This window comes from Dreissena polymorpha, chromosome 2 (assembly GCF_020536995.1).
Source record: "Dreissena polymorpha isolate Duluth1 chromosome 2, UMN_Dpol_1.0, whole genome shotgun sequence".
NCBI lineage: Eukaryota > Metazoa > Mollusca > Bivalvia > Myida > Dreissenidae > Dreissena > Dreissena polymorpha.
In genome coordinates this window covers 5,523,579-5,574,661 of record NC_068356.1, presented here as the reverse complement: position 1 = coordinate 5,574,661, position 51,083 = coordinate 5,523,579, and the positions used below count along the sequence as shown (strand labels likewise).

General features: G+C 34.3%; 4 protein-coding genes across 4 annotated transcripts; 1 reads left to right on the top strand and 3 right to left on the bottom strand.

Moving 5' to 3' along the window:
* Window positions 1–3,300: 3,300 nt before the first annotated feature.
* On the bottom strand, window positions 3,301–6,064 carry LOC127865711 (uncharacterized). The gene is made up of 2 exons (XM_052405662.1): window positions 5,909–6,064; window positions 3,301–3,890 (listed from the first exon to the last, which is right to left on the bottom strand). The coding sequence occupies exons 1-2, from the start codon at window positions 5,977–5,979 to the stop codon at window positions 3,575–3,577; spliced, it is 387 nt and encodes a 128-aa protein (XP_052261622.1). The 5' UTR covers window positions 5,980–6,064; the 3' UTR covers window positions 3,301–3,574.
* A 7,208-nt stretch (window positions 6,065–13,272) lies between these two features.
* On the bottom strand, window positions 13,273–24,799 carry LOC127865694 (coadhesin-like). Its single transcript, XM_052405640.1, has 12 exons — window positions 24,580–24,799; window positions 24,234–24,281; window positions 23,591–23,691; window positions 20,992–21,063; window positions 20,372–20,501; window positions 18,026–18,136; window positions 17,509–17,685; window positions 17,168–17,344; window positions 16,612–16,788; window positions 15,523–15,705; window positions 13,830–13,973; window positions 13,273–13,423 (listed from the first exon to the last, which is right to left on the bottom strand). Exons 1-12 carry the CDS (start codon window positions 24,596–24,598, stop codon window positions 13,290–13,292), a joined length of 1,473 nt encoding a protein of 490 aa, XP_052261600.1. The 5' UTR covers window positions 24,599–24,799; the 3' UTR covers window positions 13,273–13,289.
* Window positions 24,800–25,769: 970 nt separating this feature from the next.
* On the top strand, window positions 25,770–29,498 carry LOC127865699 (fibrinogen-like protein 1). Its single transcript, XM_052405644.1, has 7 exons — window positions 25,770–26,119; window positions 26,477–26,756; window positions 27,133–27,283; window positions 27,661–27,746; window positions 28,290–28,418; window positions 28,686–28,796; window positions 29,327–29,498. The coding sequence occupies exons 1-7, from the start codon at window positions 25,886–25,888 to the stop codon at window positions 29,461–29,463; spliced, it is 1,128 nt and encodes a 375-aa protein (XP_052261604.1). The 5' UTR covers window positions 25,770–25,885; the 3' UTR covers window positions 29,464–29,498.
* A 5,787-nt stretch (window positions 29,499–35,285) lies between these two features.
* Window positions 35,286–36,818, bottom strand: LOC127865712 (uncharacterized). The gene is made up of 2 exons (XM_052405663.1): window positions 36,656–36,818; window positions 35,286–35,949 (listed from the first exon to the last, which is right to left on the bottom strand). Exons 1-2 carry the CDS (start codon window positions 36,727–36,729, stop codon window positions 35,679–35,681), a joined length of 345 nt encoding a protein of 114 aa, XP_052261623.1. The 5' UTR covers window positions 36,730–36,818; the 3' UTR covers window positions 35,286–35,678.
* Window positions 36,819–51,083: the final 14,265 nt, after the last annotated feature.

The following is a 51,083-nucleotide window of genomic DNA, read 5'->3' as shown; positions in this document are numbered from 1 at the left end:
ATGGAAAATGTGCGCATCACACGTTTTAGCCTAGTAAAACATTTTTTCTATTAATGGTTAAAACCCTTCAAGCATTTTAAAGAGCAGAGTATAATAAGTTCATTATATTGCACGCATACGCAATGAACAGTAAGAGATTAGGCAAGCCATTTGTGTCACCTTTAATGTAATGACTAAACATTGACAAACTCTATCTGGTAGTTTGAGCGACATACATTCTAAATAGGTTTATATTTTCTTCAATTCATTGTGAAATCCTTAGTTCGGAAACCTCCACAAACCGACCTATAGAAAGAACGCGCGGATGAAAAATTCATTGTTACATATAGACACACACACCTTCCTGTTATTTTGAGCTAAGGACACCGTCGATACTAAAGATGTTCTTAAATTACTATGTACCGATTTATTAAAAAGAAACGCAAAACATGATTTAATTGATATGATGTTTCACTTGATCTCCTACATCTATGCAATCATACACAGATTTGGCTTTATATGTTTGTTTGGTAGAGGCATTGAGCTTAAGCTCGACATCAATATAAACGTTACGCTGACACTGCATACAAGTACATTATCACCAAATTGTCTTCAAGCATATAAGAAGATTGTGTTACCTAGCTCGTACTCCAGTTTAAGGTATCATAGAAAAAGATTTTTTAACTTCATACTTTAAAAAACATTTAATGAAAAAAAATAAGTATTAAAACACCAGAAATTGTAGAGATTTAAACTGATGTTGGGATTTCATTACAACACAGGGTATACGTTGTTTGGCTGCTTGTTTTTTGATACAGGATATACATGTTCTACGCCTGAAGGCTAAAACTCTTAAGCAATTTTCATAACATCCGTTTGTACAGTTGTTTTTAATCTTTTAATCGAGCGTGTTAATAGTGAGTTTTTTGTTTGTTTGAATGTTTAAACGGAAAATGCGGTGTTCACGTTCATTTTCGTTGGTGAACGACATTAACATTATATATTGAGATCAATGAAATCAATGAGAATTGTGTTGACTTATGCCGCGGATGTATTTTTTTCATACATGTAAGCTGAATCGCACCCATATCCGTTCGAGGTGTTAAGACAGATTTTAGTATTTATTTATCAATATTATATATTGATGCTAATTTATCTTTAGCTAAAACGCACAAATACTGTGTGTAAAATGCAATAAAAACATTGGTTACCGCAATATCAAGAATCAACCATACGCATTTTAAATATTTACACGCGCGCGTTCTTTACATACATGTTTGAGTTGTTTGCCGAACTATTTGACTTGTGTATACATGATATATAGTATCGTTTATCAATTTAATTATGATAACTACATTGAATTTCGTAAAGTTTAATGAATATTTGTTATTAAATAAACCAAAAATGGTGTCTATCCAGGGTCGGATCCAGGATTTCTGGTTAGGGGGGGGGGGGGCTATTGAAAGATTTGCTGGGGGGTCAAGGGGGCCGCTAGGGCCCCTGGCGGGTGCAGGGCAAAGCTCTGCTAGGGGGTCCAGGGGGCGATGCCCACCGTAAGCTTCACGATTTTAGTGATTTCGAAGGCTTTGACAACCACTTCTCGAGCATGTCACGCCTTATACTTTCATCAAAGTACCTTCTTATAATGACAAAAAAGCGCATAAATTGTCGTTTAGGGGGTCCAGGGGGGGGGGGGGGGGCGAAGCCCCCGGAAGCTTCACGATTTTAATGTTTTTGAAGGCTTTAACAACCACTTCTCGAGCATGTCACGCCTTATATACTTTCATCAAAGTACCTTCTTATAATGCCATAAAAGTGCATAGTTTATAGTTTTGAGGGTCCAGGGGGGGGGGGGGGGAAGCTCCACGATTTTAGTGATTTTGAAGGCTTTGACAACCACTACTCGAGCATGTCACGCCGTATATACTTTCATCAAAGTACCTTCTTATAATGCCAAAAAATATGCATAGTTTATAGTTTTGGGGGTCCAGGGGGGCGAAGCCCCCCGGAAGCTCCTCGATTTTAGTGATTTTGGAGGCTTTGACAAGTTTAAATAGGTGATTTAGATGTAGTTAAGTGTAAAACATCAAATGAATTGACTTTACTTTGGAGATTTTATGGGGGGGGGGGGGGGGCGTACGCCGCGTCCGCCCCCCCAACTGGATCCGCCTATGCTATCATGTTAATGGTCTAAACACGTTCAGAATCTAGTAAAGTGAACATGTCTTATTTAAATGATGTATCCTTTTGTGCACGAAATGTTAGCATTCGCCGAACGATGTTTCTTGTATCGCTTTAGCATATACCATAGCTTTGTAAAGACGATTTCCAGACACTCTGACCACGCACTGGCCTTGATACCCTGCGATATGGCATGTATCGCATTTTAAGAGACTGTACGCTTAAGTGAGGAGGCTGTGAAAGCATGTAAGTTTTGTTGGTGGACACCATACTGGACTGGTAGGGTTTCCTGAGGGTACTCAAAATTTAAAATCTTTCAGTAACAACAAAATAGCTGTAAATTTCAGCTATAATTCAAAATACAGTCCTATTTTCGTTAGTCTGGTAAACTAATTATGTAATAGTGCTGGAACAAAATCCGGGTTCATACATAATACAGCCTAAGGCGCGGTAGAACCTCATAAACTGCGAAATACACACACGCGCCATCGTATAAGTGGCTGACGGAACCCAGTACTTTTAAGTGTTCAAATATTAATAGTTTGTTTCTTTTTTAGTTACCCTAATGAAAGCATTACTTAGCCTGCTCATGAAAAACAGGGGTGTAATTTCCTCACCGTGAAAATTTCCTCCCTTTCAGATGCAGAACATTTGTATATGCTTTTGAAGTATTAAAAAAACTAAACTTTATCTTTTTAATCGCAATAAGTTTGTGTGTGAATCTTGAAAAACTATGAGATATTGTAAATGTAATTTTTCTCCATTGAGGTGTTTGCTAAGTCTCATCCTCGAAGAGGCAAAATCTAGCCCTTGTAGAAGCAAAAATCGCGCCCATGTAGACAATTTAAGTTAAATTATATTTATGTTTTTTTCATGGCCGTTCGATTTGCATAAAATAAAAGGGTAAACAACAGCAAAAATAATCGTAAATCGTGTCGAAGACATGGCTTTAAAATCGCAAACTCGACGAGATTCTGATTATAATCATTACATAAGCATGTTATTTAATTAATCGACTATAATTGATAATGACGGCCACATAATCAAATTCCAGTGCAAGTCCAGAATTTATTGCATAAACAGTATCCAATTTTCAAAGAAAGTTAAATATTATAGATATGGGTTAGTACATAGTCAACAGAGAATACAACAAGAAGGTGCATAGCATCACATAAATTATTAGTATAGTAGTATAGTGAAACATTACACACATAGAAGTCGTAAATAAAAACTTATGTTCATTCATAATAGTGAATATATATATATTAGTAAACTCTTAAGTGTCTGTTCTCAATATCTCGATAGTAAATATAAAGTTTGCCATCTTATATAGGTTGGTAATGGAAGCTAATTTTAGAAGCAACTCGAATTTACTTAGAGAAGGTTAGTGACAGTTGTAAGATTTAAAGTATAATCAATTCGAGTGTATCTTGTTATCTTCTACACGGAAGACTACTTTTAACAGTGCTGTCCACAGGCGATCACATTGTGACCAAAGCCTTCGGCGCACACACTCGCCTTGTAATGCTGGATGATTTTCTTGCCATTGGTCAGCGCGTTGCATTCTGCCTCGTTGTGACAGCTCCAGTCCTTCACTGCCTTGTCGCAAATGTTTGGGCAGTTGACCATGCGACGACAGGAGACGTGCAACCAGCTTTTTTTGTGTATCCACGATACCCAGGTCCTTGATGATTGTTTTGTCGCCTACCAAAGCCACGTGGCAGAAACAGCTAAAATAATTTACAAGAACATCAACTAGGAACTTTCCGTCTCATTATTTTGCCTTCATCAATCAAAATCATAACAATGTTATCATCTTCATAACTGCATTTATAACAAAATTATAATTCCAACAGGACTGACGATTTACTCTCGTCAAATGATATGTTCCCAGATTTTCGTATTAAAACAAATGGAATTAAATATGTTCATTCCCGGATTTGAACAAGGGCCCTCAAGAAGCAAAAGCTAGTGCGATACAACTTCGTCATGCTGATTATAACGCTATAAACCCTCTGTTAATACTTCACCTATTTTCCAAATGAAAATCATTGAAATGAGAACAAAATCTTAAAGTCTCTATAACGCTCAAAATCAACGAAAATTTCGTTAAGTATTTCGTAAAATAAAGTTAACACCTTAACAATCAGTGTTCCTTAAAGCAATAGCCAAAATGTCAACGCTAGATGTGGTATGATTACATAGATTTTTGTAGATATCGTTTTTATTTATTTGTGGCCACAATTAATTCCCGTGAATATATATATTCATACGACACACAAACACCATTTTAGTGTTCATGTGTCGTATGAATAGATATGCAAAACAATAAGACAAACAAGCATTTTGTATCTACAAACATCTATTGTACCAGTCCACATCTGGCGTTGAAACTTCGGCAATTGCCATAAGAAACACTGATTTTTAATTGGTTAAGTTTATTTTTTACGAACAATTGTACGGAATTTTCGTTGATTTTGAGTAGTAATGTTACTTTAATAATTTTATTATAACTGTGTTATACTTTTATTTTTCCGATTTCGCATAACGAGAATACATAAATGAACCAATAATTTTATTTTTTTTGTTGTCATGAGTATTATTTTGCTGGGTTAGAAATAATGTATGCTTTATGTTTTTCTTTTTCAAAACTATGAATAAGTCCCTATGCAACAATGAAAGGAGTCAAGTAAGGGTAATTCTGCGATAATAAGAAGCACGGCCTTATGTTTAAGACGTAGTTTTGCAGAATTCTCAGTTTTATCCGAAATAGAAACAAATTTATACATACTGATTGTGCTCAATAAAATACTGTGGTAATTGTTTTGAAACAAAGAAATGATCAAGCATGTTGCATTTACATTAACACAATACATGCTAATATTATTGGAATCAATCTTTAATGCTTGCAATTTTCTTGCTTTATTCGGAAAAGTGCTGCTTAACAGTGATATTGTTTTATTGTTGGTAATGATTGATTGGCGTAACTTTGAAGCCCACGAAAATATATTTCTTGCTTTAAATATAAGTGGAGTATAGAACAATACAGTTATTTCAGTTCTGCTTAAAATACATTACAATACAAGGGTCTTTATATAAAAATCATTAATCTATGGTAATTTATTGTGGAATGACGCAAGGTTGTAACAGTATTCTAAAGGGACTTGTTCACAATTTAGAAAAATGACAATTAAAAACAAACTATTTTAGATTCAACAAAGAATGTTGGGGATTGTACTTCAATAATCACAATCGCACTCCTGACTAACACAAATGTTAGAAACATCGGCTCTTTTATTCAAACACGTCAACACAAGTTGGCATACAGGTACGGCCTTTAAACGTTTATCGTCGACGTTTTGCAAAATATAGTACATACACTGATAAAATAACGCGTGAAAATATCAGTCATTATAAATGTGTAGAGCAGTGGTAGCAAGTCCACTTTTGCTGCTAGAGAACCCGGGTTCGAAACCGGGGGATGGAATACGTTTTATACTTTTTTTACTTATTTGTTTGTTTTTCAAACAATTGCAAATATTAAAATTTTGTAAGTAAATGTACTTGATGACATGTTTTCAAAAATAATTGAACAAGTCTCTTTTTAAATAATTACTCTTAATTATGAAAGAAATATGTTATTTCTTAAAATATAATTTCATTAGAATGTTATTTTATGTTGTTTTTTTCACAATAGCAAAGGCAGCATTTAATTGAATTGAAAACATTAAATTGCTTGTGTACTCACTTCTTCGTATCTGCAGCGACATTTGCAAATAATGCAAAGACCGCAAGTCCAAATGAAATAATTGTCTTCATGTCGTCAAAGCACGTTGATAACGTTTTGTAGACTTCTTTTAGTTGCAAACAACTGCGTTTATATAGCGGTTAATACGCACGTAAATGCTCTATGCAAATTGAGCATTGGTCCGGATTTCTGACGAATAATATTTAACGACATTGTCGAAGCTGAAACACTCGAACATAATTGGTTAGCGGTGAATATTTTGTAATGTTAACTAATTTTATACTTCATGCTTCACAGCCGTCTTTACCATATATGGCCGTTTTCCGAAGTGAACATCCGGATAGTGCTAATACGTGATAAATCGACTACGTTTGCTTGATAACACCCTGTATACGACGCGCGTTTACTAAGCATGGATTTCACCACGTTTTGCGATGTAAACGATAACTACTGGTTCACTTTGAGGAAGAGAATCGAAAAAAATCGATTGAGTGCATACTATCATATATATATATTTCAATGTACAGGTGTCCTCAATTTTGCAAGATTGATGGGAATCAGGTCATCTCCCTAATGATACATAATGCGTCTAATACTACTAATAATAAGACAAAACACTATTAATGAGAAACTGCAGTTTATATACACGCTGAATTGAGATAAATCTGGCCGGTCAAGCATGATATTTAATTGACTATGAAAAGAGGCCTTTTAAAAGATTTTGGCATGTAATGAAGTTTGTCATTAAATGCTTTATATTGATAAATTTAAACATTGGATCTAACAAGCTCCGGTAAAAAGACAAAAATAAAATTAAAGAAAGAAAAAAGTAACCCTCAAATGGGCTCGAACCACTGACCCTGGTGTAAAAGTCTATCGCTTAGACCACTCAGCCATCTATGAATTACAAATAGTGGTGAAATTCATACTCTATATAAGCAATCCTCGTAGTATCACAAAAAATAACGACAACAACAGAACTCTCCAAATTATTCAACCGTTTCGCGTTGCAACGCCTTATAATTTTCAGGATTTTAAATCGTCAAAAGAAGCATGTAATGGATATTTTAGAGCTTGGTAAATGTTTAATATTACTTTTTCCTCACAAATATGATTACTTTAACGAAAATTTCCGAATCTGAAATATTTTTTATTTATTTGTCAGTTGACCAAAACGTGAAAAGGTCCCTTTAAGGACTTTTATTTTAATATAGATATTATGTATGTAATAATGATGAACAACAATAAATCTTTCAAAAATGATTTTTGCAAACACGGACTGTTACAAGATCATACTGTTTTAAGTTTCTCACTCTTTTGTGTTATTCAATCAATACTAAATGATATAAATGAAGATTATTATTTGTATTACTTTGTTTACAAGTAGATATCTCATTATATGCTTGATCAAATTTCAATCAATTTTACCATGTTGTGAAATGTGACCACTCCACGTATGATAAATGGCTTAAACGGACTCAGGTTCGGGGGGTGACACGGAAAAGTACGGACGTATGAAAGATACAATATTATGTAAGTCTTTTTGCGTTTGAGCTAAGTGATTCCTTTTAAGACATGCCATATGACTTGAATATGTGGTTTATCTCATCCCGTATGCATCTACCAGTAGATAAACTCGTTTTCGACATAAAGGTGAATTAAGTTCGTCTCAAGGACCTATTGAATTATAGCATAGAATTTTGCTGTACAATTTATGAAAGCAAAAGAAGCCGTTTATAATTTCAGATTGAAGGCAATATTTTCAATTTAATGTCATTTTGTGAAATCTGTGAAATGCACCTAGTTAAATGGCAATAGTATAAAGCTAATACTTTCTGAATTTATGCTCGCAAGAAACTATTAATACTGCAACGTGTCTACACATGCTGATCTGGGACGACACTTAACGCACATGCATTAAACCCCTTTTTCACAGAGCACGGCCCATATATATATAGGCAATACCTTGATATAAGGAATCTATGTTTCTTTACAATCGCTTAATTATCGTTTCCATTTTATTGAGTACAAACACTTAAGCGCGACTTTAATAAAGATCGTGATTCTATGCAAGCGTATAATTACCAATGACCATAAAATGCATTGTAAATAACTCCCAAGCTCCCTGGTTAAAGTCAAGGTCACGAGAGTATGACGGCACGAATTTGAATTTCACAATTTATTTTTGTAATGTCGGGTAAGATTTCAATTATTTGGACAATTGTTCTAAATTACTTGGTGATGTTGTGTCTATAACTTTTATGATCTTCGGTGAAAGTTCAAAGCAACAAGTAGAGTTCAGTGGACAATGACTGTCGTGACTGTGTCTTGGTTTTGTTGAGTCGATATATCAGTCACAATAACCGAGTGCCTGTGCGTGTGAATGGCCACTATGGACGAACTTGAATAAATTGCTTTAGATCACAAAATCAAGGTTTAGCGCGACCCTTTTTCTTTCCCTGTCTTGTAACCAGATGCCGACTACATGATAAGGGGCAAGCTCATATACATGTACCACACTTCCCCTCATCTGTAGAAGATGCAAAAAGTGCGAAGATGATTCCACATATCCCCACAGCGGTCCCCTAACAAAGAGTACGCGTATATAATGTGACAATACTTTTTTATTTAAATATGACTGCTATGTTTTAGATTCCAAATGTAGGCACATATATGATAATATATTAGGTAGCGGGGCTAGTGGCGCGCACCTGACGAATTCCGATTCCGCCCGCGCGCATAGGCCCTGATGACATGGCCTACTTAATATTACATAAAAAGAATGGTGGTGGTTTTCTCTTGTCTACCGCATGCTCTTTCGTATTTTTCATATTAATTGGTTAACAGTGCATGTTATTTGTTATATGGCGACGAGTAAGCAGTATAATTAAGGAAATAAACTGGATACCCGCCCTTCAATTTTCTCTCAAAAGACATACAGCGAGACAACTTTAATATCAGTACATGTCTGCATATCACAGGTGCAATGCCCCTATTCAATTATTTGATTGTATGTCTTTGCCTTGTATATGCGTTCGAATTGCATTATATTGACGGATATGGTGGTTAGTTTTTGTGTGAATTGGTTTAACTAATACTGTAAATACTAACTTAACTGACTAACATGTCTTCTAAGAGGGACGTTAAACGCGCGGGTGCGATGTATCGGTGCTCTACACCGGGCAATAAAAAAACATGATCGCCTCTCGAATGGGAGCGTAATAATAATACTAATAATAATAATAAAAAAAATACAAATAGTACTACTATTACTGCTACTACTACAACAACAACTACTACTACTACTACTACTACTACTACTACTACTACTACTACTACTACTACTACTACCTCTACTACTACTACTACTACTACTACTACTACTACTACTACTACTACTACTACTACTACTAATAATATTATTATTAATAATAATAACAACAACAACAACAACAATAGTAATAATAATAATAATAGTAATAATAATAATAATAATAATTATAATAATAATACTAATAATAATAATAGTAATAATAGTAATAAAAATAATGATGATGGTAATGATAATAACAATAACTAACGGTAAGTTCTGCGCGATGGTCACTGAAAAAAGACGAAATTGACTTTCACGACGGACTTACGAGAATAGTTGAACTACTCAATTCTTTTCCACTCCCGAAAAACACACAATCACCTTTTTTTGCTACAAGTGAAAAATAAGGTATCATCGTCCACCGTGTACTGGTGTATTCGCATTAAAAATAGTTTTGTTTCTCCGGCGAAAACCCATTCAGCCGGGGTAATTTGACCTAATTTGGCTCAAAATTAAATATGTTTCCCGGCAATGTCACAGGGGCAGGTCAGCACATAGGATAGTCGTGAAGACACGGCGATGACCTGAAAATAAACTCTGACATGAGCATACTCAACAGTCAGTCATTCGCGACCAACACTCGTGTGAAAGGACGTGGCGGGGAATCGGATTATTTGGATTCCGATTGGTTTAGATTATTTGGATTTTTTAGTTTAATTAACAAAACGAACTTAATTTAGTAAAATTATTTTGAGCTTGTCCTTGAGTCAATCCGTGAAAATAGTGCTTACTCAGGAAATTGCTTCTGTGATAATAATCATAAATTAAGGGACGGGTCTGAAAAATCGGGCTTAAAATAATAAATTTAATAATTTAATTTTTAATAAGAGTTCATGTAATCAATATTTTGTAAAGAACAACTGTTGGAGGAAATAAACTAAGGTATCCAAATCTCATGTAAAATAAAATCTATAGGGTAACCACATCGAATTTTATCTTAATAGAATATAATTAATATTTATCTGAATAATTTGTAGTGTAATTACTTGAATATCGAACAAAAGAGAAGGGCGCGTCTATAGTAAAGTTGTTAGTTCATCAAAATGTTAGTAGCTACTAACAACTAAGATCATCGCTATCCCGCCAATTAGTTTATTAATGTCGATAAAGTACCCCCACCCCTCCCCAAATTCCATGTATTATGTTTTTGCAAATCAATATTGTTAATATTACCGGAAGTTTGTAATGTACACAATAATTTTGCTTTGTTTTATTGCCATTATTTTATATTTTATATAGTTGGGGGAAAAAACGATACGTTCTGTTCTGTGCAGATCCCAGCACGGGTAAATAGCATGCATGAGCATTGTTCAATAAATACTTACTACGGCTTTAGTCCGCAAACCTCGTATAGCATTGTCGGTTAATAGCAGACCGCTTATGTTGGTAATGCTTGCCAAGTAAAACTCAAACTGACCGCTTTTATGTTACTGCTTCATGCGTTTGTTTTTTTTCCAAAAACTGGTGTTTTTTTAAACATTTAATATTTCTGGTATCTTAGCAGTTGCATGTTAAATCCACGAATCAAATTAATATTTGATGCATTTGGAATGTTGACTGCATGTTCATTATACAGATCACTTGAAACATTGTGTCCATTTATAAAAATGGGTGTAAGTGTATCATACCGATCACCTGAAGGGTAATCCGCAAATTTGTTTTACTTTTTGGTTACAGGTCACCTTAAAGACCCATGCAGTTCGTAAATTGATTGCATATTAATTATACCGTTCACCTGAAAAGTCGGTTGAAATTTAAAAAATAAAAGTTTTGGCATGGTGGAGTTTATTCAACGACTCTATGTTTGCCGTGTGTGAATTCTGGCATTTTCGCAACCTCATGTTTATAGCGTACCTCAGTGGCATTGATTCAATTTCGTTTGGAAAAATGCAAAAGTATCTATTAGATAGACAAGTTACCCACGGTTTTGTCATTGCAGCCACTTGCATATGTTGACAGCAAACGTCAGTTGACGTGGCGATTTAATTGGGTTGATATTTGCTCGTCCATGTTCTTTATTTACTGACTTAAGAAAATAAATTTATAAATGAAAACGTATTGGCGACCTTATATGCATAAACGCATTGCGCTAATGAATGCACAAAAGCACTAACAGTAAGAAATCTAGCCTATTTTACTTTTTTTTGGTTTAAAAGTAAAGAATTAACACGTTCATTTATTATATTGTTATTAACTAGATTAAAGCTCTTATACATCGCGATATAGGTCATTATAAATGTTTTATATTAACTTACTTACCCTCTTTTTTATAGTGTAATTGTAATACACATTACGTACTTGTGTAATTAATATTAAAAAAACAATATTAGTATGTTTTGCAGATTTCAAGAAATTTAACTGTATTTATCATACCGAGAAAATGATGATTCGTTGATATGTTTGTACTATAAGTATCGTTTTGTTTTATATCTCTGTTGTCATGTAATTAACTGACATTATCTTTGTTGTAATTACCGAATATTTCCTTTTTTGTTTCGGAAAGGGCTTATTGATCGGTAACTATATAATGATCGTTTCTGTTTATGTTTATTTACGGAGAAACATCGTACAGAGAAAGTCTTGATTTGTTCATATTTTTATAATGTGTGTATCGTTATCTTTTATATCTTAGTTGCTATGTAATTTGCTGATAGCATCTTTGTTCTAATTACCGAATAAGTTCTATTTCTCGTTTCGATAGGGCTTACTGATCGGTAACTATACGTTGATCGCTTCTGTTGACGTTCATAAAAGGAATTATTCGATCATTATTATTATGTACGGAACTTTTCGACTATTGTTATTTCTCACCCATAATGAGCTTCTTCGCTTTTTCATGATTTAAAAAAGTTTGGTTCATGTAAGAATGTTTTGTTTACTTGTGAGTTTGAGCGTGTGTTTTTGGCAGTGCGTGCATGCGTGAGTTTGTGTGTGCGTTCATGTGTGCGTGTGGGCGTGCGCGTGTCTTTCTTGCATTGTGTTTTGTTTTAATTTTGTTTATTTCGTGTGAAAATATGTTGTCCCTATGTTCCTCATATGGCGTATTAGAATTTAACAAACACGTACCATATTTTATATTTTGATTGCTCCGATGGGTTCCGCGCTGTGCCATATGTCTTCAAATGCTTAACATGTTGTTTTTAAAACACAAGTATGTTGGAATGCACTGAATAACCCCTCACCATCTAGCCATATAAGTTGTGGGTACCATTTGCGCTCATAATAATTTTTTTAAATGCCATTATTATTTTGGTCACAAGCGGGACATTTTTAACAAGAGATGTGGTTGTCAGAAACACAATGCCCCCTATTGCGCCGCTTTGAAGCCATAAATTTGACCTTTGACCTTGAAGGATGACCTTGACATTGACCTTTCATCACTCAAAATGTGCAGCTCCATGAGATACACATGCATGCCAACTATCAAGTTGCTTTCTAAAATATTCAAAAAGTAATGACCAAACTTTAACGAAGGTTAAAGTTTTAGGAAAGAAAAATACAATGATATTTAACCTTTGACCTTAAAGGATGACCTTGACCTTGACTTTTCACCACTCAAAATGTGCAGCTCCGTGAGATACACATGAGTTCCAAATACGAAGTGGCTATCTTCAATATTGCAAAAGTTTTTAAACTTTAACCAAGGTTAACGTTTTGGGACACACACAATGAATGAATGAATGACAGACAGACAGACAGACAGGCCAAAAACAATATACCCCCGATCTTTTGATCCGGGGGCATAAAAATTGCGTAATTTTGCGAATTGAAAACGTCAACGTTATACAGAACTATAAGATCCTGAGATTTTAGTCTCTTAAAATAAAAGAAGTTAACAAACAATATAATTTTGCCCACGACATTCAGGTTAACGGACAGTATAGATACATGTGCGTTTAAATTGTATTAATTTACTTCGAAACCATGCACTTGATTAAGCTGCATTACAATGTATAATGAAATTGGACGAATAAAAATATGATAATAACGCTAATGCTTGGTTTCGTTTTATTTACACAAATGACAAGATTTGGAACAGAGTACCGAAAGGTCAGTTTGTGCGCATGCGTACTGGAGGTATAGCGTGTCATTGCAATTTCCGGCCGGGTTGTCCTCACAAACCGGACGTGGCGTTGTCATGCCTTCAATATTTCAATGAGTGATGCATTAACTTTGTCATCCAAACGGTCTTGGGTGGTACAGCAATTAATAGCTTTTAAATCTGACTTGAAGATATTACTATTAAATGATTCGGCAATATATGGTACATATATACTGCAAAACAATACAATTATGACACACAATCATGTAATATCATACACAAGCCATCACTCAAAGAACACATGATTATGTTTGTGAGTTTAGATGAATGTAACAAAACTTAAATAATACGTTGTAAGGTGTTTAACGTTTTCGTGTGCAAACCCGGATTCGTCTATTGTTTGTTTGGTTCATAACAGTGGACGTCAATATTTAATATGTAATTATTACCACTGTTTACACATAATATTTGCATATTTTCATCAATTTCTGATAGGTTCTACTTACCACATTTTCCGCATTTTACTGGACAGTCACCGAAGGCGATTCTGTTGTCTGCACAAATATTCGGAGGTAGATATTCGTCTGCACAAAATGGCTTGTCGTGGCACGAACTTGATGGCGTCATAACCGTGTAAGTAGCCGGTGATGCTATCAAAAATGAAAAAAATAAGAATGGAAATGTTGTGAAAATGAATGCTTAATTCAATTTTTTATGCATTTAAGAAACCCATATATACTAATTGTTGTTTTGGTCTATGATTCAATCTGATTTCACGAGTGGTTATACGCATAAATTAAAGGGACCTTTTCACAGATTTTGAATTTAAAGTTTGTCATTAAATGCTTTATATTGATAAATGTAATGTTAAGATTGGCTTTTAAAAGCTACAGTTAAAAAACCTCAACTGGGCTCGAACCACTGATCCTTGGAGTAAAAGACTACAGCTTAAACCACTCGGCCATCCATGTTCATACAAGAAGTGATGTATTTTATACTTTATATAAGCAATCCTCGTAGTGTCACAAAATTTAACGACAACAACAGAACTCTCAAAATTATTCAATCGTTTCGCGTTGCAACGCTTTATAATTTTCAGGTTTTTAAATCGTCAAAAGATGCCTATAATGGATAATTTAGAGCATGGTAAATGTCCAGTATTACTGTTTCCTCACAAATGTCATGACTACAACGAAAATTGGTGAATCTTAAACAGTGTTTTTTCAATTTGTCAATATACCAAAACGTGAAAAGATCCCTTTAACGAGTTGCGTACTCCTTTTATTTTAAGATTTAGTACAATTAGTACATACATAAAAATTTGGTACAATTAGTACATACATAAAAATGAACATTTTTTTGTACATCAAATTTGAGTCGAATATTGTCTACGTACGGTGAAAACATCGCAAAAAGGTCTACGTCCCTTTAGCTTATTGATGGTTGCGTTTATCGTCATCAGACACTGGTAGACCGTTTATGATGGAAAACCACTGCACGATTTATTTTGTGTTGTCATAACAGTGACAAATACCAAATATGATATTGATTTAGAATTGTCCTCACAAATCTTGATTGCCATGACTTATTAATATTTAAATTCATTTTAGTGTTCGATAAAGTCTACGAAAATTTTAAAATCTTGAAAGTACATATTTCCCATGGTAACATGGTAAGAGTTTTCATTTAAAAAATAACATCTGTACAAACGCATCACGGATGCGTCAATTGACTTCAAGTATATAACGTCATTAACAAATAACAGTAGGCTTCGGTCATTAATTTTTTCTCTACTATTATCAGATCATATTCAATTGTCTATATGTGTATGATATTTCACTAAATCATAAAACACACGTGCATGAATGCACTACTCTATACGGTCAACACGGATATCATCCATTTATTGCCGACTGCAGGGAAAACCAAATGCTGATAGGCTTCAATCGTCATTACTTCATGGCTGATTATTTTTTTAAAGAACAAAAACTACAAGCATAACATCTCCAATTTTATTGGAAACTAAATGATCATAGCGTTTTAAATGATCAAATGATTTTGTCTATAAGAACTTTAATCGATATCAGAATGCATTTATTAGTGCGATGTATAGTGTGATCTTACAATCCTATCCTTTTTAAAAAAAAGTACGGGGAAATCTTGTATTGCTATGATTCTTGCTTCGATTACTCAACTTACTTGATAGTGAACAGTTCTCCATTGTACATGGTTCCGTTTCTCTGTACGTTAGTGGGTTATCGCAAGGATGACCGCCATTTAGTGGTGTCGGGTTCGAACATGTTCGGATACGAATCCTCGAACCGAGTCCGCACGTAACGCTACAAGTTTGCCAGTGCGACCAGAGGGACCAATGACCATCCACTAAAAAGACATGATTCTTATTTATATTATTGTACTTAAATACAACTTTTCGTCTACATGTTACTATTAAATGCGGATATTATTAGGATACATTAATTTACAACACAAACAAATACAGAATAGACAGCATGTACAACTAATGAATACCAAATTAAGACACAAATGACCTCCTTTCTGGTGCTAGTCACAAAGGCGATTTTTTTCCACAGACGCACGCACACACTGGCTCACTAGTAGATCGTACACTGTATTATTTCTTTTAAGATTCTTCCATTAACCCATTTATGCGTAGTGGACTATCCCATTCTTCTAAATTGGATCAATTTATTTCCAAGATTAGGGATGTCTAGTATATTTATTTCTATATTTAGAATATTTCTTACAGAAATTCATTTAAGCAAACAGCGCAGACCCTGATGAGACGCCGCATTATGCGGCGTCTCATCTGGGTCTACGCTGTATGCCAAGGCCTTTTTTTCTAGACGCTAGGCATAAATGGGTTGAGGTGTGTACAGAGGTTTGGGTTGTTGGACTGCCGTTTTAAAAATAACGTGATGATGATCGATTACACTATTTGTGTTTTCTTACATGGTTCTTATAAGTTATTTGGTATTGAAATTGTTATATATCATTGCGGACCATTTATGGAATGTCTGCTTTTGGATAAAAAATGCAGTAATTTGTATTAGATTGTAAACAGTTACAAACTACATATTCTACATGTACATCTGCAAGAATGTTATATATGATGGCAGTGATTACCGTCCACCTATGGGAGTAATAAACGCTGCAAGTAGTTAAGGTGCATATCTTTAGATTTTTCTGGAGTAACCTTTCCCAGTAACTACGTCTATTGTGAAGCAGAACTTGTACCAGAGCAATCTGTATTTAATAAAACTATGTCACTTGTGCATGAATGCGTGTTGCAGTCGCGTGACTCCGAGAAGTGCAAGGCGTCGTCACACGGTTTTCCTCCAAACTGGGGCGTTGGGTTGGAGCAGTTTCTTGTCCTGATCTGGTTGCCCCTACCACAGGTCACGCTACACGGTAACCATGGCGACCAAACGGCCCAATGACCATCAACTGTTGACGAGCATTCAATTCACTATCAACAGTTCATAATTTTGGAAAATCTAAACAGCACTGAAATGTGACCAATCCTCATAAAAAAATCAATAAGCGCGCTGCAAATTATTGAATAGATAAAGTGAATATTTATATATTTTCTTTATGTTATTATGATGATTTTGTTGATATGAACGGTTTATTAATAATGCAGTGCGTAAGTTATGTTCTTACCAAGTGGACAATAATAATTCTTACTTAAATTACAGTTTGGGATATAAAAAATTAAAAAAAAAGTTTAATGACTAAATTCACACGTTTTAAAATATACTTTTATTTTATTTGCTTTATAGTTATACTCGATATAAATCTAGAATTTTTAAATAAAATTCGTTACCGGGGCAACTAAGCGTGTTGCAGACGCGCATTTCGATAAAATGTTGGGCGTCGTCGCAAGGTTTTCCTCCAAACTGGGGCACTGGATCGGAGCAACTTCTTGACCGAATTTGTTTACCACCGCCACAGGTGGCGCTACACTGGCGCCATGGGGACCAGTCCGACCAATGACCGTCCACTATCACACGTAAAACAACAATAATTCATTGAACGAAAACGCCAGTTATTACTTTGACCAAATTAAATTTAATATCATAATAAAATTTAACTATAAAACAAGCACATGTTAAATAAAAAAATAAAAATGTCCAAAGCCAAAAACATTTAAAACGATATTCAGACCTGGACATTGTATATCCGCTTGGCATCCTTGCGACTCTATTGCAGCCCCACCGCACATCGAGCCCCCATTAGATGGTTTAGGCTGGTCACATGATCGGACTCTCATTGTGTGTCCCGGCCCGCACGACGCCGTGCATGATGACCAGCGACTCCAAGAAGACCAGATTCCGTCAACTCCTTTAACATAGTTTGAAGGTTAGATGTCGATCATAGGGAGTTCAAATGGGAGATTCATGTGCAAAAATAATAATATGTCGTGTTAGTGATGTGTTTTTTAGCATAAAATCTGGAAAGTGTAATGTATATAAAATGTGTTTATAACATTCGTCGGGCTCATTAAGGTAATAGCGAAATTAAACTTGTGAGAGGCTGTATTAAAACGAAATTATTCTTAGATTAAACATAAAGTTTGTTTAATACACTGAAGCAAATTTAACAAAATAAGGCAAGTTTGCAATATAAAAACACGTGATTTGGTTTCATTTGCGCATACCAATCAGACAATTTAAATACATACTACACAACCCGCATGTGTGAGGACAAAATTCATTGGCTAGAGCCTGGTTAGGACAGATCACTTTATGGGCGTCATTGGTGGCACATACGTCAGATTTGTCATTGCAGTCTGCTGTAAATATTGCGTATATATTTCCGTATAAAAACACATAGCATTACCCCTGCAAAAGAAACAAGAGGCCCATGAGGGCCTGAATCGCTCTACTGGCTGGAATCAATAGGGCTCAAGCCCTTGATTGTATAATCAATCTGAGTAAGTTTTAAATAAACAGACCCAAAATGGGAAATTTATCGCATATACAAAGAAGAAACGTAAAATTTAAACTTCAAATGGCTCCTTTTCAACAATAAGTTGGACACATTTTCTTCACTCTCAATGGGTTCTGGCCCTTGATGATATAAAACATCCGTTGAAGTTTCAAAAGGACAGAACTTTGTATGTAAACAAACAAGAAATGTGTTTGTCGGAAACACTATGTCCCCTTCTGCGCCGCTTTGAATTATATTTTTTTTTACCTTTGACCTTAAGGGATGACCTTGACCTTGACCTTTCACCACTCAAAATGTGCAGCTCCATGAGATACACATGAATGCCAAATATGAAGTTGCTATCTTCAATATTGCAAAAGTTATTGCAAAATGTGAAAGATTTTAAATTTTTTCTCAAATTCAAGGGGAGATGATTCTGGACTTATAACTCCGATATTGCTCATTTTAAATAGGGTTTGACTCATCATTCAGATAAAGACACTGTGCAAGTTGGGAAATGATTGGATGAAAACTGTGGACTTGATTGTGTAAACAAGCCTTATTTCACAATTTTCTCAAATTCAAGGGGAGATAATTCTGGACTTTTTACTCTGATGTAACCCATTTTCAATAGGGTTTGAGTCCTCATTAATATTAAGACACAGAACAAGTTTGAAAAGAATCGGATAAAAACTGTGGACTTTATCGCGTAAACAAGAAACAGTCTAACGCACGCACGCAAGCACGCACGGACGGACGACGGAAACCACGCCATGACATAAGCTCTTCAGGCCTTCGGCCAGTAGAGCTAAAAACAATATGAAAGATAATATCCGTATTAGCGACTGAAACAAACAACTATTCTTAATGCAATATAGAATCCATTCTAAAATAGAGAACATTTATTTAAATGTAAGCGATGAACGAATACAAAATGAGTAAATAATTATCTATACCTTTTACACTGTTGATTGTTTTACCCAATTGTTACACTAAACATCGATTTGAAAATAGTTCGGAATAAAACATATTACAAGTAACTAATATGATGATGATACTACTACTACTACTACTACTACTACTACTACTACTACTACTACTACTACTACTACTACTACTACTACTACTACTAATAATAATAATAATTATTATTATTTTAATAATAATAATAATAATAATAATAATGATAATAATAATAATAATAATAATAATAATAATAATAATAATAATAATAATAATAATAATAATAATAATAATAATAATAAAAGCATAACCAGTATGTACATTGTAAAAACGAAAATGTATTTCTTGGTAATAACGTGAAATCTTTTCTCAGTGAAGTGATACATTTACACATTTTCTCTTGCGCAAGCGCTGGTGAAAATACGTATTTTCACACTTAACTGCGAAAAGTATTACACAAATCCAAAACAAAATCATATTCTTGTATTGAAATTATAAGAGTGAAGTTCTTACGGGTTTTGTGACATTAATTTTTGTTAATACTTCGTTTTTTTTCTATAAAATCATTGTTAACGTTGATAAAAATATATTTGTTCGGTTCATAGCTGGGTATTTTCATCTATCTCACGAGCGGCCGCAGAGAACACATTTATAAAAAAGACGGTATTTGCTGTCATGTCACTAAGTTATTTGATACTTTACAAGGTATTGAAAATAAAATTCGTTCGCACTACCAGCGCTTTGTGACGTATATGTAAAAGCAGGTTGGAAAACGTCGAAATTGTAACGCAATGGTTACAATGACAACACTGGTTACTTCGAAATTTTTTAGTGGTAAGCAGAAGTAGGTAAGAGACAGCCGAAAGTGCTACAGGTTACCCTGGCAACAATGTATTCATTGATACTTACAAGATGTGTGTGACGTTTATGCCGCAACACTGATCACTACAAAATTCATGCGACGAATATGACGCTGTATGGTGGAGAAAGTCGAAATTGTTGCACACATGACCATGACAACACATTTTATATTGATACCTACAAATGGTTTGTGTTGTAGGTGTAAGAGTAGGATGAAGACAGTCAAAATTGTTAAAAAAGAGACCATGACAACACATATTATATTGATACTTACCAATGGTTTGTGTTGTAGGTGTAAGAGTAGGATGAAGACAGTCAAAATTGTTACACAGGTTTCTATTACAACATTGGCTACATTGCAGAGTGTCCCGCTTTCGACCCACCAGAGTCGGTCCCTGACAGGTCTACAAATATAAATTCAATGCATAATAATCTCACAAAGGGCGGAATCTCATTATTAGTTTCAAAAGTTTACTTACCAACAATTGGCTTTCACTTTTGCATTACATCTAACAGAGACGTGTAAACCACGCCCATGTAGCAACTAATACGAGATATATAGTGAATAACGATGGAGCAAATTTAATACCAATATTTCAACGAAAACTCTTGCATTATACGTACAAAGTTATAATTGAATATGAGTACACAACTTAGGTTTATGTGGGTTCGGTTGCTATTTCCAATACATCCGAACCGATAAGTATTATAGAGAATGTGCTTTATGTTTCAAATTTGATAAAAAAATTCCATCATCACCAGCAAACGATAAATAATCAATTTATATCTAGGATTTCTATATATTCCATATAAATGAAAAGGGAAGGATACAGAATTCATTTGACTTATGTTTTCCAGTTTGTATTTAACTATTTATCAAGGATGAATACTGACATATGTTTCGATGCACCCTGCATGGAACAGTCGAGCTCCCGTATCGTCTATTGTAGCAGCGATGGAACAAATCTAAGAAGGAATCATCATGGTGATCATCGCGTCCATGTTCGATGTGAATATTATTATCATGAGCATCATATTAAGCAACAGTTACAACGACAAAATATAAATATATGGTAGTAGTAGTAGTAGTAGTAGTAGTAGTAGTAGTAGTAGTAGTAGTAGTAGTAGTAGTAGTAGTAGTAGTAGTAGTAGTAGTAGTAGTAGTAGTAATAGTAGTAGAAGTTGTAGTAGTTGAAGTAGTAGTAGTAATAATGTAGAAGTAGCAGCAGTAGAATTAGTAGAAGAAGCAGCAGTAGTAGTAGTAGTAGTAGTAGTAATAGTAGTAGTAGTAGTAGTAGTAGTAGTAGTAGTAGTAGTAGTAGTAGTAGTAGTAGTAGTAGTAGTAGTAGTAATAGTAGTAGTAGTAGTAGTAGTAGTAGAAGTAGAAGTATTATTACTATTATATTATTATTATTAGTAGTAGTAGTAGTAGTAGTAGTAGTAGTAGAAGTAATAGTAGTAGTAGTAGTAGTAGTAGTAGAAGTAGTAGTAGTAGTAGTAGTAGTAGTAGTAGTAGTAGTAGTAGTAGTAGTAGTAGTAGTAGTAGTAGTAGTAGTAGTAGTAGTAGTAGTAGTAGTAGTAGTAGTGGGCATCAAACGTTGTGCGAACGTTGCTGCAACGTAATATTTAGGTCGCAACGTCGGCAACCATTACCGAACGTTGCATGCAAAAGGTTGCATACAAAACATTACCCGGACGTTTCATCAAACGTTGCAGTTTGGTTGTCACAAAAGTTTTCCCGACGTTTTTTTCCAACGTTGCTGCAATGTTTTTTTCCAACGTTGCTGCAACGTTGTAGTTAGGTTGTATTCAAACGTTGCAATTTCCCAGTGGGCATCCAATGTTGCTGCAACGTTGTATTTAGGTTGCATTCGAACGTTGCAGTTTGGTTGTACCAATGGTCTATATGAAAGTTTTCCCGACCTTTTTTTTCCAACGTTGCTGCAACGTTTTTTTCCAAACGTTGCAGTTTGGTTGTACCAATGGTCTATATGAAAGTTTTCCCGACGTTTTTTTCCAACGTTGCTGCAATGTTTTTTTCCAACGTTGCCGCAACGTTATATTTAGGTTGCATTCAAACGTAGTATTTCTTTTTTTAAATAATATAAAAAAATAAACAAACTATTTACTGCCAACCGCTCTTTCGAGTATTATCGGCAGATATGCACACTGTCAAGTCCGTTTCCTAGAAAGAACCAGTACTTGGTGTCTACAGAGGGGATTATGAAACGCTCCCCGAGTAGGAATCGTAATTTATAATAATATAGTTTATGCATATGATTTCTTGTACATTTTAGAAATTATTTTTTTTTAATTTTTCAAATCAGTTGCTTAAACTTTACGATGCTAAATATAAACTTTAACTCAAAATCGCCGGATAAAATACATTGCTTAAGTTGTGTTATGCATTAAAATGGTAGAATCTAGTTTCAAAGTTTCAACCAAAAATTAATAGTCAACATTTTTGTCTGTAACATTCAACAGTCGCCGTGGTGTAGTGGATGTGGTATCAGCCTAGTGATCGGGAGTTGGTGGATTCGATTCCCACTCGGGGAGCGTTTAAGGTAACTTTCTCTAGACATCAAATATTGGTTGTTTGTTTGAAGAGAACTCGATAATGTTCCATAACTGCCGATAATAATCGAAAGTACGGTTGGCAGTAAATAGTTTAAAATTTTTATATCATTAAAAACAAAAAGAATTTAAAAATACTGCGTTTTAATGCGACATAAATACAACGTTGCAGCAACGTTTGGAAAAAAAACGTTGCAGCAACGTTTGCAAAAAACGTCGGGAAAACTCTCATTTGGACCCTTCGTACAACCAAACTGCAACGTTCGAATGCAACCTAAATACAACGTTGCAGCAACGTTGGATGCCCACTGGGTAGTAGTAGTAGTAGTAGTAGTAGTAGTAGTAGTAGTAGTAGTAGTAGTAGTAGAAGTACAAGTATTATTATTATTATTATTATTATTATAATTAGTAGTAGTAGTAGTAGTAGTAGTAGTAGTAGTAGTAGTAGTAGTAGTAGTAGTAGTAGTAGTAGTAGTAGTAGTAGTAGTAGAGTAGTAGTAGTAGTAGTAGTATTAGTAGTAGTAGAAGTAGCAGTAGTAGTTAAGTAGTAGTAGGAGGAGTAGTTTTAGTAGGAGTAGTAGTAGTAGTAGTAGCAGCAGCAGCAGCAGCAGCAGTAGTAGTAGTAGTAGTAGTAGTAGAAATAGTAGTAGTAGTAGTAGTAGTAGTAGTAGTAGTAGTAGTAGTAGTAGTAGTAGTAGTAGTAGTAGTAGTAGTAGTAGTAGTAGTAGAAGCAGAAGTAGTAGTAGTAGTAGTAGTAGAAATAGTAGTAGTAGTAGTAGTAGTAGTAGTAGTAGTAGTAATGTAGTAGTAGTAGCAGTAGTAGTAATTGTCATGACGTCTTATTCATCTTGAAGTTGAAGCAAATGCAAAACAAATGTAAGTAACAAATAACATCTAATGAACCCTCATTAGCATTTACCTGATCTGTCGCGCATGATCGTGTGACGTTGCACTGGTTTGGGGCGACAATGTCCCGACATATGTAGCACGTGGGTCCGTCAGAATGAGTGAGCAGAAATCCTGGATTAAATGAAGTTACAACAATCGATCAAGCTGAGTTGAAACCCTGTAAATGATACAGACTTCATAGATGCAATACATTATTACATAAAATCTCAACGACATGGCTAGAACAAACGAAAAATGGGGTCGCTAACTCAGTCATCGTGAGTAGAAAGTGTCTTTCTTCACAAAAGTCGCTCAAACCAATGAACGCAAGAAACAACAGCGCAAACTATTATTTTGAATTTGCAGCGATTTTCATACATATTAATATTAAATAATATTTATTTGTATTTGAAGCCGACCAAAGCTGGTCTGATTTCTGTATTTAAATGCTAGATTACCGTTCATAACTTTGTGTAACTAAAGCTACTAAAGATTTTGTTCGACGAAAATATGTACCAAGTGAAGTTTTATCGTTTGATAAGTACGTTTCAGCATCTACGGAGATACTAGAACATCATTAAAACTTAATGAAAATAAAAAACAAACACTTTCCAGCTCAATAGTGAAGTTGACATAGCAGAAAGCATAACTAAAGTGTAAGCGATAATACTCACCTGTTAGTTCAAAGGAACGGAGGGTTAGAATACACAAAAGGCTGCTGACTACAAAACATAACAAATATTACTACTACATGATTTTATACACGAACCTTGCACTGATTTTATTTAGTTTAATTACAAAAAAACAACATATTCGTTAATCCTTCAATATGAAATTCAACGGTTAATAAAGGTCATGTTTCTTCTTGTATATATGTACATGTAAATTCAGAAATACAAAGAATGACACAAGCGAACGTCGACAATATGTGTTTACACAATCAATGTCATTTTGATATAATAACCTTTTCAATAATTTAAACTTTTAATATCATAATAATATTATAAATTAAATACCTACGATGGCGTAAGATGTTCATCGCATAGCATTCAAATGCAAATTAATGCCAATGTTTTGTAGGCGTTTATAAAGAAAAAAATGCGTGTAGGCACGTACGACCAACGGCACAATCCACATCAAACAAAATTATGCTCTTCTATCTTGTACTAATTTCTCACACAAATATTGTCGTTGAGACCGACATCGTTGCCTGTTGTCTTATCTGTAAAGTAATATGTGTCTACATTGTAATTAGTTAACCATTGCTTTTGGTGCGGACTTATCAAGCTGGCGACAACTGGCTAGCGCACCGGTAAATTCCCAACCGTGATACACCGACTATCTCCGGAATACTCCGTAATCGTCCGCATATCGAGAGTGGGTAAATTCCATTATACATGTTAAAGGGACCTTTCCACAGATTTTGGAATGTATTGAAGTTTGCCGTTAAATGCTTTATTTTTATAAATGTAAACATTTGATTTTAATAGCTCCATTAAAAACATGTATACAATGAAAGAAAGAACGAAAAAGTAACCCTCAACTGGGCTCGAACCACTGACCGCTGGAGTAAATGTCTAACGCTTAGACCACTCCACCATATGTGCTCATACGATGAGTGATGTATTTTATACTTTATATAATAAATCCTCGTAGTGTCGCAAAATATAACGACAGCAACACAACTCTCCAAATTATTCAATCGTTTCGCGTTTCAACGCTTTATAATTTTCACGTTTCAAATCGTCAAAACATGCCTATAATGGGTATTTTAGAGCATGGTAAATATTAAGTATTAATGTTTCCTCACAAATATCACAACTTCAACGAAAACTTGCGAATCTGAAACAATTAAAAACATCAATTTACCAAAACGTGAAAAGGTCCATATTACATATAATAATAAAATGACGTAGATGCAGATGTTTTGGAGTTACAACATATTTGAAAACACTGCAATGATTTTAATGACATCTATTTGAAATGTGCATATGTCATTATTTTGTATAAAATGATTAGCAGTAATTAAAACATATTTTACAACATTAAATAAAACAATTGTATTGATTGACTAATCTTTTACTCGTATTTGGATTTAATTCGTCATGCAAATATATTTTAAGCTTTTTCATTTCGTGTATAATTTCCTTCATATATGATATGTATTATTTGTACTCAAGTCGTTAAAAGCCGCTTTATCTCTTATCTATTACGTGATGCATACATGCAATTTATTCTCAAGATAAAATTTCACTAAATTAACAAGTACCGTATGCAATTTTCACAAACGTGAGGAATATATTATTATAAGAACTGAACAGCAAAAATGTCGAGGTACATAAATACGTACTTAATAATGTGTGTCCTGGTTCCACTGTATTCATGTTTTCTCGAAAACCCAGGTTCCTCGCCACCAGTGACCGCCACGACCACGTCATATCAGGGATACGACGGCCACTGCACGTGCAACGTGAATGTCCGTGATGTTCCAACATCCTCGTTATTTCCGTCGTCTACGTCATCGGCAACGTGCACACCAGACGAAGCAATGAAATTAAAAGTGAGTACCCTTACATCCGCTAATTTGTTCGCACGAAAAAATACGCGGTAAACGTTCAGTATGCAATGATGATTTCAAAATACACGTTCTGGTTTCATTTTTAAAGTGTTTTCGCCCAAGCATACAACGTATTGCATTGCAACATAATTATGTACATCACTCATCATTATTTCGCTACATATTTCAGAAAATAGTTGTTGAGACTTCTGTTTTAAACTATACACAAGTGAGGTATATAGAATAAAAACAATGTACACTATGCAGTATAACACTGCTTATTGCAGGAAAATAATTCCATCAAACTTAGAAATTTGAAAAATATTAGTTTAGGTCATATTTATAATTTATGTTTGGCAGCTGCAACAGCTAGAAGCAATAGTGAATAACAAAATTCAAGACATTTTGACCGACAACTCAGCGTTAAAGCAGCAAGTAGCCGCGCTTCAGCAACAAGTAACGCAAGTACAAGGAATTTCGTCGGAACTCCAGTGCGCACGTGCGACGGCGGTGTCGATTGGAAATGACGTCACAAATCTGTTGAACCACGTCCTTATAAGTAATTCGACAATCCAACAGCGACATTGCATTCCTGTCATAATGTTCTCCGTTAATGGATCAAACACGTCCCTACCAAGAGGTAACCAGCAACTTGTATGCAATCATGCATTTGATTCTCATTAAGGCATAAAACTCTTTTTCAAAGTTAAACACAATTCACTTGAATCTTACCTCACAGTTCTGTTATTTGAGCTGGATTTATGGGAATTATTTGTTTACGCCGTCCTTGCGTTGATATTCCCCATATATTCTTATATTAACAAAAATGACATTCATTTGTCAATGATTGATTTTTCCGAACTACATGATAACTATGATTCTCATAATTCTCCTCTTATTTCATTTTACTCTTCATTTCTTGAGTTGCATGTTTTATAATGCCGAATACAGCTTGTCATTCTGCATCACGACAGAAACTGTATTTGATCCACTCAGTTCTTTGATTTGATTACAAGACTGCCTAGAAGTCTACGCTAGGAACCATACCCGCCCAGGTTTGTATGAGGTCCAGCCTGACCAGTCTCCCGTGACCTTTAAGGCCTGGTGTGAGGACGGCTGGACAGTCCTTCAGAGACACATTGATAACAGCGTAGATTTTGCTTCAAAGTAGGTGACATTTTTGCATCTATTTCGTCCACTTAATTGTTTAAATAAGTAAGCATATTTTATGTATCTTATAAGTTGGTCACATTACTCTGACTGAGCAAAGATTCATAAGCACGTGGAAAACAACTTAAACTTTGCAAACAAATACTACTTTTATGTTGAATTGTATATTGCTATCACAAACTGAGTTTTCGGAAATATACTGTTGTGCAGCTGATATGTAATAATAATAGCTTGCCGATAAGTGTGTGCATATTTTTATTTGCATCTGTGTTGGTAGATTAATGCCGAAGTTTTTTTTTCTATGGCTATATGTCTTGTTTCATCATAAAAACAGATATTGTCTTACACATGTCATATCTATCATTTATTTAAAGATACTGGGACGACTATCTGATGGGCTTTAGCGACCCCAGAAACAGTAACTTCTGGCTGGGACTTGAACATATGCATTATATATCAGGTAAAGTTTAATCACAATACGTCGAGGGAAGACAACATTTTCCCCATATATGAATGAAGCACTACGTGTATTATATAATTAGCTGTAACGGATGTATTAACATGCCGATTCTAGGTTTTTGATTATGAAATACCGTAAATATATCATAGCACTTGTTTTCTTTCCAACATCCCTTTTTTTTAATTTAAACGCATATGCGTGTAAATCAGAGTTTTCATGTTATAAAGTATAGATTTTTATTTTATCAATATTAATAGTTTGAAAATACGAACATTATACAGCATTTTCACAGTAGTTCATACAAGTTTGTAATGTTAAAACATTCAAATTAGTATTTGGATATTTCTTTTTGTATCAAATGTATTGTTGATATTGAATATGACAAGAGTTGTTGTGATGTTCATTGATACTAACACGAATAAAGCTTATCAATTACCATACCATAATTTATCATATTTTCAGTTTTAGTACTGATGATATAAGATAAAATCCTTCTAAAGCCAGGTGTATACATGTACTTTGTTTCTAATTAAATACTTTTAGCCCAGAATAATTACACACTACGTATCAACATGACTGGATATACAGGGAAGCAGTACTGGGCCCAGTATGAAGACTTCACAGTGGATTCGGAGGTCAACAACTTCAGTCTTACTGTTTCAAATTATACAGGTATGTTCACTCGACATTTACAATGGATCAGAATGTTGACCAGTGTTGCGTGTGGTATTCAATAATGTTCTTTGTATGGGACTGTTTTGTATCTCACGCAAATCAATACAGTTGTTTTAAATATTAGGGTTTGGAATATTATTTGCGTGTGCTTTTGTCGTATAAATGGCAAAAACTATTGCAACACAAGCGTGGTGCCTCGACTGTTCAAAAGCTCTCAAGATGAAATAATTTGCTTTCAATTCTCAAAATGTAATTTCTATACAGGCAATTACAAAGACGGTTTTGCGAATTCTACCGGCGACTTTGAAACGGGTGACCATGGTCACAGTAATTGTATTGACAAGACATCGGGAGGATGGTGGGTGGTAAGATGCGGTCAGTGGATTTCTTATTATATTGTACGTCTGAAAAGTGTGCGTATAAATTGCCATCTTCAAAAATTGAACATTTATACATGTATACGAAGTTTTTAACTTCCTCTTTTTTAAATAAATTATTTTTGTACCATTTAGAACAGAAACACCATATATGGGCTCATTCGTGGACCCTTGCATAATTCTAATATACTAAATTAAATATGAAGACCTAGTCTATCGAATAGTTATGTCAAGTTAATTAGTCTAGACAACCCAAGTCGATGCATTGTTCATGTGTTTGATGAATCCGGTAAGTCGGTCAACCTTATTACCAACATCTGGTTAACCGGTCATCCATTTGCTATGTGTTGCCATCCAGAGAGTTATTTGTTTTATTTGGATTATAGTATTTAGGCTTGTGTTGTGATTATTGTATACGTCTAATTAATTGAGTATAGAGATTAATTGAGTAAAATTGCACGATTGTAAAACGGATGAATGGTGTATTACTTAATTTATAGTTGTCCTTTTGTTTGACTTTCGTTTCAGTTCCCTTCGACACGAACCTTAACAATATGATACCAATGACATCGCAGCAAACCCGGATCTGTCTACGATGGGCCGGAAGATGCATGTCATCGTCAGTTATGAAGATCATACCTACATCTTCTCTGTCGTATTTATAGAGCTATCAGAATAAATATCCATGGCTCCTGCTAAATGAACAAGTGTTAGAATTTTATATTTGAATACATGATATTACAATACATCCAGATTGTGCATACCCACATGTCAAGATTACCAGTTTAAGAAACTGTCCGCGATGGGCAAGCTTATAAACACATGTGCCTTGTCGAATTTATTGTTGATCTCCTGTTTTTATTTCACATAATGTTTTTTATTCAATCTAAGCTAAGTTTGAGGCTTGGAAGACTTTAAACCGGTTTTAACCTCAATAAGTTTTTTTTATTAGCCTTTACACGGCGCTGACCCTCGTTTCCTTCATTTGTGTTCACCAATGTTTATCTTGTGGTTTTGTGTTGTAGTAATTTTTTTTGAAAAGAATGCCGAATTGTTAACAATAACTGACTTCGTAATGATGGTATTTCCGTCTGATGCCAGGGACGTGCGCATTATTTATATGTGAATGAACATTGTTTGAGTGTAGTAAAGTCACTAAACAGTATGCCATTACGTTTGGTCGAAGAATTCATTAAAAGCCCATAAACACTGAAGATCAACAAATATTTCGTACAATGTTTCGAAAAATAAAGTTAACACATCTTAAACAACATGTTCCTTATAGCAATAGCCAAAATTTCAACGCTAGATGTGGTCTTGCAACATAGTTTTAACAAGATACAAAATGCTCTTTTTTGTTTTTGTGGGACAATATATGCAACACATGTTCATGTACCATATAAGTACTCGTGTGTCGTATGAATATATATCGTTGCGGGATATTAAAATGGAATACATATTGCCACAACATATAAAAACGAGCATTTTTTATCTCGTTAAATATTTGTTACCATACCACATCTAGCGTTGAAAGTTTGCCTATTGCTACAAGTAACACTGAACGTTTATGAGTTAACATTATTTTACGAAATATTAAGCGAAATGTTCGTTGATTTTGAACATTTATGTTACTTAAACGCATTACAATTACAACATTAAACTTCTATGACTGTTATTGCAAAAATAGGTGAAAGAAGATAACATGTTTTATATTACGACGTTTTCGTTTATAAGCAAGTTTGTGTTTGTTAGTTTAGACTGTTTGCCGTTTTCAACAATATGTCTGCCTTACCCTGGGTTATATGGTTAACCAGAACTTAGTGTGCCTACAAATGTTCGTAATTGACTACTGCCTTTTTGAATCATAGGCATGGCAGAATGGTCGTGTACTAGTTTTATGACCAAACATGTTTTGGGTCCGGGCCTTAATCGAACCGGCGATCCTCGAATTTGTAGTCCAACACTGTATCAACTGAGCTTAAAAGTACTAAGTTACAATACCGTATTTAATTTAACGCTGGTTTAAGGTCCGTTTTAGGATCGCCAAATTAACAAAACCTAAGAACGGCAAGTAAATGTTTTTATGCTCGGTTATATACACACGGTATCGTTTTGTATGGTACAGATTATTTAGAAGAGAAAGTGTGGTAATGTTATAGCGCGAACATGAACGGGTTTCTTGTCTTGGGCTTAATTGAGTTGCAAATATATTGATTCGCCATTTGATATGTATTTGTCGGGCATAAGTTATGGAGAGGGAGGAAGAAAGGTTTATAAACATTCCCTCCCGCCTATCCATGAATATAAGTGTGAAAATAATCGGTTAAATTATTTGTACGTGTAATATTGTAATGATTAACGTCGATATTTTAGGTTCAAGTCCAAATTTTTAGTTATGTGATATGGGTTCCTGACACGGACCGATTTATTTACTGTGAAAGGCCATGGAGGAGTTTTGATACAATGAATGAAGTCTGAAGCAGGTGAGTTTTATTGATAATTTAATTTGCACCATGAATGTTACCATGTGGTATTTACTTTGTTTGCAAAAAAATAATACTTAATGTTTACGATATAGTATAGCTGCTTATTTGTAGATTTCTCTAAAAGTAGAGGTTTCAGTAGATGGCGAAGGTACCAAGACTTAAGCCTTGCGTCCGTCTATGTCCATCTGCCATTTAAATAGAAAAGAAATGAAAAGAAACATGAGCAGTAAGTTTGCGCATCACGTTCGTAGTTAAACATGATTCTTTCATTCATTACTAGCGACTATTGTGTAGGGGTGTACGTGAAGTCGTGTGTACTTCTCTTGAGTAGGGGTGGTTGATACATCTTACAAATATCACTGCTGCTCATCAAAACTATTGCTTCACTGTGTTCACTTTTCGCAAGTTGACGTGTTGGATGGGCATTTTATGCGTCCTATGTGCGCTTTGGGCATCGGCGGTGTGCGGGCGGGCTGTTCGGTCCGTGGCGTCCATGGGGTTGGTCTTTTGAATGGTGTAGTTAAATTATGCATTTTTGCGATTGTGAATTAATGCCTACCGTCTGATGTTTATTAATAATATTGCAATAATTGCAGTCTATACATGTACATGTTTAATGATACGTATAACCACGGGTCCTATAGAATTGATTTAGTATCGTTTCAGATCTTTAGATATATAAGAAGGATGTCGCAATCTTTACGGACGTCTCGATACTTTTCAACTAAGCTGTGCCAATGAAAGGTTGATCTCTGTTGCACATTGTAGACAAAAGGTCTTTAGAATAATTGCTTTTTGCGTTAATTTGAAAAAGCCCTGTCAAATACAAATACCCAATCGTAGTTTTTCTTTGTATCATCATTTATAAGGAAAATTATAAGTTGCTTTGATAATCATGATGAGATCCTTCGTTTTTATCATGTGTATAGAAAGAATTATCAAAAGCAAAATACTTTGTTTTTTGTTTTTGTATTCCCTGAAATTTACTTAATTTGTCAGTGAATCATGATGACAATTTACACAAACATTTCTTATAAAGGCCTCTTAAACGAGTGGATATCATTCCGCGTTACGGCAAATTAGAAATATGTGTCCCAGCCTGTGTTTCGTCTTAAAAATAATTTATCACAAATCTTCATTAGGTGGTCTTCTTTCAAAAATTAATTGTAAGTTTTGGTTTAAAGTGGACGCACGTACACAAACGTTGCTTTTCCACAACCTGCTTTGTCTGGCTATCTCTGTGGTCGCCATGGCAATTCTTATTCGGCACTGGTACAGAGCTATCTTTCGGCTTCTCGACGTTCATGGTGAAATCTGATCTTGTGTTGTTTGTGCTGTTCATCATTTGACATATTTTCTTAAGTGATTGACCAATCTTTATGAAAATTAATACACATGTTTATTGTAAAGTCCTCTAAAACAAGTGTACGTGGTTGTGCTTTACTACAAACGTGGTCGTCGAATCAATCTTAATATAAAATACAATTTGTGTAGTTTCATTCGAATCAAACAATTGTATTCCCCTTTTCATGCAGTGTTCGTCCTTTGCAAAAATAATTAAAAAACATTATTCCAGCCTCAGCTAAAAATTAAATGTGTGTCACAAACAATTGCAACCCACTGTTTTCTTCTCACACTTTATTAATGATTACACTTAAACCTGATTTTTGAATAAAGTGATTTAAATTTAATGATCGATTTCACATTCACAAGTGGTTGACTATTCTGGTATTTCTAAATTAAAACATGTCAACTGAAGAAATCGTCAAATCTGCAAAGATGCAACATTGTATCAAAGTAAACATAGGTACCAAGTAGTTATTGAGCATTTTTAAACGCCATTTATGTATTCCTTCTATCAATTCAACATCCAAATTTCATATTTTTTCCTATGTGGACTTCGTAGATGTCCATTATAAATTGTAATATCTAAAATATTACAATCAAGGGTCATGTTGTTCCAAAGACCTACATTCAACATTATATTTATACTAAACTGTATATTGAAGTGTGACCCCTGAGGAGTGACTTGTTTTTGTGCAAAAGTCATGCTTGCAAACAAAACAACAGATGTTGACATCGCCTCTATCTGACGTTAAATACGAACTATCAAAGTTCTTGGACTTCTGGTTTCAATACAGACATTGGTGAAAATTAATGTGTTATATAAGTCTATTTACAAAATGTGATACATAGGGGAAAGCCAATATCGACCTCAAGTTAATGATTGTAACAAACGTGGTTTCGTATCACTATAAAAAATTACTCATGTTATATAAACATGTCTATATAAAACTTATTAACCTCAGGGTGTGGCCACTTGTTAACGCCAGGATGATGATTTCAACCATATTAACATCAAAGTTTAATATCAAACATTAAACCCTGAGTTTTGAGGTTTCACAGGAGATTTATTCAATCATTATACCATGAAGTAAATATATACAATCTCTAACCCACAAGCATTACCAAATTTGATCCCGGGACTATGCTTTGTATGATCTTAGTAAACTTCTACTAAACAAGCTGCATGTAACACACATTAGAGCTGCGATTGATTGTTTTAGAGAGCAAAATGTATGAAGTATATTTATTAATAAAGTTTATACATTTTCAAGACGGTCCAAAGTCATTCCTATGATTTCTTTTGAAAACTTTAACGACAATGTATACATTTGTATAATTAATACAATAAAATATATTGTATGCCACACAGCAGTCTGCTGAATATTTTGCCGGCCGATGTTCTCTGTATCATCTTGTACGTTTAATAACTGTATACAAGCGCACATTCCAGTGGCTTCTGACGATGCCATAACAGAATAGTTGTTTGCAGACTGCGAATTCAAATGACGATTACATTAAATACGTTTCTGACATCGTGCGTCAATCGGCATCGAAACGGCATGTTTATAATCATTTTTCCCCGAATGTGAGCATTAGAGACTTATCGCCGAAACCGCTTCGATGGATGATTGATGTAGCAACGAACATCATTCTTCGTGTTCTGTATAATTTTGCAATATATGTTTACCTTGTCAGACAGCAAAATATTGAAAAGAACTCAGTGCTCTTTTTCAAATTTTATTTCGGCCTTTTTTCGATTCGCATATTTACGAAGTCGTCCCATGAATGTGTGTTTGTATGTTACATAAAATATCTTTTTGATCCGGTTTTTTTCTTGCGACACTTTACTGTGAAACTCGCGCGAGTAAATGTAGTTTTGCGATCGTCTCGAAACACTTTAAACATAAATGAATAATATATAAAGTTGTACGTCTTAAGTTTTGCAGGTTTGAAGAAATGATATATTTTGAAGTTAGATGGCGTTTTTGCTAATATCTGTCCTTTGTATTTACATCTTCATTTTTGGAATGTTTGATTTAATCAGAATACATCCTATTAATCCCCTGATAACTAACATATATGTATACAAAACTGAATGACGGTTAGAAAGCATGCATATGAAAACAAGAAGTCAGTTTACCGGCACATTTAATATATTTTTTGTAAAAAGGCATATGAATTCGATATACGTAATGATTTAGCCCGAAAGAAGTTACGCATTTCAAATGATCTTCACAAGGAAACTAATAGATACTAGTGTTTTTTTTGTTATTGATAGTAATATCAATTAAGTTACCTATTGCAACATGACCCCGCACAAAATCAGAAGAGTGACATAGAGGCTCAACTTGCTCTGCAAAACATATGAATGTGTTTAACACAACGATCAAATAGCAAATAATAATAATTAGCACATTGGCATTATATGTTAGTTTAACTTTAATTTTTAAAGGTTCATACAACAGTATATATATTCTTATCTTTGTACTATGTGGTAAATAATTTGATGTAAAATTACATCAAACAGATGTAAAAATATATTTCCATGGTTTCTCTAAATTTTCGGACATTAACTTTCGAGAAATGTTTTGGTATGTAAATTTTCGGCCACGAGACAATTACGCATTTTTACAAGCATGTAATCCAACTCGAACTACAAGTTCAGAGTTTATTGCATAAACAGTATACAATTTCAAAGCACACAAATATCAACATACATAAGTATCTAGTCAAGAGAGCATTCAACACGTAGGTATGTAGCAGCACCGGAACAGCTTTTGAGATAATTGTGATACATAACACAAATAATAGTCGTAAATGAATAGTTATGTTGATTCATTATAGTACCATATTGTATATAAAGAGTTAATTCTGAAGTGTCTATTCTCAATTTCGTTGCATCAAACATATACATGCGATGTTATAGAGGCCGATACTGCTGATTTTAGAGGCATTTTGAATTTACAAAAGCAGGTGACAGTTCGAAGGTTTAAAGTATTATCAATCTGAGTGTATCTTCGTTATCTTCTATATTGCATCATACGTGTTTAACAGTTAACTCCGCAAGTCATCTCATCGTGCCCAAAGCCTTCGTAGCACACACTGGCCTTGTAATGCTGGATAACTTTCTTGCCATTGCTCAGACTGTTGCAATCATCTTTGTTGTTACAGCTCCAGACCTTAACTGCTTGGTCGCAAAGGTTCGGACAGTTGACCATGCGACTACAGGGGACGGAAAGCCAGTTAGTTTGTCTATCTATGCTGCCCAGATCCTGGATGATTCTTTTCTCACCAGCCAAAGCCACTTTGCAGAAACAGCTAAAAGAATATACAAATACCTTAAATATGAACCGCCCGTCTTATGATGCTTCCTATATAAATCCAAATCCAAATAAAGTATTAACCTTCATAGCTGCACTCATCACAAAATAACAATTTCAACATGACCAAAGCTCCTGAAAATCTATTTCTAGCTATAACTTGCCTTAGCGGTGTATATAACAATACAGTTCCCATTCATCTTCTTATAGGACATTCACATATAAGAATGTCGATATATAAAATTATGTATAGCTGATAATTTGTTGTTGAATGACGCAGGGTAGTGACCATATGCTTAAGGGACTTGTTCACTGTTTTGAAAAAAATGACAAATAAATAAATACGATGTCTGAGAGTCATGGCAAATGTCATAGTGGCGCAGTGTTAGCCAGTTCGCTAGAGGTCCCGGGTTTAAATACAGGATGATGCATTCTTAATATTATGTATGTTTATTTTTCTTCATTTTTTATTATTTCAAACAATTGCAAATATAAATGTTTTATTAGTAAATTCGCTTAATGAATTTTTTTTCCTTATAAATCAAGCAAAAAAAGTGCACAATTTTATTTAAATTAATCAAACGAAATTATAATAGAAAAATATCATTTCTTAACATATAATTCCTTAAGAATGTTATCTGATGTTTATTTCAACAGCTACAAGCAGCATTGAATTGAATGCGAATAATGCTTTTTGTTCTCACTTTTTAGAATCACCTGCAGTGACATTTGCAAACAGTGCAAAGAACACAAGTCCAAATGTGATTATGAGCTTCATATCGTCAAACCACGTCGATACCAATTTGTAGACTTAATATTAGTTGCAAACAACCGCGTTTATATAGCCTTTGATACACAGGTAAATTATCTATGCAAAACAAATTAACTTCCAGAATTTCAGACGAATACCATTTAAGGTAATTTTCGAAGCTGAAACACTCGAACGTTATTGGTTAACCATTCATATATTGTAAACTAATTTTAGACTTAATGCGCATTAACATGCACGTGACAGATGCTTCACATGCGTCTTTACGTCTTCAGAAGAAACTATTGGGGCAGTGAACAATCGTGCTGAATCGACTATCATATGTTTTTCCACATCAAGCCCCTGGGTTAAAGTTGGCTGAATTCTATGGGTTACTTGTGTTTTAATATATCGACAGTTTTAAGACAAACATACACAAATCTGGACATAACTGTCAAGTTTCTACATGTCTCAGGTTTGCAATCTAGGGCCATCGGGCCTTTTGTTTTAGTTTATGCAAATGCGGATCAAAATATGCCCTGTCTGTTGAGTTGTTGTTGGGATTGAAATGGTTAAACTGGAATGTATATTCGGTGTGTGAAATTTGATTGTTTTACTCTACCAAATTGTTCAAATTGTATCACTTGCTTCGAAAATTACCACTCCCGACACAGATGTGTGAGCTAGCTCTGATTAATCCTAGCGAAAAGCACGTGTTCAGGTGTATTTGGTCCCAAAAGAATCAAGTGTTTGAAATTTATATTTACTTTTTAATGATTAAGATATCATTGTGCAAAACCTGGCAATTGGATGCAGGAATAGGAAGTTTTTGTGTCGTGTGTTTGCTAATTCAGATTGACTTATTTACATTGCTTTAGAACCTTTGTAATAAACGCTTCAAAACCTTCCTGTTTTGATGTTTGTTGATCACTATTTAATTATATGTAACTTCCCTGTATTTGTATTCGGTGTATTATTTTGAAAGAGAAAATAAGTTTTCTGAATGGGTGTTTATTAGATTGCTATCAGGGTAGCACATCAAATTAATAATTGCGTGAGATATTAAACAATAAAGAGCTGATTTCCCTATCATTGTAAATGTCCCATTAGAATAAACGATCAAACAAGTTTACCGATTAATGATACACGTCCAAAATATCAAACTCTTTGATCAATGTCGAGACTCGGCTGCTGTAGGCTTTTATTATCATATATAATAGCTCGTTTTTCAAAACATTTTTGTAAATTACTTTTTTGAACAATAGTTCATTATTAATACCCACTGAATTCACAAATGAGTCAAGCATATTCGGCATTTAAACGTACACATATTTTTCATTGACGCTGATTCGGTTGTCCATTCCTCAAATTGATAACAACTCAACTAAATGCATTAAGAGTCCTGTAATTAATGTATAATATCATATAAATAATAAGTCAACATGTTGACGAAACTATGTTGGAATAATGACAAATGACCCGGTTCACTTTAAAGCGTCTTTCCGAACATGACAACATTGGCATCATTTGTAGCACTGTAACACACTGAAATGTACGCACGTATTAAGATATAATATTATGTGACTCTTGTTGTGTGTGAAGTGATTCTTTTTAAATTGAGACATGTCATATTAATTGAATATGTGATTAAACGTATTCCGTATGTCTCTACCAGTAGGTAAACTTATTTTCGCCATGAGGGCGAATAACGTTTGTCTTAATGACTAATTAGATTGTAACACATATTTTGCTTAAAAATCTATGAAATAGAACGACACACATAACATAGCCGTTTATAAATAAAGAATGAAAGAAATGTTTTCAATATGAAGCCATTAGTGAATGCTGTGAAAAGCAACTTATAAAATGTCCAAAGTATAAACCTAATGAATTCTGAATGATGCCATGTTCTCATTTAGAAATAATATTATCTTTAAGTAATTAGGGTAACACATTGTTTCAAAGTCTCTAGTAACGTCAAAAAAAGAAGATCTTTACAAACTACAAAGATAAAATTGTCCAATTCAAGGGAAAAATCGCCTCAAGGACGTGTTACACTTTCTCGGTTTTGAGAACTCCGTCTTTGCTAAAATTATTGAATATGATTTCAATATAAATATTTTGACATATGATTTAACGGAAATTATAGCATAACAAGTGTGTCCTATTAGAAAGGTGTATTTAATAACTAGATGTTTGCAACATGAGGAGTCCGTTGTCGATTTTTTAATTATTAAAAAGAGTGTGTCATTTACATCAGGACATGGGACACAGGCATTGCACAAAACATGCCCCTCCCCTCAACCGGATAAATTTAAGGTATTGCTCTTAAAATGATGTTGTCTGTAAAGACTTAAACACTGTAAAATATTCCAATATTGTAAGCTCTTTTCTGTTAAATATGACCTGGACCTTTTAGCAATCGACGATTGATTTGCATTCGAATTTGTGTTAACAAATGGTAACAAGTGGTAAAAATCCCCAAAGCAATAAAAACAGCTCTTGACGACCAGGAAGCTTCTATTGTCACAAATAATGCTTAACATCGGTTTAATTGGTTTGAAGATCAAAATTGTCAAAGGAGCGTCTCAAAAATCGATTAATTTAAACTGGGCGACTGTTTTTAATTATTATGATTTAATTAATAAACAATTCTATCCTACTACGAGCAAAAAATGTGCTACATAAAAAAATACCAGCCGTAAGGGATGCATATTAACAAAGACTAAATGTTACAAAAGGTGAAAAGATTTTATTTTTTTAAACCATGTGTGCGTGGACTCAATAGCGGAATATAATACACGGACTGGGATACTGTAAATGAACTTTTGATTTAAAATGTGTAGCCCGTTCAAACCATACTTATACCATCATGTTGTTATTTGCAATTAACCAAGATAAATCTGTATTAACAAAATTGGGTAAGCGGTCACAGAAAAATCATAATAATTAGAAACAGTCGCCCAGTTTAAATAATTCGATGTTTTGAGACGCTCCTTTTACAATTTTGATCTTCAAACCAATTAAACCGATGTTAAGCATTATTGATGACTATAAAAGCTTCCTGATCATCATGAGCTGTTTTTAATTGCTACGGGGATTGTGTAAATAATACTTTTTATAGCTGTTTATTTAAGAAGAATGATTGATTATCAGACGTCGCGATAATATATGTCCTTCTGAGGTACGGATAAAAACACCTAGGTATTGATATTTGCATGCAAGCATTCACCTGATATGCTAAATAAAGGATGCATGGAGGAAATAAATTCACAGTCAGGTAGAATATTTTCCGTGAAGATGACTCTTACCGGCCACTCCATCATTTACATGCGAAATAAGGCAACAACATGTGTAAATATTCCAAAGATTTCCCCCCCGTTTCGCATTCCATGCAATCACAAAGTTGCAAGTTCAAATATCAACGGGTCCAAAATTGATAAGCCTACTATCTCAAAAAAGAAACATCTTTAAAACAAAGAAAGTACTCTTAGCAGTAAAAATAATAGCAGAAATAATCTTATCTGACATTAAGAGTATTTTATTAACTTGTAGCTCTGATACATTTGCGCATCTGTAAATACGTTTTATGTATACAGTAAGTAGTAAGCATACATAATTCATGTATCTTTATTGCAACATGTTCATTTCTTTCAAATAGGTTAGTTGGCTTTGCGGCACTCACTTTAACCTTTCAATTAAGCTTACGTACTTTTGTACTAGTGCCTCGTGATCACATACCTCGTTAACTTGGTGTTTCAGAGCACAGCCTGGTAGACTGGATGAGCTTTGATAAGTTTGTCTGTCAATTATTGAGCAAGATAGTGCGCAGATTAGGGCCCAATGGGTGTTGTGGATATAGATGGGAAGCGTAAATATCACAGGAGGAAGAGGGTAAATGGGTTTTGGTCTGTAGTCAACTTACCTGCAAAATATAAGTTATGGTCCTTAATTAAAAGTAAGTGTAAAACTTGTGTTGTTGTTTTTTTGAAATCATGTAATCTTCCTTCATCATAATTATGTACATAGTGATATTATTCTCTGCCATAAAAATTGTTGAGACAAATTACTTGTATTTAGCTTTTTTACATAATACACGTTATATTTAATATCTGTACTGTTGTTCTCAAATAAACACCCCAAATATAATACACTTGTTTGCTAAACATTATTATTTCTTTATTTTTAGTCAATTAACCTGCAAAACATTAGTTATGGTCCTTAACAAGCAGTAAGTGTTAAACTTGTGTTTTTTTGCAATAATGTGATTTTCCTTCATCATAATTATGTACATAGTGATATTATTATGTCATAAAAAATTCTTGAGACAAATTACTTGTATTAAGCTTTTTCCATAATAAACTTTATATTAATTATTTGTACTTTTTTTCTTAAATAAACACACCAAATATAATACACTTGTTTGCTCAACATTATTATTTCTTCATGTTTATATGAACGTTTTAAAATTAATTTTACGGTAAGCTTTTCAAATGCTTTTGTGAAATCAAAAATAATTAAATTCAACTGTGTTTTTATGTGTTGTTTTGTGTGTGTTGACATTCAGCAAATAAAAACAACAAAATCACTTCACATTCATGATTTACCTTTATTGATTTTTTTTTATCGGTATTTTTCTGTTATGTACATGCAATACTATGATGCTTTTCAATTCATACAGGCATTAGTCATATGCGGAACTTTAATGTGTCTGATTCAAAGATTAAGACAAAATCTAGAACAACATGAAAGGGCCCAACGTGACTTCTCATGGGACCCATATATGTAGCATATTGTGACCCATCTTGCAATCAAATCGATATAGTTTTCGAAATCAATTTGTCACAATATAGGCTTTATGTGCGGAACCCATGTCGCCTCCACTATAGGGGACCCTAAGGGAATCGCAGACAGGGTCCAAAGGAGGTTCAAATGGGACCTCACATGTGTTATATCGTTACCTAATAGGAGACCCTATTAGATGTTATTTGCAAAGTCCCATATGCAATATATACGCTGCATTTAAGGCAATTAATCAAAGCCAGTTTAAGATGGCAGATACGACCCACCTTGGGTATTCATGGCACCCATATATATCCCATAGTTGGGACTTAAATAGATAAAGCTTGCAAAATCATATTAGGCTATCTATAGGCTGCCCTTACGGTACTCATATTGAAGTGTTTGAACCTATATGTGTTTTGCAGATAGGGCCCACATTGGGTCCTCCTGCAACCCATAAATTACCAATCTCGTCACTCATCTGCGACATAAACAGATGTATTTAGTAAAATTATACTCAAATCCATATCGAAGCCTATCGCAGCCCGTAAATGGAACAAATATGTGCTTTGCCGATAGTGCCAACAGAGAGTTCTAATTAGACCCACACCTGTGCGATATTGTAACCCAATATAAGACCCCATAAGATATACTTTACAAATTCCCATTTTGCCTGAAATAGGCTGCGTATGAGGGATTTTTATCGAAACCAGTAAAAGGGACCAATATTGGTATGTCAGATGGGGTTCACTTGATCGGGTTCACATGGGACCTATATGTGTCCCATTTCGCAATCAATGTGGGACCAAACCAGATGCCAGGTGAAGAATTCCATTCGGCAATATTCAGGCTACCCATACGGGACCCATATCGGAGGCGGTGTTTAGGACCTATATGGATTTCACTTGAAGGGCAAACAGTGGGATTCTCATGGGATCCTTATATTTCTCGTATCTTAACGTATGAGGGACCCAAATAATTGTTGTTTGCAAAACCCATCGGACCCCATATAGGCTGCCAATGTGATATCCAAATTGAAACCAGTACATGGGACCTATATGGGTACCAAATAGGTCCCACTGTCCTTTTTAATATAACACAAACATGAACGATACCGAAACCCAATATGTGAAACAAAAAGGTGAAGTTTGCGAAATCCCCTTTTTGCACCTTATATGTTTAACAAACAGCACTCATATTAAAGCAAAGCCAATACTTTGACCCTACATGGGTATCGCATATAGTGCCTGCATGGGATCCAATTCTTGGGGCCAATATGGGTATTATATATAGGTCCAACATTAGGTTTTCATTAGACCCATATATGTCGAATACATGTTGTTTGAAAAATCCCATTTCTCCCACTCAGGTTGTTTATATTGGAATATAGAAAAATAGGCCATGTTACCTTTAAATGACAAATGTTACGAATTAATTTATTGTACAATACGATCATTTGTGAAAGCATACAATTTATTAAGATAGCAACACTATTTTACCATGAACTTCATTTAATACTGCTTACATGTTTATTTTAATATGCTTTGAAAATCGCCACAGCTACGCTCATTTCATAGATATCCGCGTTTTCGTACCCAAAGTTATTGCCATATGATCAATGTTTTGGCAAAGTTCACTGTAACAAAAATGCTAACAGATAATTATTTTTTCTGAGAATAGCAAGTACTTGGACGGTCTGTATTATTAAAACAACTGATTGAGCTTCATGTGTTATGCTTATCTTATAAATATATTATCACATATTCACTGCTGAGTATTCTGACTGAAATCTAAAACTGAACCCAACTGTTTTTACTAAAATATGGATAAAAAACTTTTGAAAGATTTTATGAAACGTATATATTGATATTCTTCACAGTAGTTGTGCTTATAAATTGCTGATACAGTTGGGTGGATGGATCGTGGTATAAAAAGTTGCCTATGTAAAGTATTCTATTTGCAGCAACATTGCAAGTGGAGTTTATATACAAGACTGACAATCATCCGACGGGAAAATACCTGCCAAACATTTCAACCGCATTTTATAAAAAGGACACAAGCAACAAAAAATGATTGAAAAGCGAATTATTTTATTTAAAAACTTTCGAATGGACTCGTGAGATAAGATTTCAATTGAACGGATAACGTTTATTGCGACAAAGTGAACTACGACCATGTGTTACTGTTATAATACAACGTCGTTTCATTTGTTCATCGGTAGCATATTATATGGTAACAAAATCAATGAAATGCATCATCATTACTTTAATAAAACTAAGTTGTCTTGACCTAATAAATTGTGTGTTAAACTTTTTAAGTTACAAATTCAGTTTCGTACTTTTTTCTGTAATCGCATTTATTTGTTGACATCAGTGTTTATATAAAGTTTGATAATAACAAACATGTTTCAAAGTGCATTGTCACTAATGTGAATTTAAGAATTATATAAATATTGTGTATAATGGGATTCTGACACATTCCAAAAAGGTATGTTGATATCAAGGGAGAGTGGTATAACTAATTGTCATTTAATATTTTGTCCAGTTCTTTCTCTTCTTTTGATATCACAGGTTATGATAGTAGAAAGGAGGGTTTGGCGAACAATAAAAAATAGAATACTAGTAAGTAATAATAAATATTTAAGACACCTACATATTAACTTTACAAAAAACTACCCACATCAGTATATGACAATGAAAACTACCTTACGTCCGTCTAAACATGTTTCGTCCGTCTCTTTTTATGCAGCTTACAATGAAAATGTACAATAACAACATACGTACTGTATTACATGTGGTATTCTTTAGAGTAACACGACAGTATTGCTTTAATTTTTTAACTTTTCGGTTAACAATACTCTTCCGAACAACATATATGGTTGTTGAAATGTTATAGAAGCTTCATTATCAAGACTGAGTTTGCTCAACGGATGGATTTTTTACCTCATTAATTTATTTCTATTTAAGTGTTATGTGTTTAACGTTTGCTAACATTGGCTTACATAACATAGTAAATGTAATAGCTGTAACACACTTGCTATTTTGTTATTATGATTATGTTTAAATGTATTGACATATTTAAACACGTGAATATAGTGTTAAACTCAACTTAAATTTCATCGCTTTATCACTATGACTTCGACACTTAAAAAAGCATTTAGAAATACAATAGCTTCAGATTTTGTGGTTTATTATATATATATATATATATATATATATATATATATATATATATATATATATATATATAAACAGATTAAAATAGTTTGCAACTGCATCAATAAAACTTACAATTTATTGCGATGTGTTTGGGTTTCAAGCCAATTCATTTTCGCGTTATGTTTAAATACGACGCATTTAAATTTGGTCCTTATGTAAACAGCATGCAACACAACAATCCATTGGTCGAAGTAACATCAGCCACCAAATGTTATTACTAACCGGCTTCTGGCTTGAAATCTGCATCCAAGCCAGACTGGATACACGATCGTCCAGTATCTGAAATAACTTTTCGTCCGGTAGAGTACAATCACAACATAAAACTCGGCTGATGTTGTAGGACCAACAATATAAACGTACAAGATAATTATATTGTGGTTATATATCTCCAAATCCATACATTGTATTAGCACATTGCTCTTTTTTTTTCAGATTTAATATCGAATATAAAGTGAGCACATGTATACTTTGTTTACAATAAGAATGTATGCGTCTCAATTAACTTACAAAATACGCGTAAACAGTAGGAACCAACAATTCAACAAAGCATATGCTATACATGTTGTATTTCAAAATGGATACTTAGACAAAGTACGTAACCAAGTATGGACGATGATCAGAAATTGTATGAAATATAATGGTATAGAATAATTTAATAGACGTTCGTCCGTATGTTAGTTTGACAAACCTAACGATCTTTTAAAGTAACATTACTACTCAAATCAACGAAAATTTCAAACAATTTTTCGTAAAATAAACTTAACCAATTAAAAATCAGTGTTCCTTATGGCAATTGACGAAATTTCAACGCCAGATGTGGTCTGGTAAAATAGATTTTTGTAGATATAAAATGCTCGTTGTTATTTGTGAGCGAAGCTCACAAATAATGCATATGATATTTTGCAAATCAGTATGTCTTAGCCACGGTAGGGCCCGTAACCCATGCCTGCCTGTGTGGATAACTCCAGTCAAATTTAGCAGACGACAAATGCTTAAAGCGTTTCTGTTTATACTTAACTGGTACACTGCAGCTGACGACAGCCTGTAATTATGTAAACAATAGGTTTAAGAGCTTGTGGGACATATTGGCCAGTCTGTGTTTATAACAGCTTGTGCGATGACATTGGAAATTTTTTAATATTGGCTTCTTTCATGGAAAACGGGGCTTAATGCTGCACTAAAAGTATGTCATGTGAGCAAAATTGTTTCTCAATAATTTAAAGCAAATAGATAAAGTATTAGATACACATATCACAACATGTACATGATTATAGGCTTGTTAGTCTTTAGCAAGGCAACCACAATTCTGAAGATGGTTGCCAGTGCAGCGACCAATTGTGAAAATAAAGACATATTGTTGTTATTTTGTCTAAGTTATCTCTTTGACAAGAATATGAGGATAAACAGTCACACACATCTCGACCTGTGCTTTAAGACACACTCTTTAAAATTTGAATGGGTTGTGTTCATTTCAAACTTGCGATATAAAAAGCTATAACATAAGTTTGAAAACTGAGTTGCTTCTAAGATTATACAATAGCGAACAAATTTAGTGCCCTCATCGCTTTGATTATTATTGTTTTGCATATTTTATTCCATTTTAATTTCCCGCAACGATATCTATTCATACGACTCATTAACACTAATATGGTGCTCGTGTGTCGTATGAATAGATATATTCGGGGGAAATTAAAATGGAATTTATTGTGTCACAAATAAATAAAAACGAGCATTTTGTATCTAAAAAATCTATGTAATCATAACACATCTAGTATTGAAATTGTGGCTATTGCTATAAGGAATTGTTTAGATGTTAACTTTATTTCACGAAATACTTTACGACATTTTCGTTAATTTTGAGCGTTATAGAGATTTAAACAGTATAGTGACTTAGGTATAAGTGGTATTTATGTCACAACATAAACGCCTGTCGAGGTTTCTCATTGGGAATTCGCGAATAAATTATGTTGCAAAGCCGTGTCGATTTTGACAGCTCTGGCCTTTTTCGCAATGAGAATATCGTTGCATGAGAAAAAGATAAAAAAGTGATTCAGTTAGTATTTTAAGCAAGGTTGGCTGTCATAAACATTAAAAATGAATCGTATATATTATCTTTATTACTTTTCTTGGAAATTAAAAAACTAGTAGCATCCCTTGTTATTATTAATATTATACAATATAACAAAAGGTAACAATTCCATTGTGATATAAGCTTATGATGGATTGATCTTTTTGACTTTAAATTAACTTGAACAAACTAAGAGATCACGAGATAGCAGAGGCATATCAAGCACATATAGGTAGCATGTGTGCAGTCTTGCACATTGTAGGCAATGACTTCAACACTATCACCAACAACATTAATGAAGTCCTGCTTTCAGGACGACGTTCTTCAGAGACAGACAAGAAAGAACAAGCAATGGGTTAAAACCGAGATCATGGACCTTTTCTACAAAAGAAGTGAGATGAGGCATTAAATGTACACAAGTCAGGACTCTAGGACGGTTTACCAGAAAGCGATCAGGTAGGTGAGGTAGAAGATGAAAGAGGCCAAGGAGGAGTGAATTAGCGAGCAGTGTATATACATAGTCAAAGACCACATGCAATAGAAAATATGCCAACAGCACCCTCAAGACCCTCACGAAGACCAGTCAGCGCATTTCAAGTGTTGAAGCAGACACTGACGGGAACCTCCTGACCGAGAGTTCCTCAGTTCTGATCATGTAAAGCGAATGCTGCACCGGCCTATATAACTACCCGCTTCAGCTAGACCACAGGCTCCTTCAGAAACGATACCCGACCAGAAGCCGACGACGAAAGTCCGTCCATAATAAATGCATAGTTGAATGAGGCAGTGCGTAGTCTGAAGGCAGTAAAATCTCCATCTGAGCTAACTAAACAAGGAGACGAGGAAACGACTACAGCAATGACGTCACTTTTCCAGAAGATCTGTATCCCATCAAAGTCACTATACGCATCATCCTCAACCGACTGAAAAGTAAGGCCGATGGACCGCTTGCGGAAGATAAGATATTTCTAAATTTATGAAGGTCTCGTTAAAACCATTAATAACTCTTCGGAAATGCCAACAGCGCAGTTCTTATGCGTCGAACTGCTTGCCATATCCGTGGTTTTCATTTGGGAACCATAGGTTCTCTGAGAACCTAGGTTCTCTGAGAACCTAGGTTTTCAGAGAACCTAGGTTCTCATGAGAACCTAGGTTCTCATAATGAGAACCTAGGTTCTTTGAAAACCTAGGTTCTCTGAGAACCTAGGTTCTCTGAAAACCTAGGTTCTCTGAAAACCTAGGTTCTCTGAGAACCTAGGTTTTCAGAGAACCTAGGTTTTCAGGATTACGCGTCGGACGGCGTAAACTTGCTCGTTTGGGACACATATTATTCAGGGCGCAGGATCAATGGGGTTCACATATGATTACACACGGGCTGGACAGAATGAAAACACGCCGTTAAAAACTTTATTTTTGCAGATATCTCAAGTTATTGAAATATGTTTGCAAAGTCTTTAGCGCATAAGTTTTTCTTGCAGTGTTGCCGATATATTACGATTGAATAATACATTATTACACATAATCAATAGAGATAAAACTTGTATTTTATACCATAATGATTGCTTCCTACATGTAGGTCACAGACATACTTAAAATAGAAAACTGTACCGTACAGTCGTTTGAGGCCCGAACAAGGGAACTGAATATTTGAAACTCATTTAATGCTGTAACAATGTATTATGTAACGATTTATCTGAATTTTTAGTCTCAAAATAATATTTACAATTAAAGATGTATTTCATAAACAGTTCAATTTTTTATTAACGTGTTCAGACCAATGTCGACCGATTACTTTACTAATTTCATTCCTCAAGATAACCCATGCACGGAAACATGAACAAGAGGCGGTCACCGACGGCTAATGCCTGTTGTCACAAATATTCAACAGATAAGTTTCGTAGATAATTACTGAGCATTGTCTAAACATTGTTCAGAAAATACTCTTGGGGAGAAACATTCACGGTTTCACGCCTATTTCTATTCATTTTACACATATGCCGCCAGCGTGTATCAAGCAATGGGAGACAACTGGAGGTTAATTATGGCAAGCGGTTCGACGCATAATCCCAAGAAACTAGGTTTCTCATGAGAACCTAGGTTCTCATGAGAACCTTAGTTCTCATGAGAACCTAGGTTTATGAAATCCCAAGAAACCAGGTTTCTCACGAGAACCTAGGTTCTCATGAGAACCTAGGTTCTCATGAGAACCAAGGTTTATGAAATCCCAAGAAACCAGGTTTCTCATGAGAACCTAAGTTCTCATTTGAAAACCTTGGTTTACGCTTGAGAACCTAGGTTCTCATGAGAAACTAGGCTTTTCATGAGAACCTAGGTTCTCATAGACACATAGAGCTTAGGTTCTCATGAGAACCTAGGTTCTCATGAGAATCTAGGTTCTCATTCTGAGAACTTAAGTTCTCGTTTGGTATCCTAGGTTTTCACAAGAACCTAGGTTCTCATTTGAAAACCAAGGTTCTCATGAGAACCTAGGTTCTCATTTGAAAACCTAGGCTCTCATGAGAACCTAGGTTCTCATTCTGAGAACCTAGGTTCTCATGAGAAACCTAGTTTCTTGGGATTATGCGTCGAACCGCTTGCCATACACGACTCTCTGTGTAAAAAGTACTCCAGAGCACGTTAGAGGTAGATCACCGTCGCGGCCGTCAGAAGAATGACTGGATTGATAATGTGAAAGAGTCGCCGTCCGTTCCCAGGGATGAGCTTCTGCCAGAAGCCCACTACGGACCTGAATAGCTGATATGTCGTCCTCATTCCCATCCAACGGCAAGACCGGTCAAGGGAATAATAATGAATAATGACTATAATGTATTAATTCAAACAGCCTGAAATTGTACATGGATGGAATGTTTTTTCAATGTCGCTCGCAGACTACCAAACACTATCTTATATATATGTACGATCTAATATCCGTGTAACTTTTATGGCATTCACCCGGATAAATGGGTTGATAGAAACTAAAGGTTCAGTTCATTCAGAAATGCATTAGGAAAAGTCGGTTACCGTAAAAGCTGAAAGGGATTGGGCTCTATTTGCCTAAAAGTACACTTTTTAAAATGACCGTCTGTTTTGTGTGTTTGTTTATCTATAGTACTTAAAACTGTCAATGAAAGCATTCAATATTAAGTCGTGTGCATTTTACCATAGCTGCGAACTGTGCCGGTCGATTTATGTTATTTGAATATGCCGTGTGTGATCAATTTGCTTTCGAGCAATATAGCATAAACCTAAATATCTAAATTAATTAAAATAATCAAAATGACCTAAGTTTAAAATTATGAAAGTGTATGAGTTCGTATATCGATTTAACAGTTGAATATGGACACTTAACGTTTACAACTTACAAACTGTAAGGGCATGCGGTGTATGTTTTAGATTTATTGTAATTAAACGACACATCGGTCACTATGTAGTTGTTAAAACACTTCTGAATAAGTGAAAGCATGAACTACAAACTTATTGCAAAACACGTTTAATTTTACATACACATTCCCTTTAAATTAGCAAATAATAAACAAACATCAAATACACTAAAACGCAAATTTTCTTTGTAATTTTAAATTTTTTATGGAATTATCTCATATTCTAAACTTATAAAAATATATTTGTTAAAATATTCCTTTAGCGCGTTAAAAAGTACGTGTGTATACATCGGATTATGGTTTAATTTATGTAAACCCTAAATCTTATTAAACTTCAAAAACGACATTGCTATCGCGGTGTTTAAAACAAAATCACAGTCATTGAAGTCTCAAATGAAAGACAATCGTTAATATGAAATAGCAGCTGTATTAGGTTGTCTTTTATTAAACGAACGTGTTCATGTTTAAGCACTTTAAACTTACCAGTATAAACATGTTATATTATGACAGGACTGACACTCAGTTTATTCTTGTTATGAATATTCTCTTCAAAGTCAAGATCAAAGCCTGCTTAAATCGTTAACAGTTTTGCTTTCAATTTAAAAAACAACAACAAATTATTGATTGTTTCGAATGAATGACTTTAAAGACATTTTTGCAAACCATACTAGACATTACCTCCATTGTGTTTATGAAGGATCATACAAGCTTATCTTCGCTTCGAAGCATAATGAATACAGATCCTGTTACAAACAAACTAGTTTACTTTCGTAATAATTATACACAAAACAACATATATTCGTTGATGTAATTGTAAGACTGTAAAACTACAATAACATAAATGGATCGGATGATGACAACCAAACACATATACAAGGAGCAATCCTGATCACTTAACTGGAACAGAAAAATCGGGTAAATAGTCGATTGCTTTCT

What these genes read in the sequence shown, in the direction of transcription:
- LOC127865711 (XM_052405662.1), bottom strand. Translation starts at nt 5,979, where the DNA reads ATGAAGACAATTATTTCATTTGGACTTGCGGTCTTTGCATTATTTGCA. An exon ending in GTCGCTGCAGATACGAAGAA is followed by an intron (nt 3,891 to 5,908) that starts GTGAGTACACAA and finishes AAATTATTTTAG; the next exon opens with CTGTTTCTGCCACGTGGCTT.
- LOC127865694 (XM_052405640.1), bottom strand. An exon ending in CCGTTCCTTTGAACTAACAG is followed by an intron (nt 23,692 to 24,233) that starts GTGAGTATTATC and finishes CATTTAATCCAG; the next exon opens with GATTTCTGCTCACTCATTCT. An exon ending in CAGGGTGCATCGAAACATAT is followed by an intron (nt 20,502 to 20,991) that starts GTCAGTATTCAT and finishes TTATATTTGTAG; the next exon opens with ACCTGTCAGGGACCGACTCT.
- LOC127865699 (XM_052405644.1), top strand. Translation starts at nt 25,886, where the DNA reads ATGTCGAGGTACATAAATACGTACTTAATAATGTGTGTCCTGGTTCCA. An exon ending in AAACACGTCCCTACCAAGAG is followed by an intron (nt 26,757 to 27,132) that starts GTAACCAGCAAC and finishes TTTGATTACAAG; the next exon opens with ACTGCCTAGAAGTCTACGCT. An exon ending in TACTGTTTCAAATTATACAG is followed by an intron (nt 28,419 to 28,685) that starts GTATGTTCACTC and finishes ATTTCTATACAG; the next exon opens with GCAATTACAAAGACGGTTTT.
- LOC127865712 (XM_052405663.1), bottom strand. Translation starts at nt 36,729, where the DNA reads ATGAAGCTCATAATCACATTTGGACTTGTGTTCTTTGCACTGTTTGCA. An exon ending in ACTGCAGGTGATTCTAAAAA is followed by an intron (nt 35,950 to 36,655) that starts GTGAGAACAAAA and finishes ATATTCTTTTAG; the next exon opens with CTGTTTCTGCAAAGTGGCTT.